The following is a 72,089-nucleotide window of genomic DNA, read 5'->3' as shown; positions in this document are numbered from 1 at the left end:
ATTGACTTGATGAAGCATGTTGGGTTTTAGTAACTTTTGATGTTTTATACTTTTTAATTACAATTATTACTTCAAAAACTTATTTGAGGCAAATATTAGAATTGATTTTAAAGATAAAATTGCATAAGAACTATTTAGAGTTTACTATTAAAATGGTCATTGGTGGAATCCTAGTCTTGGTGTTTTTCTATAAATTTGATTTATTTTGTTTATTTTCCTTTTAAATTAAATCTAAAAAAGAAATTGTTTTCTTCACAAGTCCTAAAGAACCTTTTTACCACTACAACTACAATCACTATTTGAAATCCATCATTCAGTGTTAAAAAATCACCTTTTCGCTGAATGGTTCAGTGCAACATATTTATTATTTAATCCGACGACTGAGATTGATTGCGATAAACCAAACAACGTTGGAATGCCAATCTAGCTGCTGGATTGGCACTGCCATAGGATTTAGGAGGTTGTCCTAGCTGACGTGGATTGCTAATCTAGCTGAAGTGGATTGCTAATCTAGCTGCTAGATTAGCACAACATAGGAATTAGAGCATCTACAATGGCACATCCGTATCTTGTATATGCGGATGAATTAAGTAAAGATTGTTTACTTTTTTGTACTGAAACTTTCGTTAGATATAGGAAGTTCAAGAAAACCATCTCCAACCGCGTATGTTTGTGAGGAAGTGGTGTTACAATTGTCTTATATTGATAGAATGAGCATTTTTTTTCTTTCCCAGGTAAAATAAAATTCAGTCCCGCCAAGTCGTGTCTGTAAAATCAGGTGGTTCTTTTCTTCTTCTCCATTCACCACCAGAACTGCAAGTATGCTTTTGTTAAGTTTCTCCTTATTTTTTTAATTTGTGTTGACGTGTTGTTGTAGTATATTTTTTACCATATATTGTAGTCGCTTCTCATCTTTGTTATTTCTATGTCGATTAGATTGTTTTGATTGAAGTATACACCTTAGATGCTTTTGATTTTGTATTGTTTTGATTTAAGTATACACTTTAGATGCTTGAGGTTTTGTTTATATGAAGTTTTGATGAGTTTTACTTTGTTATGTTATAGAATGATTTCTTATTGCATAACATTTAAAATTATTGTTTTGTTCTAGATATACTGCTGAAAGATTGTAAGAGATGGATCCTGCAAGTGAACAAAACACTTTTGAATCTGAAAATGTCGTTGCTGCTGACTATAATGCTACTGCTACTTAGTTTGTTCTTCGTCCCTATATGCCCCAAAAAATCAATTCATCAATTCAACCCAATTTCAGTTTTCATCTCATTTTCCACACAATATTCATACTAATGTAGGACATGGCTATGGGTTTCAAAGTATGATGAGTGTTGTTGTTTCTTCGACACAACCACAAATATTTCCTCCTCCACAAACACATAGTCTTGTGTCCCATTCAGAAGCATCAGATGTTGTCAATCAGTCCAAAAAGAAACAAAAAGGAAATCATTTAATAACTCAATCATCCAATCCTCCTCACCGGGTTTAGACAACTGACGAAGACACTGCACTAGCGAAGGCATATATGTACATTAATGTTGATGCAATAATAAAAAGGGACCAGTTAGGTGGTACAATGTGGAAGCGCATCTTGAAAGTTCAGAGAGAAAATATGGGAACTTATGATGGGACCGCAATCCTAATACTCTATCATGCCGATGGGGTATCATACAAGCTGCAGTTAACAAGTTTCATGGACTATATGAATCACTCAACAAAAATCCGCAAAGTGAAACTTCAATCGAATTGATGGTTTGAATTCTTAAACCTTTTTTATATTGTTGTCACAATTATTACTCATTACTGCCCATGATGTTTATAGTGACATTTTCTATAACCACAGGTTAAAATGTGAATATTGTTTATGTTAAACGTATAAATTTCTATTTTCTTTTGGTATTACTATATGGCAGGGAGTAGAATGAATGATGTTATTTTTTGTTAGTGTTTCATCCAACTCTATATATGTTCAAATTTCCAATCTCTAATAATTACCTCATGAGGAGACTTTGCGTCACGAGGAATTTGTCTTCCTGGAACAGATCCCCCATGAGGTCCCTTCAACATCGACATTGCTACAATAGCTGGCATATAACTTGTGAATGTTTCAGTCAATCTCTTTGTTACTATAGATGATGATAACATATCATCCTCTCGCCGCGCTTTCAATAATCTTTGGTAGGTAGACGACTTGTCATCACTGGAAGATGATGATTCTTCATTGTTGGATGATGACCCATCAGAATCCGAATACATGGTTTGGAAATAGACTGCAAAACAAGACCAAAAGATATTGGACTTGGAAGATTTAGTGAACATGGATTAATGGAACAGAATGTTATAGGAAGATATTATCTCAAAGTCTTAATAATTAACTCCCTTGTATCAAACAAACTAACAAAATGTTATTGACCATTTTTTATGAATCTTAGATATAAATTGGCAAGGACCAAGAATTTTTCCAAGTAAAACACAAACTAACATGGTCAATTAATAAATTGAAACATTCTACCACAAGTTTGTATAACTAGTAGAATACTATTTCAATAACACTCATATTAGGGAGCTAAAAACCAGCTGAAAAATATTTCACTAATCACTCATATTAGGTAGTTATATAGATTTTTGTTATAGGAAAAACTGATTTATTTAGGGGGAAAGCATGTTAGGGGAAAATCCACTATTATTATATGTGTGTATGGGGAAAGAATAAGTGAATTTGACTTTCATATATCATTTTGTATCGACAATTTACCCTCTAACCAAAGCCATACCATGATCACTGTGCTAAAATAATTTTTGACCCAAAAAAAAAAGAAAAAACAACAGGTATTATTATAGGTCTTCTTCTATAAATTCTTCTCATGTTCTTTGATTACTTAAATTTTATTTATGATACCAACGAATCTTCTGAAAACCAGTAGAATTTCGGTAGTAATCTTTATCTTCTCCATTTGTTTGCTTGATCTTCTACATTTGTTTGTTTTGTTAATGTCTCTTATGTACATTCGTCATGACGTCTCAAGGGTAACCAAATTGTATCAGTGTTGTTCAAGGTAATTCCTGGAAGACTCAAGTAATGAAAATGATATAATGAACCTAATTTTTGAGAATTATTTCAGAGCTGTATTCAGCTCGTGTTTCACAGATCCAAAATACTTTGTGAAAGGCTTGAACTTTTTACCCACCTTTTGAATCAATTTAGTTGTTTGCATATGTGATAATAAAAATAAACAAGGATACGCAAAATGATAGGGTTTAACATAAAGTGATGCCTTGGATTAGGTCAAGATCGATAACAAAATTAGGTTAACTTTAGGATTAAACGGTAAACTTTGGTATTTTGTTAAGGGGAAAGACAATGTTTTATTCCTCCCCTTTAATGATCAAGCATCAAAAAAATACACTGTAGTCAAATGTTTTTAGCTTTCCCCCTAAACAAACCAGCTTTCCCTATAAGAGAAATGAATATATACCCATCGCATCTATAGGAGTAAATAATCCACAGACTTAGGTGGAGCGATCCTAAGCAATGTCACACCAAGGCTAAGGAAGAAGTGAACCACTGAATAATCTCCTTAAAGTTTGGCACGAAGAAATAGATACCTAAAAGAACCCGTGAAGCAAGCACGTGTAAAGAAGAAACTCGGATGTGATGGAAAGGCGTGTGTCGGGCGCTATAGTAATAAATGCTTTGACAAGGTAGTTGAAGAAGATAAAAAGAATCGGGTCAGAACGATGGGCGATATCGGATCATGCAACATCAAGTGGCCTGCATCGGTAAGAAGGATATCAGGAGTCATACTCACCAAGGTCGGATCAACACCTCGGACGGAACATCACTCATCACCCGAGAAGAACATCAAGAAAGATACATTGTGACTCACACTGTAATTTGGATGTATCTACATGTTAGACTATAAATAGAGTGCCTTGTAGAAAGCCAAGGAGGTAAGGTAGAAAGGGCCGAGAGAGATAATAGGCAAGAAATACCACTGTAACCTTGTGAGAGAGAAATTGTACAAAAGAATCATCACCTGTATTGAGTTGAGTAATAAGATCATCCCTTCACCCCTGTGGATGTAGGTAATCATGCCGAACCACGTATATCTTGTGTTCATGTCCATGTCTTGTTTGTTTACTCATAATATATGCGTTTGAGATCCATTGGATGTAGTAGTAGGATTTTCCACATCTACATTCTGGCACCAATTAAGGGGAACGTGTAACATCTTTGGATACCTTGAAATAAGTCATCAAAAGAGAATAATCCAAAGCTTCTAAATCACCTCGTGTGTTAGTTGAAGCTAAAGGAAGAACTCTTTTGGTTATACACATCAGTAGATAGAACTTACCGTGGGTGGATTTGGTCAGGGAGACGCAGAAATAGTACTTCAAGATCCATCACGTGTCCAAGGCCTTTTGTAGTTATTGTTTTCACAAAAGTCGATCTTTTTGCTTTTGAAACTCCTTTAACTAGATGTAACCGATTTTCTTGACCTCGGTGCTAAGTTGTGTTTGATAATAACTTTATTTTTGATTATTTTTTTTGGCTATGATGAGTTGTTAGAAAGGTTCAAAAGCTCCCAAAAAAAACATCTCTGATGTTTGGAAGAAGCTAAATGAAAATTCATCTCACTGGATATTTACGTTTCAAAACCTTAGAATTTGTTAAAACTGTGAATACAACACAATCAGCGGTGGATCGGCTCAAAGTCGTTGAGTCGGGTTGCTAGAACAAATGATCTCTTTACTTTTAAAATTTCTTGATGTATCTCGGTGTTGGATTTTGCTTGATGGAATCGATCTTTTCTATTTCCTTTGCTAAGTCGAGCTGTTAGAAAGATTCAAAAGCTCCCAAATAGTATCTTTGATGTTTGGTAGTAGCTAAAATAAACTCATTCTCGATGGGTATTTTTACATCCTTTTTACCCTCGGTGTAGAGTTTGGCTTGATTGAATCGTTCTTTTCTATTTTCTTTGCTAAGTCGAGTTGTTAGACAGATTCAAAAGCTCCCAAAGTAACATCTTTGATGTTTGGTAGTAGCTAAAATGAAATTTCATCTCGTTGGTAGTTTTCACTTCAGATCGTGGGATTTGCTAAAACTATGAACATAATATTAGTACCAGTAGATCGGCTCAAAATCATGAGTTTGGTCGCTGTAACAACGATTAATGAGAATTTAGTGGATACTTAGGCAATAATCTTACCTTGATTGCGCCGCTGAGTTCTCAAAAACCTCATTAGAACGGAAAATTCAAAAGAATCCAGGGTATAACTATCCTTGTGAAATTCTAAGAAAAGAATGTAAAGAAGAGCAAGGAATCATCTTATTATGGCTCTCGAGTTGTTGATAAACGCCGTCAGTATGATTGAACGGAGTCGCAACATCGAAATTTGACCAAGAAAGAAACTGTCTGACCTACGATACGACTAGTTAATGATTTTTGTCACAAGGAATGTAGGAAGAATAGTGATTAATGCATAGGGAAAGTACCGAAAGCGACATATCGTAAGGTACTTCTCCAAGTATTAGGGTAGTGTGCTGAGATCAGCACGACGAAATAGATAAAATCGCACTTGTCTGGATTTATCTGACTGTCAGAACCTTTGCTTCCTTTTCTTTTGTACTTCATAGAAACCTTTTCTAAAACAGTTCAAATTAAGGTGTCGTGTGTTTAATTGATGTAGGTAGGGATAATCTCGGAAGAAAAGGCATACCCGAGGCGATGGCTAGCACTTCACGAACATGGAGGATCCTGAGGAATCAGACGGTAGCAGGCACGTGCATGCAAGAAGGAGTAACGGGTTCATGACAACATCAACCAGAAGAATCCCGAGTGCCGTCTGGAGGAATGAAAATTGTTAACGAAGAGGTCAATTTGGGTGGAGACGATAATCTTCCCCCCTTAAGCATCATCCCAAGTCAGATGGGGAACGATAACATGGAGGATGGAATGACTGCGTCGGACACTGATGATGACGAATAAGCATTAATGATGCAGGAATATCGTAGGCGAGCCCAATAACGTGCAGAGTACCGACATGCGTTGGATCAAGAAGAAGAGAGACTCGGGGAAGTTCGTCTAGGGAGAAATAATACGACCCGAGATATTCTTGTGAAACCTCCAATCGCACACCCCGTCGCACCCGATGCACTTGCGCCACCCACTACAGCAGAAAACCATGTGAACGGTCATTTCATCCATGAAAGCACAGATCCGACGCTGATGGCTGTCTTGGCAAACCAAAGGAGGCAGGAGGAATTCATGAGAGAACTACAGAAAAGGAATTTAGCACTTGAACACGATAATTACCAGCTCCAAAATCAAGGGGAGAGATCACATGGATCGTCTATCCAGGGCACATACAATAACCGAACCCGATCAAGGAAGACATGACCACCTCAAGGACGAGTACCCGATCTAAACAACACGAGAGGAGGACATGGTCCTCTCTATGACTCTTCAACCGAGGAAGAAATACCGAAACGAAGAAGGAGGCCGGACATTTCTATGGAAGCTAAGCTCAAAGAACTAAAGGAGATGGTTAAAAAGCTATCTGGAAGTGGCGAAGACGATAAACTGGTGTAAGTAATAAGTGAAGCCGAGAATACCCCCTTCACCTGAGAACTGGAAATAACGCCATTTCCCCCAAAGTGTACGCTCCCGACGTTTACTTTAAGGTTTGATGGGACCGGAGATGCGGTAGAACATGTGAAAATATACATGATGTCACTACTCCAATGGATGAACAACGACGTGGTCATGTATAAATTTTTTCCTGCTAGTTTGGAAGAAGAACATAGAAATTGGTTTTATACCTTGCCGGAAGAATCTACCGGAAGCTACGGAGTTTTGATATAAACTTTTCTCGAAACATACATGCACAACAACATTGTCCGACCTAGGGTCAAAAGGTTGTTCACTCTGGAAAGAAGGTTTAGGGAACCTTTGAGGTCCTTAACGGATAGGCTGAGGAAGTTGTGTACCGATATCGGGAAGGTGTCAGCCGACCAACAAATATTCGGGTTCGAAAATTCACTTGGGAAGTCTGACCCTATCTGGATAGCCATGTTCACGGAGAAGCCACAGTCGCTGAAAGAAATGAGGAAGATGTAGGAACACTACATCGCCTTAGAGGAATACAAGAGGGGTCCAAAGAAAAAGGAATACAAGAATCAAATGCAACAGTGGAGGTGACACCCCAGGAGGAATCAAAGCGACCCGAGAAGAGACGGATCCACCACAAAAAAAATCGGGAAGAAAGGAGTGGGACAAAAAAGGAAAAAGGCCTCGTCATGCACCAAGAACGTACACACCTATAAACACACCACTAGAAGAAATCTTCAAGGAAGTAGAGAAAAGAATGATATCAGATATCCGAAGATCAAGAGAGTACAATTTGATGAAACAAGGAATCATCCTGAATTCTGTCGTTATCACCAATTCCGAGGTCACTCGACTAATGATTGTCGGGAGGTAAAGGACATAGTTCAACATATGATTCGGGACGGATACCTAAGGCAATTTTTCAGGGAAACAACACCCACACACAATGCATCCGACGCACCCGTACATCAAGTAAGGATTGATCGGGGAACCCAGTTCGTGTGTAACACCATTTCACACTCGGCAACACAGGAATTTGATTTGGGAACGAGCATTACATCAAGGATTCATAAAAGGGATCCGGCGGGTATGAAGATCCTCAGTTTCGCTAAAACTTTACCAATAGAGGCATGAATGATGCTACCGATCACCTTCTCTACCAAGGATGTCCCGAGGAACGTTCAGGCACATAGTGACCCACCGGTTATTACCTTACTCATTGAGGAGTGGGAGTCAAGAGGATACTGGTGGACATTGGAAGCTCGGTCGAAGTCCTTTTCTTCGACACATTTAAGATAATGAAACTATCATATGACATCCTAATACCATCAACCTATCAGATCTATGGCTTTACTGGAACAGTGACCACACCAAAAGGAGAAGTCACACTCAGGGTCTCGGATGGAGAAGGATACCTAGATACCCTCACCACCTTCTGTGTTTTGGACGTCGTATCACTATATGAGGCGATTATCGGAAGACCTTGGGTCGCATGTATCAAAGGGGTGGCTTCCGCCTATCACCAAAGGCTGAGGTTCCCCACTCGTAAAGGCATCGTTAAAGTAGTAGGCGATCCTCAAGCCGCGAGACGGTGCATGCAGCTAAATCTAAAGAAACCAAGGCTGGGGAAGAATTAGAGAAAGTAATTTTGCAGGCGGTCATGGCTTATGAAGCAGGAGAGAAATATACCTTATAGCAATCAAAGGAGGAGACACCGATCAATGATTCAAACCCAAACTTCTCGGCCCTCGAGTCTACTCGGGAAATCAACTTAGGGTCCGAAGAAGAACCAAAAATAGTCCGAATTTGGTCCTTGTTATCAGAAGAACATGCACAACAATTAATAACCCTGTTACGAGAACATATGGATGTATTCGCTTGGAGAATTCACGATATGAAGAGGATTGACCCAGAGGTATGTTGACATCTCCTCAGAATAGATCCAAAGTTCAAGCCAATCCGACAGAAAATGCGCATAATTGCTCCCGATCTACAAGTGGCGGTAGAAGCTGAATTGAAGAAGCTACAAATAGCCATAATTATTAGAAATGCCCAAATCCATAGTGGATATCGAACATGGTAATAGTTTCCAAAAAGAACGAAGGGGTAATGATAGACACATTTTTGTGTCTAATTTGTCCTCAATGCCTGCATTGTTGGAACTCTATTTTTGTACTAATATTGTGTTTTTATGTTTGTTTAGGTGTTTTTGAAGAAAATACCCTTGTATGGAAAGAGTTGCTCAAAAAATGATGATTTACACCCCGAAGAAATGTCCTGGAGGCGCCCCAGAAATGTACCAGAAACGTCCCAGAAATGTCCCGGAGAAAACCAGAAAAATTACTATTTCAACCCAAGAATTACTATTTCATCCCAAATTACTAAGGGGACACCCAACAGTGGTTAGGGGGACACCCTTCTTCACGATTTGAAAATTCAAAATGGCGGGAAATGTTCTTCACATCTGCATGAATTTTTGATTTGAATTCTTGGGCTGTTTTGAAGAGATTCAACACCCGAAATCCATTGGGATGGACTTGAGTACACTAAACAGAGTTAGTACAAGCAATTTAATCGATCAACTTGGGCTAGAATAGGAGAACAAAGTAAACAGAGACGTGAGAATATTTTCAGAATATTGGATTCTGTTGGAGGATATACGTGCGTTATGAGAAGATATACAGCTGGGATTAGAATATATCCAGATTAGGAAGGATTCAGAGAGTTTCAGAAGACGCGTAAAGATTTTGGGACATGATTTTTGTAAAACATGAAAAAATATTGAGAAAAATATTCTCGAATTACTGTGAAGATTTTTGGGCAGTTAATGAGTTGTTTCTGGGTATAAAAGTGTTTCCTTTGAGTCAGAGAAGTTTTATCAAGAGTTTGGGGTCGATCCAGAGCCAGGAGGAGCGAAGAAGAAGGAGTATCAACAATGTTCACCTGCTGCTGCTGCTGCCATTAAAAAGCTTCAAGAACACGAAGAACAGACTCTCCATGACAGTTTTATTTTCAGCAGCTCCAGAACAGTCTTATTTTCAGCAGCTCAACAGCAGAAGAGAGTGTCGCAGTTTGCTGCAGTTTTCTGTTGTCGTTCTTTTCTGGACGTGTTTTGTGAGTCTCAGAACTACTATTTTATAACTTTTGACTATTTTAATCACACTTTGAGCTTTGAATTAATATTTTGAGTGTGTGATTGATATGAATAGCTAAACCCCAATACTGGGATGATGGAGGAAACCATTCTTTATGCATGAATAATTTTTTATTTAATTCTTTTATGACTATTTGCATTATTATGAATTGAATTATGATTTTTCTTAATTATTTGTGATTTCATTTGATGGTTTATGCTTGGGACTAATCCTTTTGATAGGCCATGCTTAAGATTTACACTTAATATTTTTAAAATCTATTTTGGCAAATAAAGAGTCGATGTTTAGAAGCTATAACTGTTTAGAATAAATACATGAATCGCATGAGTATAAGAATTGGTGAAATCCTGAGTCCTGGTATCTCTTGATCCTGTGACAATTTTGTATATATTTTTGTTTTTAAATCTATTCAAGTCCGAGCAACGAATTCTTATTTACCGCATTAAAATACTATAACAAAATGGCGCCGCCGACGCGGACTTGTATTTAGATTTATTTTTATTTTTTAGGTTTTTTTTTTTATTATTTGTTCCTTTTTACTTTGTCTTTTTTTCTTTGATTTACAGGGTCGAAATGGAGCACTAAGGACTTGGAGAGGAAAAAGCTTAAAGCGAAAAGCGAAAAGAGAAGAAAAAAGGACAATTTTAGGATTTAATTTTTAATTTTTTTTAGAGTGTGTGAGGAAAACTGTAATTTTAATTTTTTTTTATTTATTTTGGACTTTGGACTTTAAACAATTGGACTTTATTTTTTTTTAACCCTACGGAAGGGTATTACTAAAAAAAAAAAAAATTATATAAACTGTGTGCAGGGAAGGACGACGATTACTATATCGTCTCGGCCCCTCGGGTTCGTACATGACATAGGAGTCGTGGCCCGAGTCGACTTCAACGGTTCATCCCCCGTCTGGTACGGGAGGTAAGTCCATCGAAACACTCGCGAATCTCCTGTAAGCGAGTTACTGTATTCCTTAAGGTGATTCATTGATTGAGGACGAATTTGGACTGTTTTTAAATTCCTAGTAAAGGGCAAGGCCTGGCCAATACAAGATAAGGGTTTGGATTTTATCACCGCTCCCTTCTTGCCCGCCTTAGGAAAACGAAACCTAACGCGGACCCAAGCTTAAAATTTGGAATAGAACGAGACCGATAGGGTAACGAGCTTAATAGGAAACTCATTCGAAAAACATTGGTTGCTCTTTAAGCACACTCCAAAGTTCATGATGGTTTCTGTGAGTTGAATGTGTGACTGCGCCGCCTTGTGATAGCGGTGAGGCCTTGGGTATCAAAGCTCCACTGAGCTTCCCTCGCCTCAATTCAACTTACTTTGACTCGGATTGATTCCAGAGGGGTTTGCTCAAATTGCAACGAATTCCCTTTCGAAAGATAGAAGTTGGTCTAGAAACAATCTAAGTGGAGCCATCATGCTTTTTGTTTGCTAGAAATCTTTAGGTTTGTTTTGGTGCAGTCGAGTCGGCCTTGTTTGTGGTTGTGTAGAATTCCCTTGCATTTAAGAATGTCGAACTGGTATGATAGAAGCCAATACAATGAGTATCGACCTGAATTTGAATATGGACATCATCAGTTTTATGACCATGGTGGGAATAGTAGTTGGGAACGCCAACCTTTTCAAGGTTATGGTTCATACCATAGTGAGCCCAATTACTATCCACACACGAATTGGTCTTACGAGCAAAAATATCAGGAATATTATAGTACTAGTCATGCGTTTTTGGAAAATTACTTAAAAACTAGTCCTGATTATGACATTTCTAAACCTGTTCAATCTCTAGAAGAAACCTACCAACAAATTCGAAGGGAGTATGAACGTGCAGTTAGTTCAAGAGAAGAGAGTACACAACGGTCTAAGATATTCAATGAGACTTGTGAACGCATAAGTGTTACGCTCAGTGAAATTCAAGCACGTTTAGAGGCAGAAAATGAACAGTTAGCTAATGCTGCTCGAAATAATCTAAATTTCCAAAATAGTGTTTCCAATTCTACCCTTGATATCAATAGTGAATATTTTCCCAATCTAGAGGACGAGGTTAGAATAAAAGACACTACTTATTTAGATAAGTTTCAATCATCTTTGTACTATTATGATGATGAGGATAGTAGTAATGAAGAATCTGAAATATGTAGGCATAATGATCAGGAATCTATTAATCCAATTGAGGTTTATAATGATTATATTATTTCTAGTTCAAATCCAAATAATTTTTATGATTATTCACCTATTCAAAAGGACGAGGATTTGATTAGGGATACCACCGTTTTAGACGATGTAGTTTTTCCTTTTGATTACAGAGCCGATAGTGGTTTAGAGGAACGGGTTCATTTCGAAAATATTTTTTTAGAGTCTAGCGACTTAGAAACAATAGTCTTGGAAGAAGAAGATAGACCCGTAGAGATGAGTAAAGATGCACTACCTGATAATAAATTAGAAGAATCAATTGACCATTTTCAAGAATCTAATGATCCAGAAATTAGGGAGATTGTAACTAGTCTATCTAGAAACACTAAAAACTCTAAGTTTGGGGGTGATTATCACCTTCGTAGTGCCTTACCTTTAACTCTCAGAAAGTCCCTTCACTTAGGACTTGATATCTCTGCCTCGACAATTTTACAAGATTACCTTCATACTCGTTTTCCCGGACCTAATGATGTCCATGAAGGAGTTCAGTTATTAGAAACCCATCATCTGGTTGATGTGGTTTGCCCAGGCTATGATACCCAGATTGACTTTGTTTTCCCACCAAATAGTTTTCTTCCAACTGTGGGAACGTTTATATTCCAAATGTGTCGAATATTAAGTTGTGAGACTAGACCTAAATGCTTTAGGAAATTAGAATCGACACATTTTCTTAAGAATGACCACTACTCTCACTGTGGTCAATTATGTAAGTCATATCTGATTGACTTAGAGGATCCGCAATTATTTAGGTTATTACTTCGTGATTCTAAGTTCGTATTTCAGTTTTTCCAGACTCTAGGACCTAATGATTCGGATCCCACCTATGAAGAAACGCAGCCAATGAAAATTTTCTATTTAGACCCTTTCATAGAACCTGAACCTGAACCACAATTAGATATAAATTTCTTAATCAGGAAATTAAGTAAGGGCATGCTAGTCTTGTCTTGGTTCATTGCAGTTTCCTTTGGTCAGCTCTATTTAGTTCCGAAGACCCACAATTATTTCGACTGTTACTTTATGGTTCGAGTTGACTAATCCTTTCTAAGTCTGGCTGAAGACTTTAAACTTAGCACTTCTTGGGAGGTAACCCAATATTCTTGCGAAACGGTAATATCTTTCCTTATCTCTTCCGCTTCAAATGGTAACAGTTTCTCCTTGTTCATGCTTTTAGTTTCATCTTTAGAACATTGAGGACAATGTTAGATTTAAGTTTGGGGGTATGGGAGAAACTTTTTAGTTGCAATAAATAAACTCCAGAGCCTAGAAATTTACGCCTATTAAGGATAGCACTAACCAATCTAAGTGGATGGAAACATTTTTGTTTTAAGAGCTGAGGAACCAATCTGACTAGATGGAAACATCTATAGAGTCTATTCATAAAAGCACAGAGCTCAGGTGTTAGAATTAACATGATAGTTTCGCCATATCTCGTCGAGTCCTTTTCACTTTCTATTTTTAGTTTTCTTTTATTTCAAGTGATTTGGTGGGGCACACGATTCAAGTTGTTACCTTTGATAGGGTGAAATAGAGTGACTGAGTTACCTTTTCAAAAAAAAAAAAAATTAGACCGGACCAGTTAGACCAGTCGGAATAAGTATTAACACTTGGATAGCAATATGCGTGTGTTCTCCCTGTTTCCGTCGCCTAAGCAAGCGTGGAATGCAGGACCCGTGGGAACTATCGTGTAATCTGCTGACAAGAAGCATGCGCTTGGATCAAAAAGATCTATTCATGCTGTTAAGTTAAAAAAAAAATGGTTATTGTTATGTGTAGTCAACTGCTGGTTCCCTTGTATTTGCCAGTTTGTTGATCTAGATTTAAGTTATTGACCACTGGTTCCCTTGTATATGCCAGTGTGTTAATATTAGTCAGACCGGTATCTCAGTCATTTAGGTTAGGTTCACCTTGGCAGAGGCCTTCAGACAGATATGGGAAACACCGTTCACTTTTCAACCATCTACATTTTTCTTTTTCCATCTTCTTAATCTTTTCATGTGATTAGTCTGACTCCGAGTATGATGTCCATCGTGAAACTATCTTAGTAGAGCTCTGTCACTTATATGAATTTTAGTATGCTTGAGTGCAAACTCATGTACAGCAATTGGAATTTCGCATCAGGGTTCTTCCTCTTAGAGTCAACAATTGTATGCCAACCAAGGAGGTTCTTTAGTGCTTTCCAAGATTTTGTGTAGATAGTTAGGGTCTGGAGTATTGGTTTTTGTGGGTACACCTCTGATAAACCTACCCGAGATTAACTCGGTCACTTTTCAAGAATAAATTTGCTCGAGGACTAGCAAATAATAAGTTTGGGGGTATTTGATAGACACATTTTTGTGTCTAATTTGTCCTCAATGCCTGCATTGTTGGAACTCTATTTTTGTACTAATATTGTGTTTTTATGTTTGTTTAGGTGTTTTTGGAGAAAATACCCTTGTATGGAAAGAGTTGCTCAAAAAATGATGATTTACACCCCGAAGAAATGTCCTGGAGGCGCCCCAGAAATGTACCAGAAACGTCCCAGAAATGTCCCGGAGAAAACCAGAAAAATTACTATTTCAACCCAAGAATTACTATTTCAGCCCAAATTACTAAGGGGACACCCAACAGTGGTTAGGGGGACACCCTTCTTCACGATTTGAAAATTCAAAATGGCGGGAAATGTTCTTCACATCTGCATGAATTTTTGATTTGAATTCTTGGGCTGTTTTGAAGAGATTCAACACCCGAAATCCATTGGGATGGACTTGAGTACACTAAACAGAGTTAGTACAAGCAATTTAATCGATCAACTTGGCCTAGAATAGGAGAACAAAGTAAACAGAGACGTGAGAATATTTTCAGAATATTGGATTCTGTTGGAGGATATACGTGCGTTATGAGAAGATATACAGCTGGGATTAGAATATATCCAGATTAGGAAGGATTCAGAGTGTTTCAGAAGACGCGTAATGATTTGGGGACATGATTTTTGTAAAACATGAAAAAATATTGAGAAAAATATTCTCGAATTACTGTGAATATTTTTGGGCAGTTAATGAGTTGTTTCTGGGTATAAAAGAGTTTCCTTTGAGTCAGAGAAGTTTTATCAAGAGTTTGGGGTCGATCCAGAGCCAGGAGGAGCGAAGAAGAAGGAGTAGCAGCAATGTTCACCTGCTGCTGCCATTAAAAAGCTTCAAGAACACGAAGAACAGACTCTCCAGGACAGTCTTATTTTCAGCAGCTCCAGAACAGTCTTATTTTCAGCAGCTCAACAGCAGAAGAGAGGTGTCGCAGTTCGCTGCAGTTTTCTGTTGTCGTTCTTTTCTGGACGTGTTTTGTGAGTCTCAGAACTACTATTTTATAACTTTTGACTCTTTTAATCACACTTTGAGCTTTGAATTAATATGTTGAGTGTGTGATTGATATGAATAGCTAAACCCCAATGCTGGGATGATGGAGGAAACCATTCTTTATGCATGAATAATTTTTTATTTAATTCTTTTATGACTATTTGCATTATTATGAATTGAATTATGATTTTTCTTAATTATTTGTGATTTCATTTGATGGTTTATGCTTGGGACTAATCCTTTTGATAGGCCATGCTTAAGATTTACACTTAATATTTTTAAAATCTATTTTGAAAATAAAGATTCGATGTTTAGAAGCTATAACTGTTTAGAATAAATGCATGAATCGCATGAGTATAATAATTGGTGAAATCCTGAGTCCTAGTATCTCTTGATCCTGTGACAATTTTGTATATATTTTTGTTTTTAAATCTATTCAAGTCCGAGCAACGAATTCTTATTTACCGCATTAAAATACTATAACAGGTAATAATATGCATCGACTTTAGTGACCTGAACAAGGCTTTCCTAATAGATAGTTTTCCTCTTCCCAGCATCAATCAACTAACAGAATCCATAGTAGGATACAAGGCAATAACATCAATGGACGGGTACTCGGGGTATAACCAGATCCCCTTAGCTCCCGAGGATCAGGAAAACACGTCATTCATTACACCTAGAGGATTATACTGTTATACCAAAATATCGCTCGGGTTAAAGAACGTAGGTGCTACCTATCATAGATTAGTAGAGGAAATGTTCGAACATAGAATAACAACACTATTGAGGTTTACGTGGACGACATGCTGGTGAAGAGAAGAATGGCATCCATCCACATCGATGACCTTCGATAAATCTTCCAGACTATGAAAAATAAAAAATAAGAGTAAACCCGGCCAAGTGCACCTTTTGGGTAACTTCGAGTAAATTCTTGGGATACATAATCACTGATAAAGGCATAGAGGTCGATCCTGACAAGATCAGGGTCGTCTTGGAAATGCCATCTCCGGTCACGATAAAGGACGTACAAAATCTAAACGGAAACTTGGCAGCGTTAGGACGGTTCATCTCACGATCGTCGGATAAATGTAAACATTTCTTTGTAATACTAAGAAAATGGGAAAAATTCAATTGGAGCGAAGAGTGCGAGGAGGCCTTCCAAAAGATCAAGCAACATCTATCAATCTTACATGTATTACAAAAGCCCGAACCCGATGAAGTGCTTACCCTATACCTCGGGGAAACAAGTTATGCTATAAGTGCAGTTTTAGTCAAAAAACTTGGAGTAGAAGAAAAACATGTGTACTTCATAAGCAAGACCATGAACTCGGCAGAGAAGAACTATACCAGAATTGAATAGTTAATACTTTCCCTAGTGTTTGCAACACAAAATATGCGAATGTACTTCCAGACCCACCGTATTCGAGTACTTACGAAGTCCGTGCTTGACAGTGCAGCGAGATCGGGACGGATCTCGAAATGCAGTGCTCAAATTAAGCAATTCGACATCTTCTATGAGATGAGAACAACAATGAAGGCACATGGGATAGCTGATTTTCCTTGTAGACTTTCACCTAGACAATGAGGATGAAGTTGAGGATATCCCAGGCATGGAAGATGATCGGGAGGATCTGTCCGATCTCCTCGAAACATGCAACCCTACACGATGAGAAGTGTTTGTAGATGGGTCGTCCAACAAGGAAGGATCAGGACTAGGGTTAGTCTTCACTACACCAAAAGGAAAGAAGATGGTCCACTCATTTAGGCTCGAGTTCAAGGCAACAAACAATGTCACCGAGTATGAAGCTGTGATACATGCATTACGATTAATTGTAGAACTGGGAATCCATGATGTAAGGATAACTAGCGATTCTCAGCTAGTGATTCAACAAATTAGCGGGCAGTACACTATTTATGATCTGATATTGAAGAAGTATTGGGAACTAGCACAATTTATATTGGTCGAATCCCCAATATAAAGTTCTGACACATTTGCAGAAAAAACAATCGACATTCAGACGCTTTATCCTATATCGCCTCGATGTTAACAGACTCAAGTATAGAAGCCATCCAAGTCATGAGGGTACTGATGCCATCCATTCCTGAAACAACATATACAAAGGTGTACGTATCCGTAACCACGGCTGATAGGTATGAGGCAGGCGACTAGCGCAAGCCCATTCATCAATACCTAGAAACGGGAGAACTACCAAAGGGACGACACAAGATCAACAAAATAAAAAGTAAATCAGCAATATATGAATTAAAAGAAGGTATCTTGTACAGAAAATATTATCTGGGGCCGCTCCTGATATATTTGAGCAAAGAAGAAGGACACTCAATCTTGAATGAGCTACACTATGGTGTCGCAGGCAATCACATCTCGGGTTGAAGTCTATCAGCTAGAGCCAAGACTATGGGGTATTTTTGGCCATACATGAATGAGGACACGAAAAACGTGGCGTTAACTTGTGACGAGTGCCAAAATTTCTGCGAAAAGAGACATGCACCGGCAGTATCATTAAACTCAGCGGTAAGTCCATAGCCCCTCGCCAAATGGGGGATCCATATCGTGGGACCATTGCATGTCGGGTCAGGACAGAGAAAGCATTTGATTGTATCTACAAACTACTTCACCAAGTGGGTGGAAGTCGATCCATTAAGACATATTCGAGACAAGGACGTTTTTCGGTTCATCTGGGAACACATCGTCTGTCGTTTTGGAATTCCAACTGCAATCGTCTCGGATAATTGGAAACAACTACAAGGAAAGAACATCGACCTATTGTTTAACACTTATAACATTCAGAAGAGCAAGGCAACACCGATTTACCCATAGAGTAATGGGCAGGCTGATGTGATTTTGAAATTGTTTGTAAAGTGGTAAATAAGATGTCGTTCTCTCAAACTTGTGAAGGATTTTTTATATTTAAATTAAACTAGATAACTCAAATAAAGTTGTATCAAATTTATAAACAGCACCGAGACTTGGGATTCCACTATTCACTAATCAAGTGATTCAATCTAATCAATATTCATGCAATTCTTTGCTTTTAAAGTGATTCTAATTTATTGCCTCTAGTGGACTTTCGAAGTAACAATTGTAAACATCAAGAAAAAAACATCAAAAGTTTAAAACTAAGCACGCTCCATCAAAACGAATCACAATCATTCAATAAAAATCAATTTTCCAATATTAGTTCTATGCAAATAATCATATAAGAATTGCAAAAAAAATAATTAAAATAGAAATATAGCACTTTTCATGGAACAATGGCTTCCTCCGTAGCCTCGGCTAAGGGGTTTAGCTCCTCATATTAGAAGTATGCTCAAAAGTTGGTTTTACTAAAGGTATATGAGAAAAAGAATGAAAGCAGCTCAATCGTAACAGTTATAGGTGTTACAGATCTGGTGTTACTAGGGAATAAGACTATAGAATAACGATAGATGTATTCTGTTGTTGATTGCGGAAGTTTTCTGTGAATGCTTCTGTCTGTTCAATGTTCTTCATATTCTTTAACTCCTTCTTCTTCAACAGCAGCAGGTACGATTATCTGCAACTCCTCCTGCAGCTCCCTATGGATCCCCCAATCGATCCCAAACTCTCGATCCCTTTTTGTAGGTCTTAAAAGAACTATTTATACACCTAAAGCCCTTGTAACTCGATTAAAATCTGTATTTTCCTGTCCCTCAAGTCTCAGACTTCCCTTCCTCTATTTTACTCTTACGCGTATTCCTTTTGTTTCCATAACTTTCCCAAGATACTATCAAATCCTGCTGAGAAGGTATCTTCTCAAAATCTTCACGAACCTTCTGTATATATCCAATTACTCGGAGATATTTGTTTTCCTGTATAACTCCAAAGTGACGCAGCTTCTAATTTCTTTCCCAAGTCTGTTTACGCGTCTTCTGATTCAAACAAAACTCTCCCAAATATAGACTCAGGTCAAACAAGGAAAGTCTCACTTGTTCTCTACGTATTAGCCAGAAACATCACCAGGATATTTTTGGTACCCTGTTCACCAAGATAGTGATGGAAAATTCTCTTCTTTTTACGTTTTTAGTTCAACCAACATCCATGTCGTGTCGCCACAAGCTGATTCCAGATCTTTCCCATCAAAACAGTCAACAAAATCTCACCCAGAATTCTCTTAGAAGAGTACGCAGTTAACATTGGTTCTTCCCGCCAAAAACTAGTTTTAAAATCATGTAGATGGTGTCCCCCTATCCACTGATGGGGTGTCTTCATCCATGGGGGTGTAAATAGAACAGTTGGGGTGTAAATAGCAGTAGATAATCCCTTATCTAAAATGAGAGTTTGAATAGCATATGTCCTCCGGGTGCCTTATCAACTTTTCGAGCCGATTTCTCCAAACACGTTTATTGCCCAAAAATATCTACAAACACATAAAACACCATAATAAGTACAAATATGGGTACTAACAATATAGAAAATCGAGATGAAATAGACACATAAATGCGTTTATTAAATACCCCCAAACTTATTATTTGCTAGTCCCGAGCAAATCAAATCTACAAAATAAAATCCTAAGTCACTGTCGCGGGCATCGCCGATTGCATTTAGCGTATGCAGTAAGCCTTCAAACCCCTAGGTGTCCCTAGTGACCGAGTTATAGTATCGGGAGGGCTTACCAGAGGTACACCCACAAAATCTTTACTCCAGACCCTAGATATCTACGCAAAACCTAGGAATGGCACTAAAGAACCTCCTTGGTTGGAATACTCATTGATTACGGGAGGAAGTACCCTGATGCGAAATTCCAATTGTTGTACACGAGTTTGCACTCAAGCATGCTAAAATTCTCTACTCGGATAGTTGCACTATGGAAATCAATATCCGGAGTCAACAAAATCATATGGATAGATTAAGAGATGGATATAGAAAAACATAGATGTTGACTAGGTGAACGGTGTTTTTCATATCTGTCTGAAGGACACTACCAAAATGAACCTATCCTAATGGACTGAAATACTGGTCTGACTAATATCAATACAACTGGCATATACAAGGGAACCAGTGGTCAATAATCCTAATTCTAGATCAACTCGTCTGGCATATACAAGGGAACCAGCGGTAGATTTACTGAACACACATTTATTTATTATTATTATTATATATTTTTTTAAGAACTAACAACATGATTAGATCTTTGGATCCAAGCGCATGCTTCTTGTCAGCAAATTACATGGTAATTCCCGTGGATCCTGCATTCCACGCTTGTTTAGGTGACGAAGACAGGGAGAACACACACATATTACTATCCAATTAATATTTATTCCGATTGGTCTGGTCTTTTTTTTTAGTATCTCAATCACTCTATTTCACCCTAGCAGTGGTAACAACTTGAATCGTGAACCCCACCTAATCACTTAGAGAAATATATTTGAAAAAAGAAAAGAAAATAAAATTAGAAGTGAAAAGGACTCAACGAGATATGGTGAAACTATCATGTTATTTCTAACACCTGAGCTCTGTGCTTTTATGAATAGACTCTTTAGATGTTTCCATCTAGTCAGATTGGTCCCTCAACTCCTAAAACCAAAATGCTTCCATCCACTTAGATTGGTTAGTGCCATCCTTAATATGCATAAATTTCTATGCTCTGGAGTTTAAAATAATGCAACTAAAAAGTTTCTCCCATACCCCCAAACTTAAATATAACATTGTCCTCAATGTTCTAAAGATGAAATTAAAAGCATGAACAAGGAGAAACTGTTACCATTTGAAGCAAAAGAGTTAAGGAAAGATATTACCGTGTTGCACGAGCATGGTGCTAAGTTTAAAGTCTTCAGCTGGACATAAGTACCACAAAATGGCTAGTTACCTTTCAAATCATATATCAATAGTCGAAACAACTGCGGGTCAACAAAACCAAATAAAACTGCCACTAATATGAGACAAATGCTCGGGATCAGAAAAATGAGCAGACAAAGCACAACCTGATCTAAAGTTTCTCTCAAGACAACTGGATTTATCTGGGGTTCCCACTTGGGCTTCATATGAGTGTCTCGACAAACTGATTCATCCGAAAAACGGGTATCTAAATATGGATTCTCTCTTGGACAATATCAGGAGGATCGGGTTGTGGAGTCTGAATAGACTCAAGTAAAACCTTAAATGCACTAGGCTCAAGTCCCAACTTAGGGACTTCTGATGGGGATAATTGATGATCACTACCCCCAAACTTAGAATTTTGGGTGACTCTACATAGACTAGTCATAATATTCCTAATTGTTAGACCATAGGGTTCTTGAAAACGGTCAATTGCTTTCTCTAAGTTATAATCAGGTGGTTCATCCTCTACTTGCTTCATATATGCTATGGTTCACTCTAAAGCTTCCTTATTTTCTTGAAACACGGTCTCTGTCCTATGATAGACGCATTTATGTGTCTATTTTCATCTCTATTGTGTATTTTGTTAGTACCCATTTTTTCTTATTATGGTGTTTTTTGTGTTTGTTTAGGTGTTTTTGGAAAAATACACTTGTGTAGAAAAAGTTGCTCGAAAAGTGCTATTTGGACGAACCCCAGAAATGCACCGGAGGCGTCCCAAAAATATGTCGGAAAAGTCCCTGAAAAGTGTTAAAGGCACCCCTAGAAATTGTGTTAAAGGCACCCTCATTTTGGATAAGGGCACCCCCATGCAGCCAAAGGATGAAGGCACCAGAATTTTGGATTAGGGGCACTTCATCTCTTTCATTTCAAAAATCGATTTTTGGTGGGAAAAATTGTTCTTCCATTGGCAGATTTTCGATCAAGAAATTGAACATGTTCTAGGGAGATTCAATGGCTGATTTTTGGTAGGAAGTCGTGATTTGGCATAATAAACACATTGTGGGTGATTGTTTCGAACGAATTTGGCTGGAAAACTTGTTTTGATTCTCGAGTTGCGAACAGAGCAACATGAACAGAAACACGAGATTTTACGTGTTGTTGTCGTTCATAGCGTGAGATGGAAGCCTGTGACGACTTATGAGGCGTGTAGAAGATGAATTGGAACGTGCTGGACCAGAGTTAACGCGTTCTGAAGATAAAAATGGAAATTATTCTTTTTTTATTTTGGCAGCGAGGAATAAGAGAATTTAATGAAAATTATATGGAGTTATGGTCGAAGATTGGAGCTTCTAAAGACTATATAAACAAGTCTGAGTAGTCGAGAACAAGGGGGAGAGCATTTGGGAAAGACTGGGAGTCGGCAGAATCAAGAGAAGAAAAACGTAGAGAAAAGCTCTCTGCTGGTGTAGAAGGAAGAACAAAGAACTTTAGACTTCGTAGAAAAGTCGTTGGAAATTGTCGCTTAATTGCGACGATTCCCAATTCCTTTCCCGCGACTGTAGAATAGTGCTAACAACACTTATCTTATATCTTTCATTCTGGACGCCTTTTGTGCGTCGCAGAATCCTGATTTATACCATTTTTCTTGTCTTTCTCTTCATTGTAAACACCATTTGAGCATCAATAAAATATTTTGAGAGGTATTTCATCATGAGTAGCTAAATCCATTCTCTGGGGCGACGGAGGAAGCTATTCCGCCAATGAAAAAGTGGTAATTTTTATTTTAATTATTTATGCAATTTAATTTATGATTATTTGCCTACAATAAAAAAGTTTCTCCAATGATTTCTATTGAGTAATTGTTATTTTAATTGATGGTATATGCTTAACTTCGAGTTCTTGATATTCCATGCTTTCAATTTATAATTGCTCTTTTAAAAAATCAATTTTTGCAGTAATTAGAATCACTTAGAAGGGAAAAATTGCATAATAATAATAAAAATATCATTTTAAATTGGTAGAAAAGTGGAATCCTTAGCCCCAGTTACTCCAAAAATATTTCACATCACTTTGCTATTTTTGTTACATATCTAAATTTTATTTAAGTTAAAAATTTTATTCCCTTCACAAGTCTGAAAAGAACCTATTTTATAACTATTATTACTACAACATTTGAAAAACCATCAGCCTACTCTCCTGATCACTATCCAAATTGGAAGCTATAATTACAGGAAAAGACTCGGGTGGGCCTAAAAATGCATATTTAGGGTCCACCTTAGTAGGATCTTTTAAACAGGGTATTAAGGTAGACTCAGAAGCTAGTAATGGTTTAAAACCTAGCGTTCCATATATCAATATATAACACATGAATAGAATCCAATGGAGCATTTACTTGTTCAATGTTGCGATCATCGTCGAAATCCAGGTTAAAATGGGATAGACAACTCTCTAACGGATCTTCCGATATGATGTTTGGTAATGACTCCAGAACTAAGGTTCCTATCATGTTCACCTCTTCAATGCATGTGTTATCTAGCTCAGAATATAGATTATTTACATTAAAAGGCTTCAATGCATGTGTTATCTACCATTGCTTATTTACATCAAGCAATGGTAGGGGCACCTGGGTCTTTATACTTATGAGTTGTGGTGTTCTGAATTATCAAACTTACATGACTAGCTAAAAAGGCTTCTTTAGGGACACTAAGCTTTCGCTTTCGGGTGCACATATCCTTAAGGAACTTGGTATAAGCTGGTAGTTGCCTATTTGCTTCTAGTAACAGAAGGTTTATGGTAACTTTCTTAAAAACCTCCATTATGTCATTAAAGTTGGATTCATTCTTTGTTGGTAGTAGTAGCTGTGGAAATGGAGCTTTAGGCATAAAATATGGCCTCTCAGGAACCGAATCGGCATCATCAGAAACTTTATCAGTTTCCTCAGCTATGGATGGTCCTGAGGGGTGAACTACAGTATGCTCACTAAAGGTTATAATATCATTCAGCTAATGTGATGGTTTTGCACCTACTTCATGAACTCCTCCTCTAGGTTTGAGTTGTGTTTGACTATGAAACCTACCTTTTTCTCTCAAAGACTCATTTATCAGACTAACCTGGGTTTTTAACTCGTAAATAGCCTGACTATTTTGTTGTCCTATCCTGTTACTAGCTTGTAGACTTTGTTCTACTGATAGCTGAAATTTTGCAGTTTGCTGAGTTAACAAGGCGAGAGAACCCTCTAAGCTTAAGATTTTCTTATCTGGTTGATTCTGAAACTGAGCTGGTCCTGAGGGATTCCTAGTATAACAAAAACCTGGGGGAACATTAGAATTACTAGACTGACCTAGACTCTGGCCCTTAGACCAAGAAAGGTTCGGATGTTTTCTCCAACCAGGATTATAGGTTTCTGAATATGGGTCATACTTCTGACGGTTATCGAATCTAGTGTTAATATAAAGAGCATTGGATTGCTCTTCAGTATTCTGGCCTTCCCAAAAAGGCTCCAGTCTACCACCAATGTGACTCAATTCTAAAGCTTCTAACCTCTTTGTTATATCAGAAATTTTGGCATCTGATTCAAAGCCTCCTTCTACCCTATTAACGTAAAGAATTGTTTTCTGGGGATCCCTACTATTTTCCCATTGTTGGGTTTTATCGGCGATGTCATTCAAAAATTCCATCGCCACATCAACAGTTTGGTTTTCAAACCCACCAGTGCACAAGGACTCAACCATGGTTTTTGACGTATAATCTAAACCCTCATAAAGGATTTGAACTAGCCTAACCTTTTCTAAACCATGATGAGGACACTGAGCTAACAAATCATTGAACCTTTCCAAATACCTATACAAAGATTCTTCCTCTTGTTGTGAAAATGTACATATTTGTGTCCTAATAGACGATGTTTTGTGCCTAGGGAAAAACTTGTTGAAAAAGGCAAATGTAAGTTATTCATATGTTTCAACTGACTCGGAAGTCAAACTATATAGACAATATTTGGCTTTATCTCTCAGGGAAAAAGGGAATAACCCAAGTTTCAAAGCATCATCATCTAAGCCTCTAAATTTTAGGTTACTACAAATTTCCTCAAAATACCTAACATGGAAATAGGGGTTTTCATTTTCTTTACCTAAAAAGACTGGGAGCATCTGTATGGTCCCAGGTTTCATTTCATAGGTTGCCTCCGTTTCAGCTAACTTGATACACGAAGGACGAGTGGTCCTAGTAGGATTTAGCAAATCCTTCAAAGTTACCATTTCTGGCGCTATCAGAGTATTAAGGATTCTCTCCTCAGTAAAATACGCATGTTCAAAACTGGACCTTATGAAAACAAGACTTTCTAAGTTAAGGTAATTGATATTCTTAGAACTACTAGGTTCCTCCCTAATAAATCGACCTAGAGAGTCTCTTTTACGTTCAGGCATACAAAAGAATATGGAAGAGAATTCTAAGCAATCACAAAGCAAGGCTGACTCAACCAAATCAAACCTATTGATTTCTAGAAAATAAAAAGCATGATGGCTCCACTTAGATTGTTTCTAGACCAACTTCTATCTTTCGAAAGGTAATTCGTTGCAATTTGAGCAATCCTCTCTGGAATCAATCTAAGTTAATGTAAGTGAAACAGAGACGAGGGAAGCTCAATGGAGATTTGATACCCAAGGCCTCACCGGCATTAGAAGGCGGCACGCTTCAACTTATGTTAACCATCATGAACTTCAAAGTATGCTTAAAGGGAAACCAATATTTTTCGAACAATTTTCCTATTAAGCTCTTTACCTTATTAGTCTCGTTCTATTCAAAATTTTAAGATTAGGTTCGCGTTTGGTATTGTTTTCCTAAGGCGGGCAAGAAGAGAACGGTGATGAAATCCGAACCCTTATCTTGTATGGCCAGGCCTTGCCCTTTACTAGGAAATTAAAGCAGCCGTTTTCAATTCCTCAACATATATGCACCTTAAGGAAGACAATAAACCCGCTAACAGGGGATTCGTGGGTGGTTCGTATTTTACCTCCCGTACCAGACGGGCGAAGAACCGCTGAAGTCGACTTGAGCCACCGACTCCGATGTCAGTGTACGAACCCAAGGTGCCGAGATGATGTTGTAATCGTCGTCCTTCCCTGCAAACAATTTTATTTTTTATTATTTTTTTTATTTAAAATAATATCCAAGAATGTCCAAAAAGTAAAGAAAGATTACAAAATATTAACAAATCCTAAACAGTTTTTTTCTAAACAAGAAAAACAAAAACCCTAAAATAAAATATAATAAAATTTCTTCTTTTCCTTTCTTTTCGTTTTAATATTTAGCTCAAGTCTTTACGAAATCACCAATATCCTTGGCTCACTTTCCTTTATGCTGTGAACCTGTAGACAAAAAATAAATACCCAAAAACGTAAAATAGAACAAAAATAAAAATAAAATGAAATAGAATAAAAACAAAAACTAAAAACAAAAGTAAATCTAAAACCCTAAAAACAAGTCGGCGTCGGTGGCGCCAAAAATTGATGTGATATTGAAATTGTTTGTAAAGTGATAAACAAGATGTCGTTCTCTCGAACTTGTGAAGGATTTTTTTAGATTTAAATTAAAATAGACAACTCAAATAAAATTGTATCAAAATTATAAATAGCACCGAGACTTGGGATTCCACCATTGACTAATCAAGTGATTCAATCTAATCAATATTCATGCAATTCTTTGCTTTTAAAGTGATTCTAATTTATTGCCTCTAGTAGATTTCCGAAGTAACAATTGTAAACATCAAACATGAAATATCAAAAGTTTAAAACTAAGTATGCTCCATCAAAACGAATCACAATCATTCAATAAAAATCAACTTTCCAATATTAGTTCTATGCAAATAATCATATAAGAAACTGCAAAAAAAATAATTAAAATAGAAATATACCACTTTTCATGGAACAGTGGCTCCGTCGCCTCGGCTAAGGGGTTTAGCTCCTCATATTAGAAATATGCTCAAAATTTGTTTTTATGGAAGGTATATGAGAAAAAGAATGAAAGCAGCTCAATCGTAACAGTTATAGGTGTTACAGATCGGGTGTTACAAGGGAATACGACTGTAGAAGAACAATAGATGTATTCTGTTGTTGATTTCGGCAGTTTTCTGCTACTGTTTCTGTCTGTTCAATGTTCTTCATGTTCTTCAGCTCCTTCTTCTTCAGCAGCAGCAGGTACGATTCTCTGCAACTCCTCGTGCAGCTCCATGTGGCTCCCCAATCGATCCCAAACTCTCGATCCCCTTTGTAGGACTTAAGAGAAATATTTATACACATAAATCCCTTGTAACTCGATTAAATCTCTCTATTTTCCTGTCCCTCAAGTCTCGGACTTCCCTTCCTCTATTTTACTCTCACGCGAATTCCTTCGGTTTCCATAACTTTCCCAAGATACTATCAAATCCTGTTGAGAAGGTATCTTCTCCAAATCTTCACGAACCTTCTGTATATATCCAATTACTCGGAGATATTTGTTTTCCTGTATAACTCCAAAGTGACGCAGCTTCTAATTTCTTTCCCAAGTCTGTTACGCGTCTTCTGATTCAAACTAAACTCTTCCAAATATAGACTCAAGTCAAACAAGAAAAGTCTCACTTGTTCTCCACGTATCATCCAGCAACATCACCGAGATATTTTGGGTACCCTGTTCACCAAGATAATGATGGAAATTTATATTCTTTTTGCGTTTTTAGTTCAACCAACATCCCTGTCTTGTCTCCACAGGCTAATTCCAGATCTTTCCCATCAAAACAGCCGACAAAATCTCACCCAGAATTCTCTTAGAAGAGTACGCAATTAACATTGGTTCTTCCCGCCAAAAACTAGTTTTAAAATCATGCAGATGGTGTCCCCCTATCCACTGATGGGGTGCCTTCAGCCATGGGGTGTAAATTGAACAGTTGGGTTGTAAATAGCAGTAGAGATCCCCTTATCCAAAATGAGAGTTTGAATAGCAGGTGTCCTCCGGGTGCCTTATCAACTTTTCGAGCCGATTTCTCCAAAAACGTTTATTGCCAAAAAATACCTACAAACACATAAGACACCATAATAAGTACAAAAATTACAAATATGGGTACTAACAATATAGAAAATCGAGATGGGTACTAACAAACAAGACAATAGCGGATGATCTAAAAAATAAGTTGGATTGAGAATACGGTGAATGTTATGAAGAGCTTTACAATGTTCTATGGGCATACAAAACTACCCGAAGGGAAGCGGACGGCTTATCACCATTCATGCTTACATACGACACTGAAGTCATCCTTCCAACCGAAGCAATGATACCCACCACAAGGACTCAGGCGTGGAGACGAAACATCTCGGCGGATTTAATTCTATCCAAGCTGGATGACTTGGAAGAAACTAGAGAAATGGCTCTACAAAAGAATGAAAAACTACCAGAGGCGATTACAACGTGAATATAACAAGCGTGTTCGTTCAATAAAATTCCAACCGGGACAATTAGTAATGAAGGAACTACCCAGTTATGAGCGTGACAAAAAGGGCGGAAAATTAGCGGCGAGATGGGGCGGACCATACACTATAGTGTCAAAAGTCGGAAAAGGAGCATATAAAATATTAAAACCAGAGGGAACACCAGAAGCGCGACCATGGAACATTCGGCACCTGAAGCTATATCACCCATGAGTAGCTATGTAGGTGGATATAATACTTTGTCATTCAATTCCTTTAAAATCCACGTGGGGTAAGGAATATGACATATGCGACCATGGAACACCCGGCACATGAAGCTATATCACCCAAGAGTAGGTGTGTAGGCGGATGTTATACTCTGTCATTCAATTCCTTTAAAAATCCACGTGGGGCAAGGAATATGACATCTACGACCATGGAACACCCGACACATGAAGCTATATCACCCATGAGTGGGTGTATAGGCAGGTATGATACTTTCTCATTCAATCCCTTTGAAAATCCACGTGGGGTAAGGAATATAACATCTGCAACAGGGGTCATTTTGTACTCGGTTCATTACATGGAATGGTATGAGGTTATATAAGAGCCCTGGACGGAGCCAGTGGCTATGCGACTAATGGTCATTCGTACTCAGGACGACGATAGTGTGTAAGTGCCGAGCTGACTTACACGCAACAACGGGCTATTCGAACACGGGGCGGCGACAGTGTGCAAGTGCCGAGGTAGTCTAAGGGTCCCAGTGGTTGGAAACCCGCGACCGATTGTCAAGGCCTTGATAATCGAGCATACAACATTCCTCCCATCGCAAGTGTTCGAACCTTCACTAGCCCGGGATAGTGAGTTGATAACTAACCCGGGGTAATCGGTCCATAGAACTTAGGAATGACCGAATCCCCTTCCACGGTGATGAGATACCTCAATCGGGACATGGCATTAGGGCCCGATGACCCTCCTTGTTGAGTGTGTTCGACAGAAATGGAATTTATACTAACCCATGCATTAATGACACAAAATGCATGGAATACTAAGGCTAACGAGTATGTACAACAAAACATGATTTAAAGCGATGAAGAGTAATTTCGGGAAGTAACAACAACAATCGAAAATTTTTTTAATGTCGGAAACGATAAAACGTAATGTCAAAATGGTGACGCAGCACCCCATAACAAAAGACGGTGTTCAAACGAAAGAAATTTTACAGCCCAACATGAGGGGCAAAATAGTGGCGCAACACTACAAAAGGAATGTCTTATTTGTTCGGAGGTACAGATCCAGAACCCGACATCTTGGCGGAAAATTCGGCTCGTTTCCTCTCCCGGAACTCCTTCACACCCTCTCTGATTTTCATTGCGATCTCGGCACGATGTAATTAGTTTAGTCGACTCGGTATTGGCATCAGCAACCTCCGCCTTTAGCTGGGTAACCTCCTGCTCCAAAGATTGGACCTTCCCTTGCTCGGCTGCAAACACAAAAAAACAGTCAATATGGAGACACATAACATACAAGGACGAGAAAAAATCATGGCAACGCTAAAGGTCACTTGAGAACACCTGAAAGTAAGGGTAAAGACACTTTAACGTTTTCCTCATATTTCAACAAGATGATCTCGAGCGCCGATAACTTCGAGGTTAACTCGTTATAATATTGCTCATTAAACTCATTAGTGGGGCAAACTTCTTATGGTCACTCCAAGTGGCCTTCTGTCGGTCATGTGCTAACCGAAAACCCAATAACTGGGCCTGTGTCCACTCTAACTCTCGGGATATTTCATCAAATCTCCAAAGATTCTCTCTCAAATCTTGAACAGATTTCTCAGCAACATCCAACGACTTTAATAGCCGTTTACGGTCAGTATGCAGATCTCTAAATCTGAAGTCTCAATTATCCACAATGAATTTCTAAGGACTCAGCTAATAGACCTCTATCGTCTGCAGCCTTTTGAGCTTGAGATAAATTATCTCGAAGATTATCCATCTTCTCGGACACATACTCGAACCTTTGATATCGTAGAAACTCTGACTGAAACCTCTCGATCTCGGCAGCATGACGGTCAATCTTCTCATCTTTATTATGAAGTTTCTGCTGAAGCGTCGCAACATCCTCTTTTTTGATATTTAACTTCCTATTCATTTGGCGATATTTGGAAAAAACATCTCTATCTAGGCTAGATATCTCGGCTAAGAAGACAATACTAAACTCGGGATATTGGCACCACACGATCAATCAATATCAACAAAAGTTTTAAACAAGTACCTTTAGCTTCAGCTAGTTGCCTCTCTAGTCCTCGGGTATGTTCCTGCTCCTGCCGCAATTAGGCGCGAAGATTCTCCATCTCTGCCAACTGCTGCCGACGAAGAGAAGCTTCTATCAACCTTCGATTCGCAACCTACGGTAGTACAATTCACATCATTAATAACAAACAACCTCTCATCATATCAGCTACACGATTAGGAAAGGGCGACTTACCATAACATCGAGGGAATCCCTCAAACCAGCAGTATAGACGGGTTCAATATTGACCATCTCGTCAACAAAGTAAGAACTAAAGTCTGGAGAAATAAGCGCACCCAAGGAATTACGGACAGGGCCCAAGAAAATAAAGCACCTGTTACTACCCGAACTCAGGGAAGGAACATCTTTGGGTAGGATCTCTAGCACCTCGTCTCGGGTGCCAACATTTTTTTTACAGAGAGCGACCCTTCTGCTTTCTTCGGCCCCTCTTCATGATCTAAGACATCGGCCTCACCAACTGAGGCATAGATTCTTTCATCACCATCTTCATCATCAGACATCACCAAAACAACATTGGAGAGGAAGAACAAATCCTTTACCAGCAGGCGGCACCGACGATTGCGGAGGCACGATCGCCTCAGGGGAAGAATCTTTCATGTTACCATCAGCCTTACCACCTACAAGGGTAGATGCGCATCATAATATTTCTTAGGTGACTTCTTCAAGAACTGAGATAAGGGTAGACGATCATCGGGATCCTCGTCATCCTTCACTGACATACCTTAAACATCTCCTTTACCTTCAACATCTCATTTGCCAGATCTAGGCTTCTGCACAAGACTCATCGCCAGACCCATTGAAGGAAAAAAATAAGGGCAAGTACATCTACTAAGGAAAGAGCAGTATATTTGTTACCTTCACTTGTTCCTCCTCAATCCTTTGCTAGAATCTATCTTCCGAGTAGTAAGAACTTTGCTCCGACCACTCTGGGACTTAGGCTACAAAAGAGTAAAACAATTAAAAAAATTCTAGCAGCCCGATTATACAAGGGAAATGAACCCGAGCCGAGCAACCGCAAGAAGGCCTTACCTGATCGGCATTAACCACCCAAAACTGATATGGTTCAGCAGGAAATCTTGGAGGTGGAAGATCGCCACTCAAAATGGGACCACGAACGACAAGATGAACCTGATCCCAAACAACATCACTAGTGTGGCGAGCATGCTTATTAGTATTCGTTTCACCCTCAAGATCATCGTCCAACATCAACTTCTTATAACCACCAATAGGAACTTTGTTCCGATGACGGATAGCAACAAAACCAATAAGATCACCGTTGGTAGCAGTCCCACTCTGATAATTGCCGACAAAGCTGTCAGAAGTATACTCACTCGCGTGCGAAGGGTCATAGGTCAATCAAGGAGTCAGAGAACACTCACCTATTCCTCGCCTCTCTCACTCAGCCATGAGGCGATAAGTATTGCCATTCCATTGAGCCAAAGCATGAGAGGGACGAATCTGAGATAAGACCTCATAGATGAATGGATGACTTGGGTCATACAACAGAATATACAACCCGAGCTCGAGCTGACCCTTGGTGATGCTGGTCGCCTCGGCCGAATGAGAGAATTTCTCGACATCTTTCTTCTTCAGAGTGCCCTTCTGGCAGGACATGAGACTGGCGTCATAACTATGGAGGTTGAAGTCATCTTTCAGTTAGTTGATGAACTGTTCATCAGTCAAATCTTTGGCAGTTTTCTTGTCATTCCTACATAAAAATGGATGAGAGTCATCAGAAAAGATAGAGTTAAGAGCACGATAATCATGATGAGAAGGACTATCAACAATAAACAAGAAATCAAGAGGAACACCATCTTCTTCGGAAAAAGTATATTTCACACACTTTTTTCAGTCATGGAAGGAGTTGAAGAAGCGGTGGAAGAACTAGAGAAGAAACAGGAAGCAGAAAATAAGAGATCGGAAAAAGACGATGAAGAAAGAAAACTGCGACAACAGCAGAGTGACAGAAGAACGGTAACAAGACCTAAACAAAGCTAGGGTATTAAAGGGGGGAAGCTTGGCGACAAAGTTAACTGAAGAAGAAACAATCAAGGAAAAATGGTGGAGACAAGGAAAGAGACAATGTTTGCTCTTGAAAAAAGGATGAAAAAGGAATCAAGGGTTTATCTGTTGTATTTATAATATGAGCAAGAATGACCGGAAGAGAAGGTAGCAGGTCATAAAGGTGATGTGAGTGGGGAAATGCGGCATGGCTAGAGTTGCGGGAGTCGAAACAGTTTCTTCCCCTCGTGTTGGGTACACGAGTGAAAGAAGGGGCATAAATGTAGGAGTAAATAATCCAAAGGTCTAGGTGGAGCGATCCTAAGCAATGTCACACCAAGGATAAGGAAGGAGTGAAGCACTAAATCATATCCTTAAAGTTTGGCACGAAGAAAGAGATACCTAAAAGAACCCGTGAAGTAAGCACGTGTAAAGCATAAACTCGGATGTGATGGAAAGGCGTGTGTCGGACGCTATAGTAATAAATGCTCTGACAAGGTATTGGAGAAAATAAGAAGAATCAGTTTAGCACGACGGGCGACATCGGATCATGCAACATCAAGTGGCCTACATCGGGAAGAAGAGTATCAAGAGTCATACTCACCAAGGTCGGATCAACATCTCGGACGAAACATCACTCATTACCCGAGAAGAACATCAAGAAAGATACACCGTGACTCAAACTGTAATTTGGATGTATCTACATGTTAGCCTATAAATAGAATGCCTTGTAGAAAGCTAAGGAGGTAAGATAGAAAGGGAGGAGAGAGATAATAGGCACGAAATATCGTTGTAACCTTGTGAGAGAGAGATTGTAGAAAAGAATCATCACTTGTAACCTTCAGTTGAGTAATAAGATCATCCCTTCACCCCCATGGACATAGGTAATCACGCCGAACCATGTATATCTTGTGTTCATGTTCATCTCTTGCTTGTTCACTTACAATATATGCGTTTGAGATTCATTGGATGTAGTAGTAGGATTTTCCACATCTACAACATCTATTCCTACAAAACTTTAACTTAAAAGAACCTTCATGCTATGGGTTTGCAAATAAAAGATGAAAGTTTACCTCTTGAAGCTTTCTTTAAAGGAAAAAGCAGTATACAACAGCTTCCTTCTGAGTGACACTTGTTTTGGTTTGAATAAGCTGTTTAATCCCTATCAAGCATTTTATCAAATAGTTAGAAGTAAGTCTTACTGAATCTATTCCAAAATTGATTACAATGGACCATCAACCAAATGTCTTACAACATTGAGAATATAATAGAAAAGAAACACATCCAAATTAAACCTTTTTCTTATTGATTTGGGAAGAATCACACACAATTAGGTAAAAATGGAAAACTATCATTCACTAATTCTCTTATTGATTTGGGAAGAATCACACACAATTAGGTAAAAATGGAAAACTATCATTCACTAATTCAACAAAAGAATCCAGTAACAAAATATTGCAAAAATTAAGGAAAACGAAAAACTTATATTGTGTGATCTTGTAACATAAACTCATTATAATGAGATTAACTTACAGAGAGTTTCAAACTCGTAATTGGCTTGTTCGGAGAACTGAAAAAATTTCAGATTAAAATATGAAAAAAATCCGTTTAAAATAAATTTGAATTTTTATTATTGATGACATGGAATAGTTAAATCCTCCGGGAGATCTATGAAACTAGAGGATGGATTAGCAGATTTAAGCCTAACAGTCGTCGACGTAATCTTCGCATCTTCCCTTTGGGGAAAAGTAGCACAAGCCGTCAAAAAAAAAGGACCCTGACATCCTCCCTTTGTAGGGGTGTGCAACGGACGGACGGTTGCGGATTAGGGTCACCCGCAACCAAACCGTCAAAACTGCGGATTTGAAAAATCAAACCGTGACCGGCCCAATCACCCGCGGATTTTACATCCGCGGATTCGCGGATTGTGCGGTCCGGTTGCGGATTGACCGCGGATTAGGGATAAAAAAAAAAAAAAAGATCTGGACCTGTCTTTGGCATGAGGCCCAACTCTCTCTGACTCGCAAGTAAATTGTTGGAAAGGTCCTGAATAAGCAAACAATTAGCTGGGCTTACTTGACATCAAAAAACAGGTCTTGGATAAGCTATTGCAATTAGTTGGGCTTAGTGACCATCACATTCAACTAGCTGGGCTTAGTGGCTTATAGCTAATGGAGCAGAGTCAGATGCGGTGCGGTTGAATCCGCGGTTTTCAATATTCAACCGCACCCAAACCGCTAAAATGTGCGGATTTGAGAATCCCATCCGTATCCGGTCCATACGTCTTGCGGTTTGGGTGAAATCTGCAATTTTGCGGACGGATACGGGTGAAATGCGCGGTTCCGGTTTTTATGCTCACCCCTGTCCTTTGTAGATGTTCTTAGCCTAAGCCTAAGATAAAGAGGTAGAACGGTCCCATGAGAGAGCAAAAGAAAAGCACGTGCCGGCGTACTAGTATATACAACCAGAAGAGACGCAGTATCTCTATCTGGTTTTGATCACAGCTGCTATCGAGGCGAGAGATCTAGAAAGGAAACCGACAGCAATCAATCACAAAAAGAAGAAAGTTTTCTCCATTTAAGGTGATGGTGATTCCTGACTTATGAATTTTGGGGTTACTTGTTTTTTAGGGTTTTGGTAAGCAATAATTGGAAATCACTTATTAGGGTTTTATCAGAATTTTTTTTTGTGTTCATCAGGTAGGATTTTAAATCAAATGCCGATTGGTGATAATTGGGCTTTCAAAATATATAGAGGACGGAGGAAGTACGACGATGAGCAACCTCTAAACAAGAACACTCCCAACCTTGATTTTCCACGTCCAATTGATGATCCCGCACCTTACATTGTCGTCGTGCAGGGACCTCGCAAGGTAAGAAGATCCCCTATTTACTTTTGAATTTCTGTAGCAATCCCAATTGAGGTTTATAACAGTTTGTTTCATACAGATATATTATGTAGGTTGGGAAGTCCTTGTTGATTGAATCTATAGTAAATAGTATGCAACGCCCCTTCCCTTATCCACAAGGCACCTTCCCAACAGTCCTAGTCCCGAACGAATCAGGTTCAGTTTTATTTTTATTTATATTCTTCAGTATTCACCTCAAATTCCTTTGTTAATGTAATATTATGCTGATGTAACATATCCACGGGTAACTTTGGTTTTGCTAAAAAGTTTTCATCTACATAAAGGTACACGGCTACAGTTTGTGGAGTGTCCGGATGATATTAATGGCATGATTGACGCCGCAAAGTATGCTGATGTAGCGATATTAATGGTTGACGCAAGTTATGGGTTTGAACAGGTGAGTAACTTATAAGAATGATCTTTTATGAGTAAAATGGTTTTGAGAATGGCATGTCTGGGTTCTCAAGAAAATGCATGCTTTTGTTGATTTCAGGAAACATTTGAGTTCCGTAACCTTTTACAAGTTCACGGCTTTCCAAAGGTTATTGGGGTTCTTACACATCTTGACGAGGTCGGTCTAGATGAAATGTCAAAAGTCAAACAGCGTCTCGAGGATCATTTCTGTACTGAAATATATGAAGGAGCAAAACTTCTGACCTTATGCGGTCTCGAAAATGGCTTGTAAGTTTTTATTAGATGAATTTAGCGAAGTAGCATCTAATGGAGGAGGATTATGTTTGCTTGAATTTTTTTTTTCAGTTAAGGTTTTAAGTAACAATGCTTTCTAGTCTAGTGGTTTCTTAGTTCAAGGGTTTCTTGCTAAGGAAGGTATTTTGTTATATAAATATTTTGCAGTAGGAGCTGATCTAATGATCAAAGATGAAAGATCACACTTCACATTAGTAATATAATATTAATGTTTCCCTTTCATCTGAATTAAAGGAAAGTCTATCATGGTTTCTTATCCAGTGTATGATTTACAGGTACAAAATGCCTGAAATTGGAGATGTGAGAGAAATGCTTTCAGATCCTCAATTCCTTCCTCTGTCATGGCGGGCCAAACATCCTTATGTGCTGGTAGATCATTTTGAAGATGTTACTCCAGAAAGAGCGCATGGGGATAAACAATTCAATAGAAACTTAAGTCTGTACGGTTATCTCAGAGGTTGTAATATCAAGGAAGGAGCTAAGGTATTTCTCTTAACTGTGTTATTGTGGTTCTCAATTCATTGATGCACTTGCCGCCAAACTTGCTTTATAGTTTTTGTTGTCCCCTTGTCAAATACTCTTTCATATCATAGTATATTAATATTTGATTCGAGTTGGTTGTATTTTGTTTTTTAATTAGAGCTTCAGATAATTATCTGCTCGCCCTTTCTTGGTTTTCTGTTTTTAATGCAATTCCCTGTTTATGCTGGTTCTGTAACTGTCATCTGCACATGAGTCTGATAGGCTCATCTTTTTGAACATGCACACCTATTATACACTTCTTTTACCACATGGTTACTTGTATTTTGTTTCCAATAAACTAATTAGGTGTGTTGTGCCAGGTGCATATTGCTGGTGTTGGGGATTTCTCTTTAGCTGGCGTTACAACGTATTATGATCCTTGCCCTGTTCATTCTTTTGGGAACTTCGTTCTTCTTGATAAACAAAGCACAGGGACTTATGTGAGGTTGGATTTTCTTGATGTTCCTCCGGAAATAGTTGAAAAGTTTGATCCCCATCATCCTATTCTCGTGGGAGGTATCATTCCAGAAGAGGAAAATTCTGGATATATGCAGGTAATTATGCATTTTCTAAGTTTTATTTACTACTGCAAAGTGTGTTATATGGAACCATGTTACTGGTTTAGCACGCGGTTGGGTTCTTACAAAAGAAAATGGAAGGAGCTGCCATTCAAAATTTGAATATAAGCTCATAGCAAGGCATTTATACCTGTGTGCTGCTTGTATGATCATGTTTTTGTGTTGTTTTTCAGGTGAAACTTAAGCGGCATAGTTGGCGTATGGATTTGTTGATGACTGGTGCTCCAATCACTGTTTCGGCTGGTTGGAGGCGTTATGAGACAACTGCTATTTATGCCATGGAAAACGAATATGGGCAGCATCAACTTCTCAATTACACTCCAGAACATAAGGAGTGTCTTGCAGTGTTTTGGGGCCCTCTAGCACCTCCCAAGACCAGAATTGCTGCTGTAATGACTAATCTTAATTGTTTGAAAGATAAGGTCTGAGTTTCAATTTCCATTGTTCTATCCTATACATTTTTGTAATTCAAGGATGCAATCTGAAGCTACTGCTTAACCAATTGTTGATTTTTTCGTATCTAGAACTTTGTTTATTAATGATATGTGCGTTTGAATCAGGAAGAGTTTCGGATTATGGCCAAGGGTGTCGTTCTTGATTTTAATCTTGACGCAAAGATATTGCTGAACGTAGAAAAGATAGTAACTCTTGTTGACACCTGCTGGAAGACTGCTCGTATCAAGTTTGCACCAAACTTTCAAATTGATGGGTTAAAGTTTATAGGTGCACCAATTCAGACTAAGAGCGGAGTTCGGGGGAAGATTGACAAGGTTTGTGTGCCTAGAAACAAAATCCTCTCTTCTGTATTTGCCGTTGGGTTTTGTTATGAGTTCTCTATTTGATTTCTAGATTAAAGAACAACAGGTTGTGACCCTTTTTCTTTTGTGTTCTTTTTTAATCTTTCTATGTCTCGCACTACTGAATTTTGCACTGCTGTCCAGTGTGTTATTTGGCATCATCTATTTTTGCAAGTGAATTCGAACTGTAAGGTTTCCTGATTTCTGTTGTGTGTTATGTGCAGGTTGTGGGAGATCGGTTATTTGAATGCACATTTAAGGTCAATGTTCACATGGGCGACACTTTGGTTTTTCCTGTTCCGGCCACACTCGCACTTCCTGCACTCTTCAAACAGTTTAATTTGCTCTCCAAACCCTTAGAGTTCGTCGAAGCAACCATCGCCGGCATTGCCGCCGCCATCGCCGCAGTCGACGACGCCACTGTCGCTGCCGTCGCCGCCACCATCCCCGCTGCTGCTGCCGGCAGGCCCGGCACGACCAACCTCGCCACTATCGTCGAGTACGAGCTTGCTGTTTCATACAAAAAGGTTTTCTCCATATCATAACCCAGTTTCAGTGCATACATTTTACAAGTCCACACTTATTTACCTATATTTGGATCAAAACCCAGGTTGCTCGGAGGAAGCAGAAGTTCTATCAGCGACATGGTGTGGTTATTCGTGAGGGGAAACCTTCATTGGTTACTTTACCAAACCCGCTAGAGTCAACTTATTCATCAGTGGTTGAGTCTGCTTATTCATCAGAGGTATGAACTCTTGGGCTGATTCAGATCTTTCCTGTGTGCTCGCGTTGCGAGAACTCGTTTTTCTGGTTTAATGCCTTTTCTGCTGCTTTGGTGTTATAATGTAGGACAGCCAGCTATATTAGTCCTGGCTCTACTAGTCTCTAACTCTCTATATCCTATCATGTTTCTTATTGGGATTTCCTTTTCTTAAGTTCTAATCTGTTTCCTTGTAAATTTTGGAATTATTGAAGCCTGTGTAAGAAGGTGTATCATTGAAGAGAGAGACATTCTATCAAAATAATTTAGTTATTGTTCTCTAGTTCTGACATTGCTTTATTACTAACATATTTATTGAAATAAATTATGCAAGTAACTAAGGGTAAGAATGTAAACTATTATGGTCTTGTTAATATTTTTGACAAAATCAAACCGTACTGTCTTTTTGAAACAGACGGAGTATTTTTTGGGTTATGTTACGTTTTGATAGCTCTGTAAAATTGCATCTGATATGGTTGATATTATGTCCATTGTACAGGAGTGGAAGCCACTCAAGAGGAGCAAATTTAGTGTTTGTCACGGCCGGGAGATATCAGGAGCAGAACCAACGGTGATCAAGGACGGTGAAGAAGTCACGGGACTCGATATATTTTTGCGAAGGTACGGTGGTAAGGTAGTACCGGTAAGACAGTGGTGAGCTGGTAAGAGGAGACTTTTGTGAATGCAGTTGTTTATGACAAGCTATCTAGTAATATAATTTAACTAGTATTGGTTTCATTCGTTTGCTTATATCTGGGAGTTTGTTACTTCCGCAGAATCTTAAAATTATCCTTTCGATCTTTCAGTGTAACTGTTTGTATTGTTATAGTAAGAGTTGAACTTCATCATGGAAGGATCCTATATCTGAAAAGACTATTTTCGCACCAGTGTGGTTTTCCGTTTATGAATTATTGTACTAACAGGGGTGTATTGCATCGAAATATAATGGGGTAGAACTTATGAAGTGGAGGAGAACTTAAATGAGTGCCGAGTAAAATTAAAGAAAACATTCTCTTGAGAATGGAACTGTCGGGTTCTCTCTTGCCTCTCTTGAGATGATCTCCTTTCCCATTCCACGGTATTCACCGTCTCTTTTCTATCTCTTTCAGTTTCAGAATTCTGTTTAGACTTCCGTCTAGAAGAAACATACTTTGAGAAAGTTCAAATACACCCCTTCTCCTCTTCTTTGTCAATCTGAAATGACAATAACAAGAAGAAGTGAGAAAGCCAGAAGTATATGCAACAGCAGAAGGTAAAACTCCTAGATCCAATATATATAAAAAGACAGAAAGAAGAGAGAATACATATACGATCTTAAAACAACCTTTACTAATGCATTGGGATGGCTAGGAACCTGCCATAGATACCCCAGAAGTTCGGCAATATTATGACGTATGTTGAACTTGTCACAAAACTGCACAAGAATGTACAACAATCAGAACAACATTTAAAATCAAGACACCAGATGGGAAACATAATAATTAAGATACCGTGTCAAAAAAGTGGATAACAAAATATATCTGGGAAATAAGGACAAGAAGTTAATGAAGATGAATCTCTGTTTTTTATTTCGAAGTTAAAAGAGACTGCTCTAAATGTGTTGTACTGAGAATCTTCCAAAACTCTCAAAATGAGATACTTGTAAGTAAGGGTGTAAACGGATGCATACGGATGCGGATAGGACACTATCAGCATCCGAATCCGAAAATACCATATACTATTCGACTTCGATTTGAAATCCGAACGGATATAGTAAATTTCACTCAGAATTCGTATCCGAATTTCTATCCGGATATCGGATAATTATCCGATCCGAAATCATAAGAAAAAATAATAGTAAATATTTTTATTTTTGCTCAAAATTAATGTTTACATAATAAAAATTAATTAGAATTAAAAGTATTATTTATGATCTTTAATAAAATTTAACAAAATATCAAAATATAAAGAAAAATAAAAAAAATAGATGCGATCTACACTTTCATAGTTTTAAAAAATATATTTATTCATACATAAATTTCGGATACGGATATTTCGGATGCAAATACCTCCATATCCGAATTCGTATCCGATGAGTTACATTTTCGGATAAAAAAATCCGGATATCCGAATCCGAAAACTATTTTCGAATAATATTTGATATTTCGAATGCGAATTCGAACGAATACCGGAGTTTTCGGACATCCATTGACACCCTTACTTGTAAGTCACAACACTTACCTGAGTATGTACGTGAAGCTTCAAAAGATTCCCGACAAGAAACTCAAGGAAAAATTGATGAGCTTCAAAAGAGAAGCTGTTGAAGATGAACCACTGCACACCAAACCAACATGCAATGAAATTAAATGATGCACACAAGATTTTGTGTTACTGTAGCCAAGCAGAACTGTTCAAGTGATACATCATACCACAACAGAACTTTTCTTATTTCTGTAAGGGCAAACAGATCATAGTCAGAAGCCTTCCAAATGTTATGTATATCAAATTCGTCACACAAGAGGCTAACAATCTCAGCAGCGAAGAAATGTAATTTTATTATCTTGTAATCCAAGCATAAGAGTTGAAGCGAAAATGTTTAGGTAATTGTATATTAGCAGGTTAAAGATACAAGAAAGCAAGACGATAAGAATCAGAAGTCTCCTTTGGTCGATATCTTCTAATCCAATATTTTAAATTATTTTCCAACCAGTGTTCCTAGTGTACGCGGTGGCCATTAAATTCTACCTAGTTACAGTAGAACATATGCAGGCTCTGTGCAATAAGTGAAACAAGACTCGGAGGCCGAAGCATGTCATAAGAATCAAGTAAACAGCTAAAATCACAAAATCAATGAAAATGAGAAAAACAAGACTTACTAATGAGACGACAAGTCATCATGGCAATCAGTTAATTACTGACGGAAATTTAGCCAGCTTCGAACTGTATATCGGTGCAGACGCAACAGGTTTCATAAGAGGATTCATCCATTATGTCATCAGCATCACAAACACTGTCCTTAAGCTTTTTCAGCTAAAATTTGATCTCCTTACATCACTTGCTTCTTCTCAGCATCGCGATTTTTGGAAGAATCATCTGTAAGGAATTTTGAGGCTATTACATGTCCACTGAATTATGAATCTCTGCACAAAATAAGTCACAAAAAAGTGGGCTAGCGGGCAATTAAAGCAAACAAATTAGTTAGAAATTCAATTGCATCCAGAATACTACACAACTCGGATGCAACATTGTTTGATAGCTGAAGTTCTTAATCATCCATTACTAGAACACCATATCCTAAACGTTTGGATATACACAACTACTAACTTGTTTAGCAACCCTTATGGTAACAATCCTACTAAAATCAAGTACTAACTCCAAAACCTCCTCAAGAAACCAAAAACCTAGTTGAGAAGTACAAATTTCTTAAATGCGAACAAAGATTAACAACTTAAATAACTCATTGCATCTACAGATGTCATTTTCACTTTACAGAAAACAAAATTTTCTCTACCATTTTTAAAATGCTAAAAAAAACACAGAAAATTGAACCCTAAACAATGAAGTAAGATGAATCTGAACCTAAAAATCTGATCAAAAACCAAGAATCAGAATCAGAAAATCATTCAGATGATTAATAACCCCTCTCTTTTTCAACATTCAATTCATCAAAAATTTGATGAACAACTCAGGACTGTGCCGAATCAAAAAGAGAAGGAGGGTTGATTAAAATTAGTCACCATTAAAAATTGAATTTGAAACTGATTTCACTATGTTTTTCTTATACTTACCCTGCACTATCACGAAGGTGGCAGAACTTATGAAATCCCCATTTCAGAGTGACAGAGAGAGGAGGAGAACTGAAATGAGTGCCGAGTAAAATTAAAGAAAACATGAACAACTAAAGAAAGATACTTTATAAAAAAAAAAAAAAAAATTTAATTTGATGGTTTGGAACAATGTTTCGGGAGTCGGGACTGTGTATTTTTCTTTTTAATGGTTTGGAACATTGTTTTCTCAGTAGGGGTGTCAACGGGTCCGGGTCCTCCCGGTATCACTAGATCCGGACCCGGACCCTACTTATAAAGGTCGGGTCCGGTTCCTGAATTTGTGGATCCAGAACCGAACCCGTTTAAATATCCGGGTACCCGTCGGTTCCGAGTACCCATTGGGTTATAAAAAAAACTATTTAAAAAATCTCAAAAACTTAATATATTTCTCTTTTTAGCTTGGATTTAAGTAATTTTTTTAAAAAATTATTATTATTTCTTATGAATGTACTAAATAAAGATTAAATGTAAAAGAAAAAATTTAAATGAGTAAAATATCAAAGCTAAAACTAAAAAAATAATTATAATTTTGCTAAAAACATAAATAAAAGTATGAATAAACGGGTACCCGTTACCCGCGGGTACCCAACGGGTATTATCCGTTTGGACCCGTTTAGATTCGGGTCCAATCGGGTAATTACCCGTCGGGTCCTAAGTAGCTAATGGGTCCAACTTTAGGACCCGGAACCGGACCCAAATATACCGGATCCGGATCCGGTTCCGGTTCCGGGTAATGGGTACCCATTGACAGCCCTAGTTTTCTGGCTACATTTTTGGGAGTTATTTCTGATAGTAATGTTTGGCTACTTGTTGCAGACCATGAGTCAGATTCCAAAGATACATGCATAACACCTTAATGAAAATCCAGTAGGAGCATCTTGTAGAATTCACGATAAAGAATTAAAGATAAGGAAACTGCACATTAAGGGCAATTTCCACAGTTGAGCCTCGTGATGAACAAATTATGTTTTTCACAGTGGAAAATTAGAGCAAGATGAACAAATTTGGTCCACGGTTCCCTATCCTATATCACCCGCAGTGGTGTGAGAAAAAACTATGAGCATTTTCCATGAAGTAGCAGATCAAGGAAGATATTTATGGTTTACACATTGGTAACTGGACTTTTTTTTTTTGAAACGAAAGATGATATGTTGAAGAAATTTTGTTCAGTACATGAGTTTTATTCTCATAAAGTTGTACTCTAATCTCTTTAGGAGAAGAGCTAGACCAAGATACAGATAAAGCATTTTCTCTAGCTATTTTAGAGAAAATTATCCTCTTTAGGAATGTAATAACATTTCCAAGAGTTAAAACTACTGAAAAACTTTTGAATATCTTTAATCATGTTGAGTAACTGCCAATCTATTGAAGCATTTTTGTTGACTGCTTCCACCACTGTATTTTTGTCAGGTTCAAAATGCACTTTCTCAAACTTTAGCCTTTGAGCCCAGTTCACAGCTTCCCACAATCCCATGCATTCTGCTTGTTATACACTTCTAATTCCCCTCAGGTGGATGCACCTTGCTGCTTGCTGAGCACCTGCAAAATTTTGAATTATTAGACCAGTGCCACCAGTCTTATTAGAGTTAATGTAAGAACCGTCAACATTAATGGTAACAACATCCAAAGGTGGAGGTGTCCAGTGTACATTTCTTCGACAGTCCATATTTAGCAATAATATGAGTCGTGTTTTTTTGGGCTAAATGTTCATTGATGAAGCTACGAGATTTTTCAATGGTTCTTTCAAGACATGGATTAACATTATGAAATGATTTATCACATCTGTCAGTCCAGATGCACCATGCGATGATAACCTTTTTGCAGATTTCATCTTCCGTAATCTTTCTTGCATGAAGATCATCAAACCAACTTCTTATCCAATCAAATAAGGAGATAGAACCATTTGAATACCAACCAGAGATAGAAAACCAAACTATCCTTGTTAAGTTGCACTCCATTAGTACATGCGCTGAAGTTTTTTGCACTTGTTCACATAAAGGATAAACAGTTTCGATTCCAGGTATCTTTATACTCAGAATGTCCCTTGTTGGGAGAAGGATTGAAACAACTTACCATAAGAATTTTCGTATCCTGGGAAGTAAAGGAAGTTTTCATGGTGTTTTGTAAATTTTGATCAGCCTTGTCCCCACAGATTCTGAATCATTCTGTTCTTCATACATCTTTCTATAGGAAGATTTTACTAAGAAATTACCATTTCTTTCAAGTAACCAGAGTATCTTGTCTTCTTGATTATTGTGAATCTGAATACCAGAAATAATGTTGACTGTGCTGAGATCAAATAACTCTTGAAGAATATTAATATCTCATGAACTGTTATCTTGTTTAAAAAGCTGGTGTGCATATTTGTATTGATGATGTGAAGAACATCCTTGTTTTGGTACAGGGGGATTTGAGAATGCTTGTATCCATCTGTGTTTCAAAATTAAAATATTTTTCCCATTACCCATATACACCAACAACTGTGTTTTTGAAAAAACCCTAGCTCAAAAATTAAGCTTCTCCATGACCAGGTGCAATTAGACTTCTTCTTTAAGTTAAAGAGGTCTCCATCTTGAAAATATTTTTCCTGAAGGGATTTGGCCATCATAGAATCAGTATCAGAACAAAGTTTCCATGCTGATTTCACGAGTAAAGCTCTGTTAAATATGTGCATAGATCGGAATCCTAAGCCTCCTTCTTCTTTCGGTTTTTGAGTTCTTCTCCATTGTAAGTCTTTTTATTTCTCAAGAACTCTTGTTGTTTAGAGCTCATCTTTTTGATGGTAACATCATGTAGTTTGAAACTTGTTATGTGGTGAATTGGTATGGCATTCGAAACATTCTTGATCATCACGGATCTAGCTGCTTCAGACATGTTGTTGCCATTCCAATTGGAGAATTTGTGGTCCATTTTTGCGCAGAGAATGAAAAAAGGGATACGCTTTTTCCTTCCCACAAATAAAGGTAATCCGAGGTACTTCTCGTCTGAAATATTAAGATATCTGACTTGTAAAGTACCACTACTTATTTGACAAACCCCAGGATCAAGATTACAACTAAAGTATACAACTGACTTATTGAAGTTAATCAACTGTCCTGAACATAGAAAAAACTGATGAATCACATGTAGTAGTTTTTGAACCTGAGAGTCATTAGCTTTACAAAATAAAAGACAATCATCGGCAAAAAGCAGACGGTTAATCTCTGGTATTGAGCGAGAAATTTTCATACCTATCAACTGACCTGTTTTCTCGCGGTAAGCTAAAAATCTTGAGAAAGACTCCATTACTAGGATGAAAAGGTAGGGTGATAAAGGATCACCTTGTCGTATACCAAGAGTAGGCTTGGAGGATGGAGTAGGAGTACCATTCAACATGACGTCAATATGACTTGTAGATATATACTTTGAAATAAGCTAACGACTTTTTTTCGAGAACCCAAACTGTTTAAGAATATCCAGCAAGAAACTCCACTCTAATCTATCAAACTCTTTGGACATGTCCATTTTGAGTGCAAGATGCCCACTCAAACCTTTGTTTTTCTTCATAGCTTGAAAATCTTCCTGAACCAAACATATATTCTCTGAGATTAATCTTCCTGGGACATACGTAGATTGCATTGGAGAGATGATGTTAGCAATACGTTTCTTCATTCTCAAGGCTATTATTTTTGAGATAATTTTATACACTGTGTTACAGAGGGATATTGGACGAAAGTCTTCTGGCTTATTGGCAATCTGGACTTTAGGAATCAAAGAGACTCTTGTGTTATTCAGCTGCTTAAGAAGAAACCCATAATGAAAGAAGGACTTGATCATTTTGCATACATCTTCCTTTACCAATTGACATTGTCTCTGATAGAAGCCAGGTGGAAAAACATCTGGGCCTGGTGAAGTCCATGGCTCCATCTTCATCAAAGCCTGGTAGATCTCATGCTCTGTAAGAATAACTTCAAGTTCTTCATTATCTTCTATATAAATACATTGTGGAATATGCTTGAGAAAATGCTGACTACTTGGATGATTTGAGATTTACATAATATCTTGAAAATGCTTTTTGAGAAGGTCAGAAAGAGAGTCTCTATGATTGCACCATATTCCACCAGGGGCCAAGAGGGAGTCAATTCTATATAGAGATTTCTTTCGATTCATTCTAATGTGAAAGTACCTTGAATTCATATCCATCCCATTATAGAAGTGGTCCCCTAGCTTTTTGTCTATTAGAACTTGCTTGAATATCGTTGAGCATTCTGATTTCAGTTTCTAAATTAACAACAACTCCAGTGTTTGAGCCATTCAAATCTGCAGCTCGCAAGGTATTTGTCACTGATTGTAGCTGAGTAATACGTTCATTTATATTACCAAAAGTATTTTTACTCCACAATGAAAAAATGTGCCTTGTATTAGATAATTTGTTGGTACGAATAAAAGCATTAGAACCAGAGTAGTTAGAAGACCATGCAGATTTAATATGATTGGAGAAACTATCTTGCTTGAGCCAATGCTCAAAAAGCTTCCAGTTTCTACCTGACACTCTATTTTGTTTTGAGAGTTCTAACAATATAGGTGTATGGTCTGAGCCATTTTTGGTGTAAATGGCTAAGAATAGAGTCTGGATAAGTTAAAGAGATAATTGGTGTTTGGTACCCAGGTTTAGACCAACACTAGTGTTTGGTCTAACATTTGTCCAATGTTGGTGTTTGGTACCTGGACTGGATGTTGACCGACGTTGACTAGGTTAAATTTTAACTTAAGTTTAAAAATTATTAAATAAATTAAAAACAATAATTATAATTAAATTAAATGATATTTAAAGATGAAATTTACTATTATAACCTTTTCCCCTAATAAAACCATGTTCTCATCCTTCTGCAAAGCACGACCACGACTACCACCATTAGTTTCCGTCCCTTTTTCTTCTTTAGCATCGCCATACCCACCACCACCGTTCAAACACCTATCTACCGTAATCATCATCACTAGTTCGAACAAAACTACTAACTGTTTTTTCTTCTTCTTTAACATCGCCATACCCACCACCATCGCTCTAACACCCACCACCACCGCTCTAACACCTTTCCACCGTAATCATCACCACTAGTTCGAACAAAACTACTAACAATTGGGTTTTGATTCATTCAAACTTGGGTTTTAATTTAGATATACTGGGGTTTCGAATTGATTCAGCAAATTGGGTGTCTGATTTGAATTCGAAAAATTAGGGTTTTGTTTGATTCAGAAATTGGGGGTTTGTTTGATTCAGAAATTGGGGGCTTGTTTGATTCAGAAATTGGGGTTTCCATTTAGTGAAATTGGGGGTTTGATTAATAGGTAAATTAGGGTTTTGTTTGATTCAGAAAACAAGGGTTTTGTTGTTGTTGAGAATTTGGGTTTGCAGGGAAAAGTGATGAATTGAGTTCTGGTGGTGGTTGATGCAGACAAAGATGTGTGCGGAATTAAGGGAGAAATAAATGATGTTGTTTCGTAAAGGAGAAACATATGTGAAAGAAATAGGGGTTCGGAAGATGAAGTTACTCGTTGATTTCGGGGTTAAGATTTTGATGGATTTGAAGGATTGTGGTTCAATCGAAGATGATAGCTTATTTAATATCCGATTTCAGTAAGGGAGCAGGACGAGTTCAGTATTCTTGATGCAGGGAAGAATATGAAGTGTAGATTTATATGTATGCTAGGACAGGAGTTGTGAAGATAAAGATGCAGATTCAGTTTTTAACTGAAGATGGTTTGCTGTTATGTTAATGGAACCAAGGTTTTAAATCTGGGGTTGAAATTGACTGAAAGTGTTCGAATCTGAAGAATGGGTTTGGTTGAATGGAACTGCAGACGGAGAACCAAGGTATCATCGAGAATTTGAGATGTTGATGCTCAGTGGGTACTACAAATGATGGTACAATCTGGGTGAATTACGTGGAACATATTCTGGTGGAGCTCAAATGAGGTTGTGTTTGTATTGTCTGTGTATAAGCTATGTATTATGCAGAAATCATGGAGCTGTAAATGGAAATGCAGTGAACTAGATGGAGTAGAAAAGGGGTTTGTTGGTGGTGCAGAACTGAAGCTGCAAAGTGGTTGAAATTGCAGGTGTTGCCTTGCTGATATGGTGGAGATGGACTCGTGGTAGTTCTGTTGCTGCAGTTGGAGCCACAGTTGATAGATGATGTTATTGAGATAACAAAAAGGTTTAGAAGATGGGTATTGTGATGAATGCTTAGGCTTGCAGTTCAGGTGGGATGTATTATGTTGCAATTGAGCTAAAGGTGCAGTTATTGAGTTGAGCAGCTGTTGTGGTGAATAAGAAGTTGATACGGAAGTTGAGAAATGTACCCAATCTATAATATCTTCTTGCTATCACATATTCTTAATTACCTACACCCTCAACCACAAGAAAAATAAAGAGACAAAGAAAGTGAGATCGTGATTTTGTTGGTGATTACACTGGTAATGATAGAGAGATCAATACTGAGAAAAATATTTGAGGGTGGAAAATGTGAGAAAGTAACAGTGACTGGAAAATGTGATGTACAGAGAGATTGAACAAGAATTTCTTTGGGGAATTTCGTCAAAAATTTATTGAGCATGAACTGGTGTTGGTAGAGATGAATTTCTCTTTCAGAATCACCATTAACACAACAATCGGAAAATCGATATCGAAAATTCTTGTTGATTAAAATTGAAAGTAGCGGCGGCCACGATTGGAAGAAGGAGAAGGTGAAATGATGAGGGCTATATTGAATAGGTACTCTGTAAATATTATTAAAACCAGGGATATAATTGTAATGTCATTTATTTATTTAATTTAATATTTTTTTTATTTTTGTTTTACTAAACAGAAGTCAAGATTTAACTGGTCAACTACAGTCAACGTCCATTCTAGGTACCAAACACCAACGTTGGACAAATGTTAGACCAAACACTAGTGTTGGTTTAAAACTGAGTACCAAACTCCAATTATCCCTAAGTTAAATACCAGTCACCATTACCTAGTTCCTTATCTAACCTAGACTTAACATGTCTACTGTCGTGTCTATTACTAGTCCATGTAAATGGGTTTCCACAAAAACCTAAGTCTGATAGGTCAGAGTCCTTGATTAGATCTAGGATATCACCAGAAGTTGAATTATTAACTTCAGAGTTTCTATCATTAGGAGAAAAAACTATATTCAAATCACCAATAAGAACCCAAGGTTTATTAATAGAACTACTAAGGTCTTTAATGAAAAACCATTGAGCAACTTTTTCATGGATGTAAGGTGTACCATAGACACAAGATAAGTACCATCCCGCTACTTGGGTCATTGATAATACAAGCATTAATCAATTTTTCATCTTGGTGAACAATGTTTAAGGAGAAACCATCTTTCCATAACATAAGTAAACTACCAGCTATTCCAACTGATGGAACAAAAACTCTGTTTGGCATACCTAAGAAAGCAAGAAGTATATGCAACAGCAGAAGGTAAAACTCCTAGATCCAATATATAAAAAGACAGAAAGAAGAGAGAATACATATACGATCTTAAAACAACCTTTACTAATGCATTGTAATGGTTAGGAACCTGCCATAGATACCCCAGAAGTTTGGCAATATTATGACGTATGTTGAACTTGTCACATAACTGCACAAGAATGTACAACAATCAGAACAACATTTAAATTCAAGACACCAGATGGGAAACATAATAATTAAGATACCGTGTCAAAAAAGTGGATAACAAAATATATCTGGGAAATAAGGACAAGAAGTTAATGAAGATGAATCTCTGTTTTTTATTTCGAAGTTAAAAGAGACTGCTCTAAATGTGTTATACTGAGAATCCTTCCAAAGCTCTCAAAATGAGATACTTGTAAGTCACAACACTTACCTGAGTATGTACGTAAAGCTTCAAAAGATTCTCGACAAGAAACTCAAGGAAAAATTGATGAGCTTCAAAAGAGAAGCTGTTGAAGATGAACCACTGCACACCAAACCAACATGCAACGAAATTAAATGATGCACAGAAGATTGTGTTACTGTAGCCAAGCAAAACTGTTCAAGTGACACCTTCCTTCTGGCATCCAGCAGATCAAGACTTCTACCATCTTTGCTTTGAGATAAGGATACAGTTGGGACTTCCCTCCATAAACATTATATTGAAGTTCATAAAATTATCCTGATAACATCAATGTCAGCAAAAAATTAAGATCCAAATGCATAGACTAGTTCACAAGAAAGCATAACAGTTGATTATTCATAAACATAGAAAGCATCAAAATATCACTGAAACTGCGTAAAAAAAGCCTACCAGCATAAACCCATCCAGAGCTCTAGGTATCTGAGATACAAAAATGAGCAGTCCCATTGCATCTTCAACAAAATGTTCACGCATACAAGCAAGCTCGATGGCAAGGGCATTTTGAATCCGCCTACAAGATTTACCAACCATCAACCGGTAGAATGAGAGTGCGTGCTGAATTAATGATCCGTCCTATAATAAAATCCAAGAAACATCATTAAATATCGTAACATTGATAATTTTTTCGATGCAGTAACTGTTGCGCCAAAGCCCGCAGAAGCGTTAGGTTTGCACTACTACGAGGTATCTCAATATCGCCAAGAACACAATCACATACACAATAAGAACAAGTATTTAACGAGGTTTAATCCTCGGAAGGAATAAGCAATTTTATATATCACCGTATAGGTTGGAATATACAAAGCCTTTGTGCGAGAAGAAGATAACTCTTACTTAGTTCTGGTGTGTTTTCTCTAGTTCTCTCTATGGCTATTTATACACATCAATAGGAGTGGACACATTCCTTAACAAGGAATACTTTCCTACGAGTATAGGGTTTCCTAACTTAGCTCTAAGAACAAACCTCTTAAGCTTCTATACTTAGGACACAAGTACTTGGTTTCCTTAACCAACTAGATTTCCTAATCTAGTCCTTGACATCCTACCAACAATTCTCCACCTCGAATCATGCATTCATGCATGAGACGATCAATAGACAAAATCACCTCAATCTTCCAACGTCGATTGAACCATCATTGGCTGCCTACGTATCCTCAATAGGAATCAAAACCCAACCGTAGTTCTCTTAAATGACCTTGCTAGAAGTCCTCCACAAGGTTCATAATAACCTTTACCCAAAAAGGGCCTTTCACCAAACTGGAAGGATGTGGATCAATTTCAAACAATGTCGAAACTTGATCCCATATACTACTTTATTCAACATATCATCTGGACTGAACAACTAGATGTCAAGACAACATTTTTCACGGTGAGTTGGAGGAATATGTGTATATGGCACAACCTAAGGGTTTTGAAGTCAAAGGAAAAGAACATATGGTATGCAAGATAAAGAAGAGTCTATATGGTTTGAAGCAAGCTCCTATAAGATGGTACAAGAAGTTTGAATCGTTCATAAAGAAACATGGGTACAAGAGGACATCTTTATATCATTGTGTATTCATTCAAAAATTTGTTGATGGTGATTTTCTTATTCTTTTGCTATATGTCGATGACATGCTGATAGTTGGAAAAGATAAGAAAAAGGTTGACAGGTTGAAGTCAGATCTGAGCAAGTATTTTTCTATGAAAGACTTGGGTGCATCAAAGCGTATTCCTGACATGATAATATCTCATGATATAAACGAAAGGAAGTTGTGGGTATCATAAGAAAGCTATACTGAGAAGGCGTTGCAAATATTCAAAATGGAAAAGGCTGAGCCGGTAAGTTGTCCACTTCCAAACAATTTTAAGTTAACTCGTGATCAATATCCTGTGAATGACGTTGAGAAACAAAAGATGGAGAAAATTCCTTATGCGTCCGCAGTTGGTAGTTTGATGTATGCCATGGTGTGTACAAGGCCGGATATAGCTTATGCAGTTGGAGTGGTAATCAGATTTCTATCAAATCCTGGTATGGAGCATTGTGAAGCAGCGAAATGGATACCACGGTTTCTAAGGGGTCCTTCTATTATGTGTTTGTGTTATAGTGGTGATAAGCCAGAGTTAGTGGGTTACACAGATTCAGATTGGGAAGGTGCAAACAGTCTCAAATCTACATCGAGTTACTTATTTACATATGCAGGGGGAGCTGTGTCTTGGAAGTCCAAGTTACAAAGATGTGTGGCATTGTCTACTACAAAGGAAGAGTACGTTTCAGCTACAGAGAGTTGCAAGGAGATGATATAGATGAAGAGGTTTTTTAGAGAACTTGGTGTGAAGCAAAAAAGGTTCATTATTTACTGTGAAAACCAGAGTGCCATTCATCTAAGAAAGAATTCGATTTTTCACTCGAGGACCAAGCACATCAATATTAGGTATCAATGGATACAAGAAGTTCTCGATGAGAAAGTCTTGCAGATTGAGAATATCCATACAGATAACAACAGTTCTGATATGATGACAAAGTCTCCACCAAAATACAAGTATTTGTATTTCTGCAGCAGGGAAGGTTTGGTAGTGATGGGTACCTCGCCAAAAGTCGTGAGGAGAAGATTGTTGGGCCTATCCCTCCTTATGGGTCCAACAAAGTTTCCCCTTATACAGTGGGAGGAGCTAAGTAGCATATATCCAAGTTAGGTTATAAGAAGGCATTAGGAGGAGTATTTTTTCTCACGAGTTATCTTCTCAAGTTGTAAGAAAAGAAATGAGCTCGAGAAAGAGTGAGTGAGAAAGAGAGGTGAAGCCATTATTAGAGTTCATTTTTGGTGAGATTTGAAGTTAATCTTGAAGAGGAAGAAGAATGGTTCTTAGCTAAGGATCTATTGGTTAGTGTGGTGAAGATTGATTGATCAATTTTCACATCTCTTCAAAAGGGGGGAAATCTAGGGTTTGTTCAAACCTTAGTAGTAAGTGTCTCTTACTCTTGCTATTGTCAATTGATAGTGAATCTTATCTTATTGGTGAATGAACTGTTGATCCATCCTTAGGGGTGAATGTAATTTAAGGCAAATAGTGTTATCCCCAAATTGGGAGAATTGTGTGTAACCCATTGTTTGATTATAGTGGAAGATTTTTCCGTGGTTTTTTACCCTTCACCTTGGAGGGGTTTTTTCACGTGATTGGCGGTGTTGTGTGATTGTTTTCTATATCATCGTAGTTGTGTTATTTCCGCATTGTGTTTCATTGCTTGTGTAGTTTTTGTATGGCGCATAGTGGCTCGAATTTGTAAGTCTCACCCAATAATTATATATGACTATGTGAGGGGAGTTTCTTTTTCGAAGGGAAAATAAATAAATAATGATGCCGCACACACCGAAGTTTACACTTCGTTTTATAACAAAAGGAATCGAATGGACTGCATTGGATTCGTCATGGCAGCGGGAATGGGGACCATGTGTTGTCTCTGTCCTTGGAAATTTCTGTGAAAATCCCAAATGTGTTTAGACTTCGCTTTCATGGTCGTCTCGAACTGAATGAATGTAAACATGAAAAGCACATGTTGTTGTTGCATTCACATGTTGGTGTTAATGTTGTTCATGTGCTGGAAACCAATATGTGAGACTCTACCTGCGGAGAATCAATCAATCAATAACCTAAACACCCAACTACATCTTTCACTCCGCGTCGATAGTTATACTTACCTCCTCTCCCACTAGTCGATGAACGAAACTCTCGCTCCTGATTGGCTGAAAAACAAGTTAGCCCCTTTACATTTTGTGGCCATCAATTTCTAATTAAATTGAATCGATCTAATGATACATGTTAGACAATAAGGTTCACCATCTATTATGTTGGTATGTCAACGAAACTCTAGATCCTGATTGGTTGAAATTATAACAAACTCTTACACTGCGTTCACATGATTCTAATAAAATCCAAATTGTTGGATTTGCAATAATAAATTACTACAAATATATATTTAGGACCGAAATATATATATATAAATATACACATAGAAGTATCTTTAGATAGTACGGACTTTTTTTAAGTTATTTTTTTTTTAATTTTTGTAAGGAAATATCTGAAACAACTTTTATTAATTTCTATATTTTTAATAAATAAATAAAATTACTTACCATAGGCTGCCTGTTTATATATCTTTTGAGATATTTTTATACATAATTTCCATGAGTGGAATTATAATTAAGTAAATGTAATCATGTATAATCTTTCCAAAAGGAATTGCTTGTGGGAAAAACAATTTCCATTTATTTTCTTGCAGAAATTTTGTTAATGCGTATAAATATAGTAATTTTATAAACATTGTTTGATACAGAGAGTTTTATGAACAATTTTTCTATTCTATGGTATATAATTCTTTTTTTGACAGGAAATTATATTCTAATACGTTTTTTTAAACATATATTTTAGTGTACTTTTTTTGCTTCGAAAAAATATATGGTAATTTTATAGATATTTATTAATAGGAAATATTTTATAAAGAAAATTTTCTTTTCTATGGAATTTTAGGTCGGTGACTCTTTACCTATAGACATTCCCACAAAGGCCAACTCTTCCCTCGCCTGTTTCTCTATCCCTATTTTCATCGCCCAATCATATGGTTAACTAATTAATACTACTTTGATACTGCATAGATTAATGTTGGTTGTAATCGATCTTAGTGCATCAAATCAATTTTAAGAGGTGTTAATCTGTTTCATATAAGTGAGCTTAAAACAAGATCAAAATTACTTATATGCTTTATTTGTCTCATTAGAGTCAAGAAAAAAGAAAAGTAAAAATCCTTCCAATCCAATCTTTTGATACCTCAAATCAAGATTCGATTCGTTTGGTTAAGTCATCTAATTGCTTTGGCGGTAGTGCTAATTTGATTAGCCCTAAACAATGCCTATGAGGTAGATATTCTTATTTTATTTGATTTTTTCTTTTTGATCCTTCGTCTCTATGCTGCTATTAGCTACGATGGTTGCGTGTTTTTGTGCTTTGCTTTATTTTCATTTTGGTTGTATTTGAATAATATTTAATTTGCAGGTGCTAATTGTTTGATTTCGATTTTTTATTTTTAAATTAAGTTTCTATATTTTTGCTGACTAAATTTTGGGTCCTTCGACTTTGGTAGTTGGTGGATTCATTTTTGTCAAAGGTCTATTTATATCTTCCAACATGTTTAGAAAGATGGAAAGGTCATTTTTGTCAAAACACCATGTCAAAGGTCTAATACCTTTTTTTCTAGGGTTGAAGTTTTGTTTTGTTCTTTATTAGGTTGTTGATATCCATTCATTTTTTTTTTGTCATTGTTTAGTTGATAGGTTTTTTATTCTTATTACAGCTGAGAATAGCTCGAAAATGGTGTTTTGAATCATGGATCTACTTCTTAATGCTCTTTGTATTGATTTTACAGGTGAGTATTGGAAGATTGTGTGGTTAACGTATTTTCCTACATTAGCCTTGGCATTAATCTTCAACGTCTTTTTTTTTTTATTTGTAGGTTTAGCCCTATTCAAGTTGGCTAAGCAGTTTGCATGTGCTGGTTTAGCGAGGAAAGCAACGCCAGGTTTCATTAAAACTGTTACTATAAAAATTTGTTTAACAAAATCTAGAGATCTTATGTGTTACAAACACTGTTGAATAACGGACAAAGTTGGATTTACTCTTTAAAATCCACATATTTGAGTTTAAGTGGTTACCCCTGTTTAACACCGTCATTTTGCAGATAAATATTTTTATATCCATATTTGCTATGATTAGGATGATGTCTCTGTCAGACAATGGTTAAACTCTCATGCCTTGGTTTTCCATTCCATTCCTCATTAAAACATACAAACCGTGTCTTAAGTATCCCAGACATAATGAGAATAACATCAAATATTAGCTAAGAAAGGTAACAATATAATATCTAATCTATTATAATCTATTACACCCCCTTAGTCGGAGCGGGAGAAGAGCAGACGCTCAGACTAGCACGGAAACGAGTAAACAGCTGTCGTCGAAGGCCCTTGGTAAAAATATCAGCATATTGATTTTTCGAGGGGATGTGCAGTACATGAATATCACCAATACGAACGCGATCACGAACAAAATGTATATCAATCTCCACATGTTTGGTGAGTTGATGTTGAACAGGATCACCAGACATAAAGACGGCACTGACGTTATCACAGTATACAATGGTGGCACGTCGTAGAGGTAGATGAAGCTCAAGAAGAAAGTTGCGAAGCTAAGTAGTCTCTACAACAGCATTGGCCACTCCCCGATATTCAACTTCAGCACTTGAGCGAGAGACGGTTGCCTGACGCTTAGAAGACCAGGAAACTAGGTTGTCACCTAGAAAGATGCAGAATCCATAAGTGGATCGTCGGGAATCCGGACACCCAGCCCAATCAGCGTCAGAATAAGCAGTTAATCCAGTGAGTGTAGTAGCAGACATGAACAAGCCATGATCAAGAGTACCCTGAATATAGCGAAGGATCCGCTTAAAGGCCTGCATGTGAGGCTCCCTAGGGTCATGCATAAATAAACATACCTGCTGAACTGCATAAGAAATGTCCGGTCTAGTGAAAATGAGGTACTGAAGATCTCCAGCTAGGCTTCGGTATAAAGTAGGATCCTCGATCACTGGACCGGATGTTGCACTTAGTTTCGAGTTGGTATCAATTGGTGTGGCCACATGATTACAGTTTGTCATGGATGCACGAGCAATGATGTCCTTCGCGTAAACTGATTGAGACAAGTAGAGGCCTGAAGATGAGCAGTTAACAAAAATACCCAAAAAATGATGCAACGGGCCAAGATCAGTCATGGCAAACTCTCGTTTCATCAATGTAATAAATTTGCCAAGAAGATGATCAGTATTTGCTGTTAAAATGATGTCATCAACATATAGATGTAAGTATGCCATCTCGGATCCGGATTGGTAAACGAAGAGAGAGGGATCACATGTACTACCCCGAAAACCACAATTGGTAATGAACTTGGCAAATCGCTGAAACCATGCACGAGGGGCCTGCTTTAGACCATAAAGAGAACGACGAAGTCGACAAACATAATCAGGGTGTTCAGGATCAACAAAACCCGGAGGTTGATGCATGTAAACTGTCTCAGTCAAATCCCCGTGGAGAAACACATTCTTGACATCCAGCTGATGTATAGGCCAAGAACGAGACACGACAATAGTAAGCACTGTACGAATAGTCGTTGGTTTGATAACCGTACTAAACGTTTCAAAACAATCAACGACAATTTTTTGGGACTTACCATTTGCAACTAGGCGTGCCTTGTGATGCTGCAAGGAACCGCCAGCATGAAATTTGTGGCGAAAAAGCCACATAGACCGGATAACACGTGCATCGCGTGGCCGGGGAACAAGTCCCCAAGTATTAGTTTTCAACATGGCAATGTATTCATCTAGCATGGATGCATTCCATTTAGGGTCCCTAAGAGCATAAAGGTGGGGGCGAGGAAACGAAGAGATCTTATATTTGGACTGAACATGAAGATTGAGTTTGTGATTGGGGCAAAAAATGCCTCTGGAGGCCCGATTGACCGGACTAGATGAAGGAGGGATGGGTGGAACCGTATCATTGAGAGGATGGACAACAGTGGGAACTGGAGAAATTGACCTAGGGGAGACAGGTGGAATGGAGATTGTAGGTTGTTCAGTAGAAGCAGTAGGAGCTGGACTAGTAGATGTGGTAGCGGAAGAAGTGGGAGGCACTGTAGGTCTGCGCCCGTGAGGAGAAGTATATGGAATAGGGGAACTGAGGATAGCAGAGGAGGAGATGAGGAATGTGCTGACGGGTAGGCAAGAGTGTCAGCAAAAAGAATGGTGGATAGGTGAGGGAAAGGGTTCTGAGTCTGTATGACCGGTGGGAGTAGGTGTTGCGAAAGGGAAAACAGTTTCGTCAAAGGTTACATGACGAGAGATAATGATTTTATGTGTGCTAAGATCGAGACAACGATAGCCACGATGATTGGAGGGAAAACCAAGAAAGACACATTTGGTAGAGCGAGGAGCAAGTTTGTGAGGTGTGGTGGAGGAAAGGTTGGGATAGCAAAGACATCCAAAAATACGAAGGTGATCGTATGTAGGTTGTCGACCATAGAGAGCAAAGACAGGAGATCGAAAATGGAGAATTTTGGTAGGAAGAATGTTATGAATATAGACCGCCATGTTAAGAGAGTCGACCCAATATTTGGAGGGAATTGAGGCGTGAGACATAAGAGTACGAGTAATGTCGTTAACTCGACGAATCATACGCTCAGCCTTGCCATTCTGGGAGGAGGTTTGAGGACATGAGAAACGGAAGAAAAATCCATTTGTACTACCAAAATTATGAAAAGAAGAGTTATCAAACTCACGACCTAAATCACACTGAAAGCTTTTGATGTTACGCTCAAATTGAGTTTTAAGAAAGAGTGAAATTCCAAGAATTTGGTGTAAACTTGAGATTTGAATTTTAAAGGATAAACCCATAGATAATTAGTGAAATCATCCAATAAATAAGATAATATCGAAAACCTGTTTCAATATGTGATGGACAGGTCCATAAGTCACTATGAATAATATCAAAAGGTGCAAAAGTATTGGAATTGGCTCAAAAAATGGTAATCTAACATGTTTGCTAACTTGACAAGAATTACACAGTTAAGAACATGAATTTTTATTACATGAAATAAAACTTTTGGTGCGTAGGAAATCTAAGATAGCTTTGCCAGGATGACCAAGCCGGTTATGCCAAACGTCTGGCGAACAAACAACAAGAGAGATAGGTTGAGGCAAGAGCGGAGTAGGAGGAGATACGATGGACTTGGTGATAGGATAGAGCTCTCCAGAACTGTCACATCGTAGAATAGTCTTATTCGAGATCAGATCCTTCACAGAGAAACCAGATGGGTCAAACTCAACAGACACATGATCATCAGTAGTAAACTTGAGGACAGACACTAAGTTTTTGATAATGTCAGGGACAACAAGAGTATATTTTAGATGAAGAAGATGAGAGGGAAGATGTATAAACTTGGTACCACTAGCCGTAACTGGAATACTATTGCCATTGCCAACTAGATTAGAACGAAAATTTCTATAGTTGAAAACATTATGCAGCGTACCTGGATTTGAAGTGAGATGTGAGTTAGTGCCAGTGTCCATATAAAAATCTTCATCAGGAGATTGAAGACTCATGGATCTATATGCCTCTGCAATATCATTCGGTTTGAGAAATTCAGTGGTCGGAGTGAAGTAGGCTTGGCCACGACCTAATCCAGGTGACCGTATACGTTGTGAGCGTTGTTGGTGTTGTTGTGGAGAGCGTGGTTTCCAAGCATGGGATGTAGGGTACGGGCAGGGAGGCACAACCCAGTAGGGAGACCATTGAGGCTGGTAGTTGGGCTGGCGGGAATAGCCTGTGTGGCCTGGAGTCTGTTGGGCCGTGTGGTGTATGTTGGGCGTTGGCAGGAGAGCTGGCTGGGCCGCTGGGCTGTGTTTCCAGTTTAAGCTGGTCGCTGGGCTTTGGTTCCAGTTCACGCTGTTGTTGGAGGGTGGTCGCGGACCACTTTTCCGTTGCTGGGACGATTGGGCCGTGGCTGTTGACGCTGCACAGGAGAGGCAGCAGCAACCAATGCTGTCTGTCTAGAGTTTAGGGTTTGTTGAGAACGCCGTATCTCTTCCGTTCTCAGTTGATATCTTGCAGAATCAAAACTAGGCATAGACTGTTGAATGAAAGAGGCAACATTGTTGTATTCCTCCGGAAGGCCATTGACAAGTTGAATAACCAAACAATTGTCATTCATCGGGAAATCGAGATCACTTAATCGGTCGGAGAACGATTTAAGTTTATCACAGTAATCATCAACACCATTACAATCAATAAATTTAAGGTTAACGAACTTACTTTCAAGAGTTGCTGCGAGACTGCCTTTGTTGTCTTGAAAGAGCTTCTTAAGATGATCCCAGATTTCTTGTATAAACTCACAAGTGTTGATATCTCAAGCTTGTTTGTCAAGTTTGATTTCTAAAACTATAAGTCTTGATTATAGCCTACTTATAGCTATGTCTCAGACTAGGATAGTAAGTGTAGTTGAGATTTAGACTTCACGGGTTCATCGAACGAAGATAAAGACAGGGAACTTGTAGAACTTCATCAACAAAAGGTATATGGAGACTTGATCTCCTGTATCACTCGAAAGTCTATCTACCCTATCTCATATTTGAGACAAAAGTCGTGTTTCTATATAGACTTCAATTATACACATTTGATATTTCGAGCCGAGTTTATCTCGCTTATCTATTTCTCTAAATATGTGCCGGTAAGCTTTCGGCTTTAACCAAGTTCATCTCGTATTCTTGACGCGAGTCAAAATACGATCATGTAAAAATCGCCTTGTAACATCTTACATTATTTGTGTGAAACAATCATTTGGTGTAGACTCAGAATGTTTTTTATTGATCATTCAATCTCTTGCTTTCGAAGCTAGTAGCTTGTGTGAGACAACTATTGTCGAATTCTAAAAATGTTTCAATGATTCAAATGAGGGTTTAGAACATGTAACCATGATTGTATATAAACATAGTGCGTGTATTCACATTTGTGTAAAGTACTGGTTGGTTATGGAAGTCTGGAAACTAAGTATTCGTACCCATACGCGTACTGGCCGAAGTTCAGGTTCCGTGGATTTCTGCTGGAGTTTGAGAGAGTATTAGTATGCGTAACCGTTTGCATACTGTAAAAACCCAAACTCAGCCCGGCTACTTAAGTATGCGTACCCGTTTGCATACTTGAGTAGGTTATGTTCTAAAATCAATTTGCTTATGAACTAGTTCATTTATAAATTTAGGAATGCAATCTTTTGCAAACCGTGGCTATAATGTTCATGAAATGATTCAAGTGAATCGAAATCGATTTTGCTTCAACTGTGTCTTGTATACTTTTATGAGAATATAAACAATCGAACAACTCTTTAATTAGTTTCATTTTAGTCATTTGAACTAGTTATGATAAAGATGAATTAGGTTGATATGAAAGTGTTCATATGTCTAACCTTGGTAAACTATTGTTGAAACGACTAAGTCTACATGTTTAGGTATGTCTACCTTTATTTAAATGTTGGTACATTTCATTTGTATAGAAAAAGCTAAGTTCGGTTTAACGGTTGAAAGATATTAGCTTGAATCTAATCAGGTTTTCAGCTAACGGTGAATATTGAATGCTATATTACCAAGGTAACATTGATTGCAAACCCTGATTTGGAGATTATATAAAGGAGTACTCTATCAACTGGGAAACCTAAACCCCGCACCTCTTGTGTAATACTACTTTCGACTAGAGTCGATTCCCCTTTAACCTTAAGTTTTTTTTCCAAAACCCGGCTTATAGACTTCATTGGGATTGTGAAGCCAGACCCAACTACTTATCTATAGTTTCATGTTATGATCTTGCTTTTTTCTATTGTGATTGAGTACTATCTTCTTTAAGATTTTATTCGAGATTTATCTCCGATAGGCAAGATTGAAAAGTAGTCACAAACATCTTCGTCTCATCGTTTGTGATTGCACAACATATTGTTTCGTTAATCGATTAAGATTATTGCGAGGTGATTGATAATACTAGCATGTTCTTCGGGAATAAAAGTCTGTTTATCAATTGGTTCATGTTCACCTTGATTTATCAAAAGACGGAACAAACTTGTAGGTATATCTGTGGGAGACAGATTTATCTAAACAATATACTTTTCTGTGTGATACATATTTGTTTACCAAGTTTTCCACTTTGGTTCGTAGAAAATCTTAGTTGTGGTTGAGATCATTTAAGGGAATCAAGTGCGCAGAATCCGGCGTGGTTCAAGAGGCGTAAGGAACGCAACTGTAGCTTGATCAGTGTGGTATTGTTTAGGGTTCAACTAAATTCCAGTCCGAAGTTAATTTGGAGTAGGCTAGTGTTTGTACCATCTTAACACAATATGGTGTTCAAATATGGACTAGGTCATAGGGTTTTTATGCATTTGTGGTTTCCTCGTTAACAAAAATTTTGGTTTCAGTGTTATTTCTTTTCCATATTATATTTGTTTATATAATAGAAATATCATAGGTTGTGCGTAAGATCAATCAATTAGATAATCCAACCTTTGGTTGTTGATATAAATTATTGACACTTGAACATTGGTCTTTGGTTCCCTTCAAGTTATTTCTTATCATTAAATCGGTCCCCCAAATTCATATTTATTTGATTGCGGATTGAATTTAGAAATTGAGATATAAACTCTTTGATATATTTTTCTTATGATTGAGTCTAACTACTTCATCCTCTTAAAATTATATCGGAGTTTTTCCATACAGATTGTTAAACGAAATATTGGGTGTGGTTGTCAGACCCCAGATTTTTCAATTGGTATCAGAGCAGGCAAACACTTTTAAACCTAATAATTTTGAGTTTGAATGATCCCTAAAGTCTGTCCCCATGAGAAATCCCTTTGGGAAACCAGCTCTTGGCATCTGTAACGCACGTCAGATTCCCATAAAGACTGTTCAGAGTTTATTATTCTTTAGACCTCTGGGCTCTCATATATCGCTTCATCTAAGACTTTGGAAAGATTAGATGATGAAATATAGTATAAAAGAAAGAATGAAAGCTCTTATAAGAAAAATCGTTCAAGAAAACGTTATCGACACTCAAAGATAGGATATCTCACTAGATTAACTCTTAATCTCTTTCTGGAATACTATCGTGTTGGATCAATTGAAAAATATCTATTTAGATCTTTTAAAACCGTTTTTAAATTATTACAAAAGCTTAATTCTATTGAGGAAAAGAATCATTCAGATAAAAGTTCGGTACCTGTGAAACCATGTATTCATGATGTACGAACTATGCCTATTACCAACTCATGTTAAATTGATAAAAAGATTTCTAGTGAGTTCGGTATAGGTTCTAATTGTCGGAAAAAGTCATTCCTTAGTCATAAGAAAAGGGAGTTAATAAATTATGTTAACCCTGAGTATCATCATTACGATGATTATACTTCTAGTACATTTCACAAATATCAACCGGAAAAGTTGCTTGACGACCTGTCTGCACGACTAGCCTCTTGTGACAAGGCTGGCTCTACCCCACTTGTATATAACTTTAAATGGGGCAAGTAACGGTTTGATTATTATTTATGTTTGGGTTAATTTATTTTTTAATCTTCTTTCTCTGAAAAAAAATTTTTGACAAGTTTTTTTTCTCTTCCCAGGGCTTATTAAAAGTGACGTAGTATATCTACTATCCTTTTACCGCACTGTACGAATCCTCCCAGTGTCCGAACCTTGGATTTTGAACGCTTTAAGAAATCCTACTTTCCTATTTTGGGTTACGTTACATGAACGGATCCAAGCCCATTTGTGGGTTTATAAGAAGCTTGGTACGCGTACCTGTCTTCTTCCTCCTCTTGTCCACGTACGTGAACTATTCTAGGGTCCACGTATTTTCTCCATTAAAGTTTATGTTTGGGTACTGAAAAGTGACTAAGGATTTATTCTTCGTCAAGGAAAAAATCAAGTAAGTTCTTCTTTCTCCTTGTCCTCTCAATTTTTAAGTCTCATGGGAGATTTCAAGGTTTCAAAAAACTTGGATTTATCATCTTCTAGCATGACTATACCTCAAAATCAAGATTCTATTAGTAAGATATTTGAAAGGATTTATTCTAGTTGTTTCATTCTATAAAAGATTGGATATGGTTAGTGGTCATAAAGAAGATTTGGTTTGTTTTGGAAAATTTAATCTTGGAAACATGTTTAATGGTCTTGGTGAAGTTTTTGACACTCTCACAAGAAATTTCTATGCCAACATCCATGATGTTGATCTTGATGACATGGAATTCAAGACCATGATAAATAGAGAAATAATTCTCGTTGATAGAAAGTTAATTTCAAGGATTACCAAAATCTCATTGGGTAATTTTATCTTTCCTAGACCAAGGGAAGAAAGACCATCTTATGAAACCATTTCTAATGGTCTTTGTGGAAAGAATGTTGATTGGATTGAAGGGAAATTTCCTACTAATTATCTTAGTTTTGCTTTGATGTCTTTCAGAAAACTTGGTATATCTAATATTTGTCCCTCCACAATTGAGAACTCTCGGTGGAGTTGTGAGTTTGCCGAGTTATTCTATTTCCTTGTTTTGGGTTCTCGAAGTATTGATATTTGTGGATTCATCATTCTTCAAAATCTCTCAATGATGTCATCCAACAACAAGTTAGGATTCCTTGCTTAATTGAGCAAATTTTTCATGCATTTTATATTGCTCCTATTGGAAACTCTATTGGATATCCTAAACTTGTTCGCCCATGTATGTTCAAACGCATGAAGGAGACTGCTTGCAAAACACAAAGATGTGATTCCATTGATGGTTCTTGTGATCCTATTACCTTGAGTCTTATTCAAAAAATTCACGAGGGAGTGTGTAAGATCAGTACCAAGGTGAAATGTGTGCAAAAAATTTTTCAATTAATCTCCACTAAGTTTCCTGAAATGAAAGAAGAGATGGATATTATTCAAGCCTCTTGGATGGTTTCGGATGATGAAGATGATGATTAAAATATCTTTATTTTTTGCTATCTATGTTTTATTATGTCTAGGAAACTTCTTATAAGAATTTATTCTTGTATTTTAAGAAGGATAACTAGGGTTTGAAATAGCTATTGTTGTGAGTACATGTAGCTATTTCCATCGATCTTCATTTGCAATGTTTTAGATTTATTTATTTAAATTCTAAAGTTTTTTTGGAAGATGATTTTGCAGTATTAATCGTTTTGGTTTTATATATTGCAACTTGCTATGGGATATGTGTGTTTGCGTCAGTGAACTATGATTATCCCATACTTGCTCAAAAGTTAATTCTATCATATGTAATTATGCAAATATTGATACAAGATAGAATGAACTTTTGACAACAAAAGTTAAGGGTATTGTGTCATTATGCAAATATTTATGGAAGATAAAATGAAATTTTGTTTACAAAGATATGCCTCTATGCAAATATTGATGAAAAATATAATGAATCTTTGAATATTCCGCAGTATTGGTCTTTCCTTGATCCACATCTTTGTGTAAATATTGTGCGGCTCTGTAAGTTCTCTTATGTGAGAATTTATGATTAAAGTAATCATGGGTTCTCTTGTGGTTAATTTAATTGAGTACTTTGGATTACAAATTCATGTTTTCATTTTATTTGTTAGTATCCAAAGAAATCCTTCTTTTATCGCAAAAGTAAGGTCGTTCTTGTTGTTATTTCTGGAATGACATTTTATGGGGGAGAGTTCTTAATTGAACTTGTGCTTAATTTCCGAATCTTTGTGGGGAGTGCGGTTGTGGAATATTGTTGAAATTATCTTGTATCTTTATAAACTTCTTGATGAATGCATGTAGCTTCGGCTACATGATTGCATCTAAACAAATTTGATATGTGATTCTCTTTTGGTAATAAAGTATCTCTATGGAAATTTCATTAGGATCCCACTAGTTTTCGTACCTTTTCCAATTTATATTGACAAAAATAGGGAGAATTAATGTGTAATTCACGCAACAAAACATATGGTTTACGGATCATGATGTGACGAGGAGTGGTTTTCATGTGAGATGAAGTATTTACTAGGGGGGTGATATATATCATCATAGTATTGTTTTCAAAGTTGTGATACAACTGACCTTTGATGTTGCGTAATAATACTATGACACAGTATAACAATGATTGAGATCAATTGTTTTCTCATTGTTATAGATACGGATCTTCAACAACTATGATGCTCAGTTGAACACTTATAGAATCACTGGAGTACTTGGAAGTGACGAAGATTTCGAGTAACGTTGAAGAACCAAGGATATCAAGCATTTGGATGAGAAGCTATAAAGTTTATTTATTTGGTAATCCATATGTATTGATAGTTTTGTTACTAAAATTGATAAAGTGGGAGATTGTTAGAGCCTTTCTCGGTCGAGCTCGCAAGCCTTTTTGTCTCAATATTGTTTGTCAAGTTTAGTTTCCAAAACTATAAGTCTTGATTTCTAGTCTACTTATAGATATGTCTCGGACTAGGATAGTAAGTGTAGTTGAGATTTAGACTCCACGACGTTCATCGAATGAAAACGAAGAGCTACTCAAGGGAACTTGTGGAACTTCATCAACAAAGGTATGTGGAAACTTGAACTCATCTATCACTAAAAAGTTTATATCCTCTATCTCCTATTTGGGAAAAAGTCGTATGCTATATAGACTTTAATTATACACATTTGATATTTCGAACCGAGTTTATATCTATTTCTCGAAATATTTGTTGGTAAGATTTCGCTTTAACCAAGTTCATCTTTTATTCTTGGCTCAAGTCAAAAGATGATCATGTGAAAATATCCTCGTAACATCTTACATGATTTGTATGAGACAATCATTTGGTGTAGACTCAGAATGTTTCGTATTGATCATTTTATCACATGAAAATTGCTTCGAAGATAATAGTTTGTGTGAGACAACTATTGTCGTCTTCTAAGAATATTCCAACTATTGAAATGGGGGTTTAGAACATGTAACCATGTGGATATAAACATAGTGTGTGTATTCACATTTGTGTAAAGTCCAAATCCGTGAACCATATGGTATGTGTACCCGTACGTGTACTGGTTGGTTATGGAAGTCTGAAAACTAAGTATGCGTACCCGTCCACGTACTGGCGGAAGTTCAGGTTCTGTGAATTTATGCTGGAGTTTGGAAGAGTACCAGTTGTTGATGGTGAGTTTTAGCTTAGGGTTAAAATCGTAAAACCTTACATCTGATGTGATGTCACTCTGTAAGGAAAACGGAGCCATGAGTGTCAACCTCCCCACTGGCATATTTATTGAGCCGCTCAATACATTTACATGAAATTTACCCAGACTTTTGGATATAGCAACCATCCGAAACACTCTATACATTTCGGCGCCTCGCCTATATAAGACTCATTGAATGCTTTTCCTGTGCTATGTTCCCCGGTAGAACCCTTAATATTAGTATGGCATGACGGATTTGTGTTCACTCGCGGCAGAGTAGCACGGATTTCCAAGTACCAAAGTTAAGGCCATTGCACGAAATGCTCAGACAGAAAACACAGTGCACTCTATAAAAAAGGAATTTTGTGGCAGCACACAAAATCCAATTAATTTTTGTGATAACTCACAAAAAACTTGTGAACCTCACTAATTTGCAAAATAAGTGTTTTGCGCCCTGTGCAGTATATTAGACCCCATTGATCGAAATTACGCTTGAGCAACCAAGCAATAAATCCACCACGGATTAATAGGTGCAGAGTCCTGCTGAAAATCATAAAAACAAAGAGTAACAGAGCGCAACAACAATGGGAGGAAGCGTGGCGATGCCACAGGACAGCCGACGCCACTTGGCCACGCCCCATGCTTGGCCGGCTCCCTACTTTCATTGACCAATAAGGTTTTTCTAAACCTTCCACAACTCTAAAAGGGTGGAAATTGTGTCAAGAGGTTATCATACTAAGTTGGCTTCCCAAAACCATGCCAACATGCCAAAAAAACAAACATGCCAGGCGCACATACCAAACGCGCAAGCCAGGCGCACATGCCAAACGGCATGCCATTCGCACATGCCAAACATTCTACCTACCGCATGGTACATGCCATATATGCTAATTATGGTTTCGACATGCCAAACCCTAATTTAGGAAAAGTTCTCGCGCCAACTGAGCCAAATAATGTTCCACAGAATATGGGGGTCGATGTGGCCATTAAAACTGATGTTGCCACACCACGTTTGAGTCTAACACCACCGTGCCAAAAATCCAGTGGTCAGCTACGCCAGGCGCTACTTGCATCATCATGTTGCTGGCATGCACAAACTATTTCCATCCATTCCTCAACGCCAATGGCATGCACGAACTATGCCAGTCATGCCGCAACGCCACTGGCATGTACTAAAGGCGCCACTGTGCCATTGTCAGGCGCCAACAGAAGGTAGTCACGATCAACAACTACCCTTCCCAATGAGATGCAATCTCATCCATCCAAGTTTGTCACCGAACTGACAGACTTGTGACAACTTTTAGGCGACCAGCCGCCTAAGTCCAGTGGCCATGGCTACGCCAGGCGTCACTTGCACCACCGTGCCACTGGCATGCACGATCCATGTCATCCATGCTGCAACGCCGTTGGCATGCACCAAAGGTGCCACTGCGCCATTACTAGGAGCCAACAGAAGGTAGCCATAATCAACGACTACCCTTCCTCATGAGATGCGTTCTCAACCATCCAAGTTTGTCACCGAACTGACAGACTTGTGGAAAATTTTAGGCGACCAGACGCCTAAGTCCAGTGGCCATGGCTACGCCAGACGCCCACTTGCACCATCGTGTCACTGGCATGCACGAGCAATGCCATCCATGCTGCAACGCCGCTGGCATGCACCAAAGGTGTTATTGCGCCATTACCGGGCGCCAATAGAAGGTACCCATAATCAAAGGCTACCCTTCATCATGAGATGCCATCTCAGCCATCAAAGTTCGCCACCGATCCGGCAGGCTTGTGGCAAGTTCCAGGCGACCAGCCAAGGCAAGCCTACTATCACCACATGCTACTTACCTGCGGCAAGCCTCTTAATTTTAACTTGCCACACATAGCAAAGCGCTACATGTTTTCCAACAAAACACTCGAGACATCAAACATGTCATAAGATGGGGAATACTCATCAGGGTATTGGTCTGGCGGTTTACAACGTGCTGCGTGCAATACGCCTGTTACAAGAAAGTGTCATAAAGATAAAGATGGGCGGTTAGTAATAGAAAGAAGTAATGGTGTAAACGGATCCTTCATTATGGAAACATAAATTCCCGGCGTTACACATTACTCTACTCTTCCACCACTCAATCGTTTCCACTTCTTACGAGACCAGGGTACGTTTTATTGCGACTTGTATAAATAGGTCTCACCTATTTCCACCAAACAACAAGTTTTGGTCAGAGAATAACACAGTATCCAGAAATCACCTGAAATCACCTGGTAGCTTTCCATTCTGCTAGCCAGTTCTATTTTCTGATACAAGTCATAAACAACCACACCTTCAGAATCAACTATTCTGGTCTCAACACTTTTTTCGCTTCCCTCCTTAAGACCAACCCTTCTCCTTCACTTTGTGACCGAAGCAAGCCTGTAATGGCCATTTCTTGGTTTAGGCCAGGGTTGTACAGATTGATCTCTCGAATCAAAAAGTACTCCCGTGCAGTACATTGTTTAGGGTCTAGACTCGTCTTTCATCCACACATACGAATTTACCAAAACCAACAGAAACCTTTTTCACCCACAAACACCAGTATGTGTATCCGTTCGCGTACTGGCAGAACCCAAACTCAGTCCGGCAACTTAAGTATGCGTACCCGTTTGTATACTTGAGTAGGTTATGTTCTAAAATCATTTTTTTCATGAACTAATACATTTATAAATTAAGGAATGCAATCTTTTGTAAAACGTAGCTATAATGTTCATGAAATTATTCAAGTGAATCAAAATCGACTTTTCTTCAATTGTGTCTTGTATACTTCTATGAGAATATAAACAATTAAAAAGCTCTGTAACTAGTTTCATTTGAGTCATTTGAACAAGTTATGATAATGATGAATTAGGTTGATATGAAAGTGCTCATATGGCGAACCTTGGTTAACTATTGTTGAACCAACTAAGTGTACACGTTTAGGTACGGTTACCTTTATCTTAATGTTGGAAAATCTCATTTGTGTATAACAAGCTAAGTTCGATCTAACGGTTTAAATATATTAGCTTGAATCTAATCAGGTTTTCATCTAAAGGTGAATATTTGTTACCAAGGTAACATTGATTGTAAACCTTGATTTGGAGACTATACAAAGGAGAACTCTAGCAACTTGGAAATCTAATCCTCACACCCCTGGTGTGATACTAGTTGCGACTAGAGTCGATTCTTCTTTAAACTTAGATTTTTTCCAAAACCCTGTTGGTTAATGACTTAAAGACTTCATTGGGATTGATAAGCCAAAGCCAACTATTTCTTTGTAGTTGCGTGTTCTGATGTTGCTATTTTCTATTGTGATTCAGTACTATCTTCTTTAAAATTTGCTCGAGATTTATCTCCGACAGACAAAATTGAAAAGTAGTCACAAACATCTTCGTCTCATCGTTTATGATTCTAAAAATTGTTTCTTTAATCGATTAAGATTATTGTGAGGTGATTGATAATACTAGGTTGTTCTTCGGGAATATAAGTCACGTTTATGAATTTGTTCAAGTTCACCTTGATTTATCAAAATACGGAACAAAACTCGTATGTATATCTGTGGGAGACAAATTTATCTATTCAATAGACTTTTATGTGTGATATAGATTATCAAGTCTTCGACTTTGAGTCGTAGGAACTTTTAGTTGTGGGTGAGATCATCTAAGGGAATCAAGTGCGCAGAATCCGGTGTGGTTCAAGAGGCGTAAGGAACGCAACTCTACCTTGATCAATGTGAGATTGGTTAGGGCTCAACTACAAAACAATCTTAAGTTAACTTGGAGTAGGCTAGTGTCTGTAGCAGCTTAATACAGTGTGGTGTTTAAATCTGGACTATGTCCAGGGGTTTTCTACATTTAGGGTTTCCTCGTTAACAAAATTTCTGGTGTCTGTGTTGTTTCATTTCCGCATTATATATATTTATACAATAAAAATATCACAGGTTGTGCGTAAGATCAATTAGTTAGATAATCCAACCTTTGGTTGTTGATACAAATTTATTGACACTTGAATATTGGTCTTTGGTACCCTTCAAGTTATTTCTTATTATTCAATCGGGCTCGCAAGTTCATATTTTTTTGATTGCGGATTGAATTGAGAAATTGAGATATAAACTCTTTGATATTCTTTTCTGGAGATTGAGTCTAACTGTCTAGTTGATCCTCTTAAAAGTGTATTGAAGTTTGTCCATACAGGTTGCTAAGAAAAATATTAGATGTGGTTGTTAGACCCCCACTTTTTTAGCACATAAAAATTGTCTTTCTCAAACCTGGAACGTAAAACGTTGCAAAACTAAAACCAAAATACAATAGTGTTTCAAAAACTATAACTTACGGATTTTCGAGGATTTTCCAGGTTAAAACTGTAAAATAGCTTTTTATTTTCTTTTCTTTCCTGAGTAAAGTTAATTTTTATAAAAGCCCACCGGAGATTAGCAAAAGTAAAAACATTACAACCCTAAGGATAGATAAACTAT

At 37.7% G+C, this 72,089-nt stretch overlaps 1 protein-coding gene, 1 long non-coding RNA gene and 1 pseudogene across 7 annotated transcripts; 2 read left to right on the top strand and 1 right to left on the bottom strand.

The window, feature by feature from the left end:
* Nucleotides 1–24,892: 24,892 nt before the first annotated feature.
* LOC113314539 lies at nucleotides 24,893–24,992 on the top strand (annotated as a pseudogene).
* A 10,306-nt stretch (nucleotides 24,993–35,298) lies between these two features.
* Nucleotides 35,299–40,013, top strand: LOC113312314 (ribosome biogenesis protein BMS1 homolog). Of its 3 annotated transcripts, none has more exons than XM_026561079.1 (12): nucleotides 35,299–35,435; nucleotides 35,553–35,725; nucleotides 35,815–35,917; nucleotides 36,046–36,158; nucleotides 36,255–36,442; nucleotides 36,745–36,952; nucleotides 37,312–37,545; nucleotides 37,743–37,991; nucleotides 38,130–38,339; nucleotides 38,591–38,893; nucleotides 38,977–39,111; nucleotides 39,626–40,013. In XM_026561079.1, exons 2-12 carry the CDS (start codon nucleotides 35,570–35,572, stop codon nucleotides 39,782–39,784), a joined length of 2,058 nt encoding a protein of 685 aa, XP_026416864.1. In that variant the 5' UTR covers nucleotides 35,299–35,435; nucleotides 35,553–35,569; the 3' UTR covers nucleotides 39,785–40,013. The 3 variants fall into 3 exon arrangements, with proteins under 3 accessions (XP_026416864.1, XP_026416865.1, XP_026416866.1); XM_026561080.1 differs by having other exon boundaries at nucleotides 35,331–35,435; nucleotides 35,531–35,725; XM_026561081.1 differs by lacking the exon at nucleotides 35,299–35,435 and having other exon boundaries at nucleotides 35,802–35,917.
* A 107-nt stretch (nucleotides 40,014–40,120) lies between these two features.
* On the bottom strand, nucleotides 40,121–43,024 carry LOC113312315. Of its 4 annotated transcripts, none has more exons than XR_003341652.1 (4): nucleotides 41,982–42,653; nucleotides 41,347–41,439; nucleotides 40,451–40,540; nucleotides 40,121–40,320 (listed from the first exon to the last, which is right to left on the bottom strand). It is a non-coding gene; the product is annotated as an uncharacterized LOC113312315 (long non-coding RNA). The 4 variants fall into 4 exon arrangements; XR_003341651.1 differs by lacking the exon at nucleotides 40,121–40,320 and adding an exon at nucleotides 42,894–43,024 and having other exon boundaries at nucleotides 40,346–40,540; nucleotides 41,982–42,245; XR_003341653.1 differs by lacking the exon at nucleotides 40,121–40,320 and adding an exon at nucleotides 42,894–43,011 and having other exon boundaries at nucleotides 40,346–40,540; nucleotides 41,982–42,198.
* Nucleotides 43,025–72,089: the final 29,065 nt, after the last annotated feature.

Source organism: Papaver somniferum, chromosome 9 (assembly GCF_003573695.1).
Source record: "Papaver somniferum cultivar HN1 chromosome 9, ASM357369v1, whole genome shotgun sequence".
NCBI lineage: Eukaryota > Viridiplantae > Streptophyta > Magnoliopsida > Ranunculales > Papaveraceae > Papaver > Papaver somniferum.
The sequence above is the reverse complement of the archived record's forward strand: the minus strand, read 5'-3'. Positions and strand labels throughout refer to the sequence as shown.

Coding starts and splice junctions, on each gene's coding strand:
- LOC113312314 (XM_026561079.1), top strand. CDS start 35,570: ATGCCGATTGGTGATAATTGGGCTTTCAAAATATATAGAGGACGGAGG. Junction 36,443..36,744: donor TGCGGTCTCGAAAATGGCTT/GTAAGTTTTTAT, acceptor TATGATTTACAG/GTACAAAATGCCTGAAATTG. Junction 36,953..37,311: donor ATATCAAGGAAGGAGCTAAG/GTATTTCTCTTA, acceptor GTGTTGTGCCAG/GTGCATATTGCTGGTGTTGG.